General features: G+C 34.8%; 3 protein-coding genes across 3 annotated transcripts; all 3 read left to right on the plus strand.

Moving 5' to 3' along the window:
* Positions 1-7,111: 7,111 nt before the first annotated feature.
* LOC145603775 (glycolate oxidase) lies at positions 7,112-12,334 on the plus strand. Its single transcript, XM_081659754.1, has 12 exons — positions 7,112-7,268; positions 7,955-8,127; positions 8,216-8,340; positions 9,560-9,606; positions 10,273-10,350; positions 10,448-10,572; positions 10,657-10,723; positions 10,809-10,871; positions 11,039-11,108; positions 11,246-11,346; positions 11,465-11,569; positions 11,888-12,334. Exons 2-12 carry the CDS (start codon positions 7,991-7,993, stop codon positions 12,077-12,079), a joined length of 1,110 nt encoding a protein of 369 aa, XP_081515880.1. The 5' UTR covers positions 7,112-7,268; positions 7,955-7,990; the 3' UTR covers positions 12,080-12,334.
* A 2,222-nt stretch (positions 12,335-14,556) lies between these two features.
* LOC145605054 (guanine nucleotide-binding protein-like NSN1) lies at positions 14,557-19,620 on the plus strand. Its single transcript, XM_081661068.1, has 9 exons — positions 14,557-14,713; positions 14,833-15,077; positions 16,230-16,341; positions 16,430-16,603; positions 17,061-17,284; positions 17,443-17,707; positions 18,463-18,642; positions 18,742-18,959; positions 19,111-19,620. The coding sequence occupies exons 1-9, from the start codon at positions 14,695-14,697 to the stop codon at positions 19,471-19,473; spliced, it is 1,800 nt and encodes a 599-aa protein (XP_081517194.1). The 5' UTR covers positions 14,557-14,694; the 3' UTR covers positions 19,474-19,620.
* Positions 19,621-40,059: 20,439 nt separating this feature from the next.
* Positions 40,060-40,617, plus strand: LOC145604145 (uncharacterized). Its single transcript, XM_081660095.1, has one exon. It carries the CDS (start codon positions 40,060-40,062, stop codon positions 40,615-40,617), a length of 558 nt encoding a protein of 185 aa, XP_081516221.1.
* The last annotated feature ends 31,472 nt before the right edge of the window (positions 40,618-72,089 follow it).

Below are 72,089 nucleotides of genomic sequence, written 5' to 3' on the forward strand. Positions count from 1 at the left end.
ACTTTATTATGGGCTATAATAGAGTCAATCTGTTGGTCTCTACTCTCCATATGTTTTTGCATACTGGTCAGCATTGCCCTAATTTCTGATAAAGCAGGGTCAGAAGATGTAGTAGGGGGTTGTGATGGGGGTTTCTGGTTAGCATGAGGGTGGTAATATTTCTGCTGTGGAGGGGGTGCTTGTTGTGGTTGTTGTGGGGGTGGAAGATTTTGAACATTAGTGCTACGGTAAGATAGGTAGGGATGGTTCCGGTAGCCAGGATTGTAGGAATTGGAGTATGGGTTATTTTGCTTATAGGTTTGAAAAGCATTAACTTGCTCCATTGAACTCCTGCAATCTTGTTCATAATGACCTACACTTCCACAATTTTCACAGAAAGCATCATTAGCATTATTAGAAACAGCAGAAACATTAGTAACAGAATTAGGATTGTTAGTAATAAGGTTATCTAGTTTCTGACAAATAGAAGTAAGCTGGGCTTGCAATAAAGTTACTGAATCAACATGATGTTTGCCCTTGTTAGCATAACCTCTAGCATTCCCATATTGGGAATTATGGATTGCCATATCTTCAATAACCTGACCTGCATCATCAACATTTAAATTCATAAATTTACCGCTAGCTGCGGAGTCTAAAATTGTCCTAGATGCATTTCCTAAACCATTATAAAAAGCTTGAATCAACTGCCACTTTGCCAAATTGTGGTGGGGACACTCCCTCTGCAGATCCTTGAATCTTTCCCAAGCTTCATATAATGCTTCATCTGTCTCTTGGGCAAAATTCTGGATAGCGCTTCTCAATAAAGCTGTTTTCTCTGCAGGGTAATATTTATTATAAAAATTCAACGCAAGAGTCTCCCAGTTAGTAATACCAAGTGCAGCTCTATTCAAACCATTAAACCATAATTTAGCTTTTCCACATAAAGAAAAGGGAAAAAGAATCTCCCTGATTTGATCCTGCGTTACCCCATTCTGCCTAATAGTATTGCAGTATTGATAGAAATCTGCAATGTGAAGATTAGGATCTTCACCCTTTGCTCCACTGAATTGCTTTCTTTCTATCATCGTTATGAACTGGGGCTTGATCTCGAATTGGACTCCCTCGAGATCGGGCGTAGGAGAAAGATGTGGAAAATCCGTCAGCGATGGTTGCGAATAATCGCTAAGCTTGCGAGGTGGAGGTGGTGATGGTGTACCCATCTCTAGTTCTGAATCAGAAGAATGCTCCGAATCACTAGAAGTAGGTAATGGATTTCTAGGAATATTATTACTCCCAGAACCTGCTAGAATCTGCCTATAAAAATTCTTCTGTCTATGAAACGAGCGTTCGATCTCATGATCGAAAGGAATGTAACCTGATCTGGAACACCTGGGCATAAACAAAGAACTAAAAAGACAGATATTAGAACAACCTCAAAGAACTAATGTCCTTTGAGGCAAAAGGGTAAAATAATCTAAACTACAAAAAACAATTAGAAATAAAAATAAAACCGTTTCCCCGGCAACGGCGCCAAATTTTGACAGGCTAAAGTCGTATCACCTAATCAAAAATAATTACCTAAGTCCACTAGCTTAAGCAAATAGGGAAGTAGGGTCGAATCCACAGGGAAACAAGTCTTTCTACTCCTAATTAATTAATATAGTCTAAATTATTAGAGTAACCAATATTTGTTGTGATTAATAACTATACTACGAAGATTATGAGTAAAGAGAATAGTTAGGAAGAAATCAAATATTAAAAGGCCTAGGTCATAGGTTCACTAATAAACAATATTCCAGGGTAAAACATAATAGTCAATCATCAATGCATCAATTAATCAGATCATAAAGGGCTTTCGCTACGTATTACAATCACAGAATTAATTTACCGGTATTAAATCTCATCTCTCGAATCTCGACCTAACCATTTATAAATTAATCTGCCTATTGAAACTAAGCCTAAACATCAATTCTCATCTCTCGAATCTCGAATCAATATTGCTAAACTCATACAATTAAACCTGGCCAAATCTAATTGCATAGCATTTAAACAATCAATAGGAAATCAATTAAGCATTAATAATCAACAATCATAAAATTACCCCTTCATATTATTTATTAGATCCCCATAAACCCTAGAGGGAAAAGTACTCAGACATAATTAAAACTAAGCAAAACATAATAATTAAACAAGACATGAAGGAAAATAGAATGAATAAAATACTGAGATTAATTAAGAGAGAAATCGTACCAAGACGGCGGAATTACAATAGAGTTGAGGAACAAGAAAAAGAATAAAAGTCTAGAGAGAGAAAGTTAAGTAGAGAGAAGGAAGAGAATAAAAACTAGAGTAAGTAATAATGAAGAAGTGTCTAATCTTGCCTAATAAAATTACATTAATACTAAGCAAGAATTATTCGCTAAAACAAAACTGAACGGAAATCACTAATCCCCTAATAACTACACACGCCCGGTCGGGCAAGGGGCCGCCCGACTGGGCCCGTCTTATTCTTCTCTAGAGGTTTCTCGCGCCCGTCCGAGCGCGTCTCCGGGCGGACTGTTGCCTCGCCCCGCCCGGCCGGGCGCGCCTTCGGGCGGAGCACTTGGTCCGGGCAACTTCTCTTGGGCCACCAAAACCTCGATTGGGTCTCTTTTCCTCGGCCCAATCCGAGTTTCCTCCTTGGATCTTCATACTCGAGCCCTTAATCACCGATTTGATACCTCCAATCGGTCTTGGGCTATTGAACTGGGTCACGGTCTTCCAACACATGTAGATGCTCCTCGAAAAACCCGGGAAAATGCTCCAAGTACGCAAATTCCTACAAAACTCAAGCAAAACTACCAAAGCACTGGAAAACACAAATTAGTAATAAAAGTGGCTCGTAGGAGCCAAAAACACTACTAATTACGACCAAGGGACGGGGATAAATATATATATGAAATGAACACATCAACTTCCCATCTCGTGCCATCTTCTCAAATCAAGTGACAACCCCCACAATCTTAGCAAAAGCCATCGAAGACTGCCCATCTTGGATATTCTCAAATCAAGTGACAACGCCCACAATCTTAGCAAAGTCATCGAAGATTTCCCATCTCGTGATATCTTCTCGAATCAAATGATCACCCTCCCAATCATAGACAAAGCTACCGAAGACCGCTTCATTTTGAACCGCCCTTCTCAAATCTAGAAGTAATTGACCTTCCAGCTTTGGAAAATTTATCTTAAGAACCATATCTAAGATTCTTAAAGTCTTCAAATTGATTTCCGTAGTAATCTTCCATTCTAGGAATTCTTTGTGATCATCATCAATCACTACCCTAAGGTTCTTAATCATTTTTCAAATCTACTTAATCATTATTTGATTGTCATCAGGTCAATCATCAATCAAGTTGTAATCGGGCTGACTTCAAAGGTGTTTATTCAATATGTAATCAAAATGTGATCTTCATCAGGCCGATCATCAATCAAAACTGTACTCGAGCCAATTATCAATCAAATATCTATCAATTGCTCAAAAGAATTAAATGCTCTTTAAGAGGCTCAAATGGATTAGTCGTGAACCAAACAACCAAGTTGTGGGAACATCAAAGGCTGACGCAAGCAAAATAAGAGCCATCGCGCGACGAAGGGTCTATTGCATTGCGTCACAGTGTATCGCGCCGCATTAGGGTGCTTCGTGCTACGTTGTTTACGGCGCATTGCGCTTGAATCCAAGTCAGAGCTTTTCAAACTATTTATGTTGTTTAGCTTTGTTTGTTGTTGCTTGTGTCTTTTCGTTCATTTGCGCTCAATCAAATTGCCTTTTAGTGTACCTACATCTATATTCTTGGATTATAGGACTTTGCTCATGTTTATAATTATCTTGGGGTTGACCCAAGGTTTGGTGTTATTTGACTCCTTGTGCGACTCAATATGTTTAATATCAACTCGATGTCTATCAAATGGCACAAATGTAAATAAATCCACAACTTTTATTCATACATGGGTCCCATAACTTTTAATTTAGTTACCAAAATGGCATGATGATTAGACAAAATGGCAAAAATGTAAATAAATCAAAAAAAAAATTGTCATATTTGGGTCTCAAAGTTTATGATTTATTTACCAAAATGTCATGATGACTAGACAAAATGGTTGAATTATTTACAATTTTGCCGCTTGATAACCAAAGTTTGTTTATCAAGGAGATAAATTGGGACTTCCTCTTATTTGACTATGCATTTATGAATCAATTTCAATTAATATTAAATCCCACATAATAAGTCAAAATTCAATTAACATTACCAATTATTAATTTTCACACCTACATCATCTAATCACATAATTCCACATGAAGAGATCCCACACGTAATCTAAAAATAATTAAAATCACCACCACATCATCAAACATATTATTCTAGCATTAATTACAACAAACACAATTAAACAAAAAAATATGCATCATAGTATCAGTAATTTAAGTTCGCCAAAAATAATTAGGTTTAGTAAATATAAGAAGAAACAACGCCTTATATATAAGTCTAAATTACAGCTTACATTTTGGATAATGATGATAATAATAATAATAACAATAACAATAATAATAATAATAATAAAATTAATAATATTTATAATAATAATAAATTTGATAATAATAAAGATGATGATGATGATGATAATAATAATAATAATAATAATAATAATAATAATAATAATAATAATAATAATAATAATAATAATAATAATAATAATAATAATACTAATAATAATAATAAGAACAACAATAACAATAATATCATCTATGTTAGGAATTATATAATCTATATCATTATTACAATCTATAATAAAAAAGGTTAATTTTAGATATAAAAAAACCTATAGCAAATCAATTATGAATTAATCTTGGGTTAAAATTTAGATAAAAAGAATAAAAAGCAATCATCTACATTAGGTAGAATGTCATTAAGATTATGATTATCATTTTAACTATTAAAACTTTATATTCTATAATATTATACTAAAACAGAGTACACTTCTAGCTGCAAATAAAGCTGACATGTGTCCTATTTAGAGTTAATTTTTTCACCATTTGTATAATTAATTTCATTCAAAAGTTTTACATATTTATATGATTTGCAAAAATGATTTGATTTCAGGTAATTAAAATTGATTGCACTCCTTTTCAGTTATTTTATATGATATGTATGGATGATTTGATTTGCAATGCAACAAACACTTTGTACATTATATTTTCTATTAAAACACCATTTTTTTTTTCTGTCTATAGTCTATAAAATAATCTATAAAATAGCTACTTATAATAAAAAAAATCTGTAATTATATTTGTAGACTATTTGTGTTAACTTCTTTTTAGAACATATACTTGTATTAACTTAACTGTACCCTTTCAAATGATTATCTACTATATATTCTCCCTCATTATTGTTACCAACTACTAATGTTGTGACATAAAACCAAACTAAAATATTTTCTGAGTCATGGCTAGCTTTGCGCGCGCATCATGCAATGCCACCCTAGTCCTTATCTTTTAAAAAGTTGACATAATTCTTATAAATAGTGTTTGAACAATTATACCCTTTAAATGTTTATTGACTTATTTGCCCAAAGGTAGTTGACTATTTTATTGAACTCTTAAGAATAGTGTGTCGAAATTTGAACCCTAAAATTTTTGTTTATATATTTTTCCCCTTATTAATGTTACCCACTACTACTGTTGTGACATCAAACCAAACTAAAAGATTTTCCCAGATGTGGCTAGCTTTGGGCGCAAGCAAAGCCACCCTTGTATTTAGAAAATAAAATCAACTGTATCTAATTACAAGTCCATAATCATGAAAAAGAAATGTAGTTAACTTATATGTAAATAGCAAATTAATTGTGACACTTAATTATGGGTTTTAGAAAGAATAGCAATCACCTGCATTAGGAAAAATATCATCTTGTTAAAATTATCATTAATAACAATATGCTAAAATGCACACCAGACACATATCATCTAAGAGGGATAGATAAACACCAAAAATACACACACGCCATCTCTTAGTATGTCTTTTGTATTTCATTTATGTTTACTCCCTATGTCTCATGATAGTTCATTTTCATTTTTTACGAGATTCAAAATGTGTTTGAAAATAATTATAAAGTAATCACATTTGAATTAAAATGTTTTTAGTTATTTTTTTGTAAAGCTAATCAATTAGATTTGTGGTTTTTTGTGAACCTTACTTCATACTTGTTAATTCTAAATCCATAGCTCAACTAAGGACATACATTGATTATATATACATTGTACACAGTGACGGATCCACGTAGTAACAAGGGGTAGCATGTGCTACCCCATAATTTCGGTATAAAAATTTTATAACTGATATTTATTCTAGATGATAGTCATTGTTTCAGTGGTAATATGATAACGTGATAAGGTATTGGTGTTGCAGCAAGGTCAATTGTTCGAGCCCCACTTCCCTATATTTTTTATTAATATATCTTTTTTCCTTTCTAAGCACTTTATCCTGGATCCGCCACTGATTGTACAATACTAATTCTTTACTTTAAGTTACTTAAGTTGTCCATATTATACATATAACATGTTATGATCTCAAATCTCAATTAGGGGATCAAACCACTTGGCAAACTGCCCATAATAAACAGATAAAAATAATAAAGTTGCACTTACTACGTATTTTATTTTATATTTGAAAGTATAAAAAGTTGCATTTCAAAAGGAGTATATAAAAAATAAAAAATAATTGAAAAAGAAATTGCACCATTAAGTATAAATTGTCCTTTTATGTGATGTCTTGTTCAACTGTTTTATTCTTGAGTGTCCAAAATTTAGAGGTTGACGGAAGAAGAGATCTAAAAAACTCTGAACCTGCAAAAATTAAAATTAAAAAAGATATCCAATTATTTTCTCATCCTTAAATAAAAAATCCTTCGATTTTTTCTGGGTATTTATATTCTTAATTTACATTATCTTTTTTTTTTTTTTTTTGATAATTCAATTTGAAAAACTCAGAAACACACATTTGTTTATGTGGATGAGATAAACTAATTTGCAAAGTTTAGGATTCGGCTTGAAATTCCCACCCTTCAATTTTCTCATAATCTAATCCTTTATCCTTTTTTATTTTTGTCTTTATTATTCAATTTTGTACTACACTTATTTTTATATCACAATATTTGTGCAACTTTTGTTTCTCTCTTTATATCTCTCAATAATTATTTGTCACCTTTGGGTTCCTTCACTCTCCCCAGAGTACCAACTTCAAGAGTTCATTACTAAGGTTTGCCTTTTACTCTCTTTCCACGCTTTATTTGATTCATTTGGAATTAATTGTCACGTTAATAGTTGTTGAATTCGTTACATGACAACTAAATTCGGGCAGAGGTTTTAAGGTTTATTAGTCTTTTTTTATTGGGTCGTTAAGAAATGGTGTTTGATTTTTGTATTTTTGATTTTGGTTTAGTTTTGATTTTATGGATTTATTTTTGCATGTTTATTAATTTTTTTTTATTTTTTTATTGATGGGTTTTTAATTAAATCCTTCGTATTAAGCCTTATTCGATTGTTTTGATTCTTTCAAATTCATCGTATCAATCACTGCAAATTGAACAGATTATGATTTTCTAAAGTTTTTTTATATTTACTTTATTTTGATTTTTTTTACTGAATAATCCCATGATGATTATGGATTAATATTTTTGTTTATGTTTGGTGATTTTGTTTTCATGTATTGTTTCATATTGCCGTTTAGCGATGAATGATATATGTAAATTGAGACTATGTTACTCAGACTCGAGTTTGTGTCCAAGTGTCAGTCACGACTTTTTAATGAATTTGGTTCAATAAAGTGTCAAAAGTCAGAGTGTTATCATCCGTCATAGAATCTAAAGTCAAATGAAAAGTTCGAGTAACATACGGAGTAATCAATAAGTACAAATATGGACTTGATAGATTGTTTTTGTGCAGGTGTTTGTTGGGGGCTTTTAGCTTAATTAGCCGAAAATGGAGATCACAAATGTCAATGAGTATGAGGCTATCGCGAAGCAGAAATTGCCCAAGATGGTGTACGACTACTATGCATCTGGTGCAGAGGACCAGTGGACTTTGGCTGAGAACAGAAATGCTTTCTCCAGGATCCTGTAAGCCTTACATGTTTAACTCTCTTTTCGGGTTTTATGTGTGCTATTTATTCTTTGGTCTGTAGTAATAATCTGCACACTAATACAGGTTTCGTCCACGTATTCTTATTGATGTAACCAACATAGACATGACTACAACTGTCTTGGGATTCAAGATCTCAATGCCTATTATGATAGCCCCAACCGCTATGCAAAAGATGGCGCACCCTGAAGGTATATATACCATATTCATAAGGCTTATTGTTAAGGTTAATGTTTCGGGATGTGCTGTGTGTTGAAGTTAGCTAATGTATTACCTTAGCTTTGGCTCTGTGATAAAGTGGTTACATGTATTAACCAACATATGTTGTTTCTTTAACCCCAAAAAAAAAAAAAAAAAAAAAACATATGCAGTTTTAAAATTAACTCATCCTCAGTTAGAATATTGATATGTTCATGCAGTCCTCTGTAGATTTTTGTCTTTATAATACATAGATCTACAAATTCTTCTGATAAGTGTTTGACATCGACTTCATTTCTTGATGGCTTGTTTAGTATGAGTTCATATATCAAGGAATAGTTTCCAACTTGTGCGTTTTTATATTTGATATCCCAGCAATGCATCTCAACTTTATCAGAAGATGAGGCAGAGTGATGAGTTGTCCCATTCTATCACTTCCTGTAATCCCATCTCTATATAGAGATGAGTGAGCACAAATGTTTTTACATACTATCTTCTTCTAAAATCCTTCTCCAAACATGTGTCCTTACTTTCCAGGAAGCTAAATTCTTTCTTGTTATGTGCCAAACTGTAGACGGCCTTTAGAATTTGTTATTGTGCTATTGGCATACACGTGTTTTTCATACTTGTCATCCTCCCGCAATTTGTTTTAGGTGCATCTTGTACTTGGATAACACTTTAAAATTGAATGCCATATAGGCCTCCATTTTCTTGTTTGTCTATGGCCTTTCTGAATATTACAGGACACGTGGTTAATTTATACTACTCCATCTTGGGTTCGATCAGATGTATATATACAGCACCAAAGTTGTTTCCAAGAGTGTTTGTTTTCAATGCTTTTGTGGGTGTAGTGAACTAGTGATTCAATCATGTTCGTTAATGTACATTTCCCCTGCAGTTGACCAAATTCTACTGTTGGGAAGCTGTCAAAGTAGTAATGGATTTTTGGTGGGTGTAGTGACTCAATCACGGTCATGTCAAGTATTGTAATGTCACTACCCCTGCAGTTGGCCAATTTTTTACTGTTGAATAGTAGAAACTGTCAGGATGGTCTCACCAAGCGTATCAATTTGTACATTACTCTAGATGAGCATTGTATAGAGTTTTTGATATTTGCTTCCATTGAATGCGATTCAGTGTCACAATATGAACTAAGCAGTCATATAAAATTGAATGCATACTAACGTTATCACTTCTGATTGTATCATGAAGGGGAGTATGCAACTGCCAGGGCAGCGTCATCAGCTGGAACAATCATGGTATGACTTAACCCATCTCTGAGCCTATATATGGATAGAATTCTGCGCCACTCCACTATCACTCTTCAAATAACTCTTTTTTTTTTTTTTTGAAGAAATAAGTTTCCTTTTACTATTTCATTAATATTGCTCTTTTATCAGTAAGTGTTGCCTTTGCTCTTTTGTTCTTGTCCTTTTGATTTTATCGTTCTTTTGTTCTTGTTCTTTTGATTCTATCACGAAAATGATATTAGTTGAAAAATCAATACTAACATATTGACTTGCTCCAATATTTTAAGGCCTAACAAGAGTTTTGACAGTATTTAATCAATGAAAAACTGCTTCAAGATTCATAAATTGTTATTAGTTGAAAAGCCATTTCTAACCCTTGTGAAAAATTGTCAAAGTCCTAGGTAAATAAAAGAAGTAAATTTTCCAATGCCTTCTTTTTAAAAAGTATACAGTAACAACTAACAAGGGCAAATAAACCATGAAAATCCTAATGCAGTGATCTGCAGACATTTTACATTCGTATTTCATAATTTACTGTGAAGGCAATCTGTTAGGAACTGGTTTAATGGACCCAAATCAGTAGCCTAAGACTCATGATGACCGATTTCCCTGTCAGGTTTCTTATTTCTGAAATTGTGTTGTGTAAAATTATATTTTCCATGCTTCTCTTTTCAGACACTGTCTTCGTGGGCTACATCAAGTGTGGAAGAGGTTGCCTCAACTGGACCAGGCATCCGATTTTTCCAGCTCTATGTAATCTTAGAACATCTACCTCTAATCTTGTACTCCTATTAGCAATCAATAGAACAGTACTTTCAGGATTAACTTGCTTCTTTTTTTCGATATTCAGGTATACAAGGACAGGAATGTAGTTGCTCAACTTGTGCGAAGAGCTGAAAGGGCTGGCTTCAAGGCTATTGCTCTTACTGTTGACACACCCCGATTGGGGCGCAGAGAAGCTGACATCAAGAACAGGTATTAAACAAGGAATCAGATTCTTCAGTTCCTGAAGAAATGATTTAGGGTCTTCTATGATGTTTATTTGAATGTTCTTTTCAGGTTTGTTCTACCACCTTTTCTAACATTGAAGAACTTTGAGGGTCTTGATCTCGGCAAAATGGACCAAGTAAGTGTCAGACATAAAATGTTGGGAACAAAGCACTTTGATTTTCCTATGTAATCAGTCTCTAATTTTTTTTGCTGTTGTGCAGGCAAATGACTCTGGCCTTGCCTCATATGTTGCCGGTCAGATTGATCGATCCCTGAGCTGGAAGGTAATGCAGGATTGGTAAACTTTGTATGAGATGTTTTTAATGTATATATTCTGTAGTTTGATTTTATAGCACAGGAACTGAAAATTATTCCAAGGATGTCTAGAAGACAGATTAAACTCAAGATAACTTTGAATTAGTTCTCTAATTAATGTTTGTAAATTAAACAGGATGTGAAGTGGCTTCAGACAATCACCAGCCTCCCCATCCTTGTCAAGGGTGTACTTACAGCTGAGGATGGTAAGATGACGACCTCTTTTTCATGATCTATATGCTTTTCTTTCCTCGTTTCACCTTTTCACTACTCGTAATATCTAGTCTTGTTGCCAATCTTCTTAACCATAACTAGTCTTATGTTCCATTTCTTTAATTTTTAGCAAGACTTGCCGTTCAACATGGGGCAGCAGGAATTATTGTATCCAACCATGGAGCACGCCAGCTTGATTATGTTCCTGCTACTATAATGGCTCTTGAAGAGGTAATTTATATCCTCTAAAATCTAGATGATGTAATACTGGTTTTGGAGTAGGAATTGTAAGTCGATTGATTTGATTATTATATTTTCTTACATGGTGACAATTACCTGAACTCTGCAGGTTGTTAAAGCAGCGCAAGGTCGTATTCCCGTGTTCTTGGATGGTGGTGTTCGTCGTGGAACTGACGTTTTCAAAGCATTGGCACTGGGTGCCTCTGGTGTATTTGTAAGTACAGTTAGATGCACTAGTGATCAACTGCTGATATTTTGAATGTTTACCTGCTCTTATTGCGCCTTGTTCTATTATTTTCACCATTAATTAATCACTTCAAGAAAAAATTAAGATAAGCTTCAATAAGTTTTATAATGCTACCAAAGTTGAATTCTCAACTAATGTAAGGTGGCCTAATAAGTTCATGTAAGAACAGACTTCAGACGAGTTTAAATATATTTGAGCTGTCAATTCAATTGGGGACATCTTTGTGCTACATCAGTTTAATATTTTTACAATGTAGTACTAATTCATTGATGTCTGTCAATTCAGATTGGAAGGCCCGTGGTGTTCTCCCTCGCTGCAGAAGGAGAGACTGGTGTTAAGAAGGTCCTTCAAATGATGCGCGAAGAGTTTGAGCTGACCATGGCACTGAGTGGTTGTCGTTCCCTTAAAGAAATCTCGCGCAGCCACATTGTTGCTGACTGGGACGCTTCTGGGTCTCGTGCTACTGCCAGATTATAAGATTAACGTCCACAAATAATCAAAGCTATATTGAGCAAGGATAATGTAACAGCATATCCATAAGTTTGCTTGTTTGTGTTTTTTTTTTTTTTTTTTTTTCCAACTAAAAAGTGCCTTATATTCGGTCGAAGAACTTTCATTTTTGATTTGCCACTGTCAATGGATGCTTATGTATTTTTGAATGGCTACTCTGCCTTCATTGTATATTCTTCTTATATTCCTCTTCTTAAAATAAGATAGTTCTTTCATATATCATATCAATATATGCCCTGTAGTAATGGTTGAGCAGGAAATGTCAATTTATTTTGGTAAGAGCTACTGAAGCATTGGCTCTAGTCTTCTAAAAGTATCTATAGACTTCGTATAAACTTCTACTTCCTTTCGTTCCTAATAAATTTTTGTTGGAGACAGCGGAAGTAAAATGGGTAGTAATATAAATAAGGAAATTTTGCAAGAAACCACCTTTTAAATCTTGTTTTTCGCAAATAACCACCTTTTAAAAAAAATGTTGTAAAAGACCACCAATTTCAAAAATTTTGTTGCAAATTACCACTTTTTTAGCCAAATTTATCAGTTGTTTTACATTGAATTGGTGGTAAGTTGCAACAAAATTTATAAAATTGGTGGTTTTTTGCAACATTTTTTGTAAAAGGTGGTTAAATGCAAAAAACAAGATTTAAAAGGTGATTTTTTGCAAAATTTCCTATAAAAAATGAGATATTTATTGATAATAACATCAGTAATCAACATACTATAATTGTAAAATTCTAACCTACAAGGCTACAACCTTAAACACAAGTACACAACCTTGATTCGTAAAGCAGTAAGGCTACGTGCATACCATTTCATTTAGCACAAAAATGTCCACATCCGGATAGTTGATGAATCCATTGAAATACCACAATTAGCTTCTTAACAAGATTCAAAAACCAAGCTCAGAATTTTCAGGGAACACCTAAACAAAGGCTTAAAATATATCCAACACCATAGTAGAAATGTAAAAACATCAATTACATAGAAGCAAAACTAGTATTGCTACAAGTTATACTAGAGCTGGCAATTGTGCTGTGTCGTGTTTCGTGTTCGTGTTCGAAATAAAATGGGTTAAGAAACCTCAACACCAACCCAACCTATTTAATAAACGTGTAGAGTCGTGTTGACCCGTTTTATTAAACGTGTCGAAAACTCTTGACAATAATTCACTTTTTTCGTGTTCGGTTCGGGTTGTGTTGTTGTGTTATATAGAAAAACACAAAGTCTTATATGTGGCTAGCCACATTGTGTGGCAGGATTATTTCGTTGTATATTAGGGATTACTTGATCAGTGTTAAAGGGGTTACTTTGTTAGGGTTATAGGGTACTCGGTTAGTGTTATAGGGGTTACCCAGTCAGCATTACAGGGGTTACTTGGTCAGTGTTACATGAGTTACTTTGTTATTTTGTAAGTGGCCACACGATGTGACTAGCCACACACAAGACTGGCTGGAAAAAAAAAATTAGATTCATTCAATTAATTTATCAAAATTTCCATAATTTATTAAGTTTTTTTTCTTAGGCGAGTTGAGTCGTGTTATTTTAGTGTTGGGAATCTCAACACTAACCCAACTTGTTTAAGTAAACATGTTATGTTGACTCGTTTAATTAAACATGTTAAAAATAACCCAATATTTTCATGTCCGATTCGTGTCATGTTGTCGTGTCGTGTCAACTTTTACCGCATCTAAGTTATATCTAGTAGTCCTTTATCACCAAAGTGTACAAAAACATCTTCTCATTAATGCCTATATAACCCTAAAATCTGTATGTGAATTTTTATTTTTTTTGGCGGACATTCAAATTTAGAATATCTTGACAACATATAAACCTGACAATCCTAACCCGACCCGAATGACTCGACCTAAATAACCCGACCCGTGACCCAAAAGTTGACTCGAAACCATTGACATGAAAATGACCCAAACCTGAACTAACCCGACCTGAAATGGAGTTGACCCAAACGTGACCCGATGCCCCGAAATGACCCTACCCTAATGACCCGACCCGAAATTGACCCAAAACCCATACTTAACCCAACCCGAAGTGACCAGACCCGATTTAAACCTGAATTGATTGACCCGAATCGACCCTACCCGGTAAGTAATAGGTAGTCACGATTTTCTTAACAATTTTTCTATATTTTAACATCTTTTTTTTTTTTTAAATGCATTTATTTTGGTGACCTAACCCAAACTTGACCTAACCCGAACTAACCTGACCTAAATTGATACGACCCGAAATTGACCTGACTTAAAATTGACCTGAAAATTGTTTCTAAAAATTAACTCAACCCAAACTGACCTGATCCGAGCTTAACTCAAAATGTGACCCGATTTGACCCGATCCAAACCCAACTCAAATATTTGCTGACCCGAAATATGACCAGTTTGCCAGGTCGGAACACTATAAGCACCCAAGAATAAAGCACAAGATAAACTAAAGCAGCTCTCTCAGCTGCAATTAGTGAATCCATAAACCCTAACCCCTAACTCTTCTCTCTCTGTCTTTCTCACATAGAACGACCGCCATAATCCTTCAAATAACTATTTTCCTCTCTTCATATTTTACCTAATCCAAAAATGGTGAAGAAAAGCAAAAGTAAGCTTAATCCACTAACCATAAACCCCTTAATTTTTCTGGGTTGTTAATAATAATTCTTAATTTTTCTGGGTTGTTGATAAAAATTCTAACTTTGATTTGATTTGATTTTATTGCAGAGAGTAAGAGTAATAGGGTTTCATTGAAGAAGAAGTATAAGATTATAAAGAGAGTAAAACAGCATCACAAGAAGAAAGCTAAGGAAGCAAAAAAACTTGGAATTAATAAGAAGACTAAGATTGAAAAGGATCCTGGTATTCCTAATGAATGGCCTTTTAAGGAGCAAGAGCTTAAAGCTCTCGAGGTTCGCCGTGCTAAGGCCATTGAAGAATTGGAGCAGAAGAAAGCTGCCCGTAAAGAAAGGGTATGTGATTTTAATTTTGTTTTTGTTTTTTGTCATAGTAATTTCTAAGGTTTTCATTGTAAATATTGGTAATTATGGTGTATTGTATTTTATAAAAAAAAATAATTATGGTATATTGTAATGTTGTTTAATGTTAATTATAATTGGACCTGGTTATGAAAATTGGAGATTTACATTTGAGGGACAATGTTGTGCAAAACTGTATATTATATGGCCGAACCTCATTAATAAACTTATGCATTGATTTGAAGTGGTGATATAATCAAATTATTTGGGTTTTGCTGATGATTTGGGTGAAGTTTTGGCTGTGGTAATTTAGTGGATGATGAGTTTATATGATTGATTTGAGTGCCTTTGTGTGGTGGACATTTAAAATGTTAAATTTCTCATTCAATCAGAAATTGAATTAAGATGCATGCTTTGTTGGCTTGTCGTGGAGGAAGGGTTTGGAGTACAATCGTCAAGTATATATGGTGTAAACTAGTTGATTAGCTTAGCTACTTTGGAATGCATATTTTTGTAGTCTCCTGATAGGGTTGATCTTGTTGAGATGCTATGGTTGATGAATGTGGGGCAAGAAAATAGCAGAATTTAATATCTAAGGTGAAGGGGGATAACAAAGATACACGGTTGAATAAATTAAAGAAAAAGTTGGCTTACAAAATATTCCTGAGATGCTATTGTCGATGATTGAATGCGGGCTAAATACTTACAGAGTATTTTTTATCATGCACATAGCAACTTGACTGGACTTAAAGCTCTTTGGGGAGCCATTTGCCCTGCCAACATCCCCTTCCACCAGTTCCATGTTTGTGTCTGTGTGTTTGGAGGAAGAAAAGGGGAGAAGGACATTGCACAACCATTTAGCATGTTGTTGGCTAGGCTTCTTGGTACCTTTAGTTTTGATGTTGGTTGGTTGACCAAAATGTAGCTTGAGTTAGGTAGGTCTAATTTCTATCAGTATGCTAGCAGAACTATTGTCTCACCCCATCCCCTGGATAGTGCTGTACAGAGTACAATTTACATTGTTGGTTGATTGGTCTTTCTAGACAATGTTTACAATGTAAGCGTGGTTGCTTAATATGTTGAAAATTGGGAGGCGTCATGTATATGTAAGCTGATATGTTCTGATGCTTCCATATATATTTGTAGGCTCAGAAAAGAAAGTTAGGATTACCTGAGGACAACACTGCTAACATTGAGGAGCAACCTGTTGAGGAAGAAAAAGAAGTGGATCCTGCTAAAGAATTCATCAAAAACCGAGGTATGTGAGGTTTGCAAAATAAGAGAGTTTACTACAACTTTAAACATGAGTAGTACTTGCAGATAAATAATTTTGAGTTTTTATACAGATAATTCTGACAGGGCGTTTTACAAGGAGCTAGTCAAGGTTATTGAGGCATCTGATGTTATTTTGGAAGTTCTTGATGCTCGTGATCCCCTTGGTACTAGATGCGTAGATATGGAGAAGTTGGTTCTTAACTCGGGTCCCAATAAGAAGCTTGTTTTGCTGCTGAACAAAATCGGTATGTCTCTCTTTTAGCTACTGATGTTTTGCTGTAAAGACTAGTTGTCCATTATGGAGTCCAAGTGTGCTGGCTTTATGCTAGTCAGCTGCTCTGAAAACTTATAACATGTTCAAATTATTTTTTGAGACGGATGGTCATTGTTTAGGGGGTTTGTGGTGGTTCTTGGTAGATCATATATTTGAACTAAGCCTTGGCCCCAATTTTATGAATTACATATTGGATTTATTCAATCTTTTATGTGTCTGAGGTTGAGGGGTTGTTCTAGTCTCTAGCACAATAACTCTTGTTTTGCTAATGGATCACACCCAGCTGGTGTCGTTTTATCTCAATGTGTTATGTACCTGAAGATTTAGATGGTAGTTTTTCGCCCATGTGTTCCCTCAAGTTAAGCTATTTCATATTGAAGAAAGCTATGGTTTATCTGTTGTATTCTAAACTGTTGCCTTTGTATCAGATCTTGTACCTCGTGAAGCAGTTGAAAAATGGCTAAAATATCTTAGAGAAGAATTACCAGCAGTGGCCTTTAAGTGCAGCACCCAAGAGCAAAGATCAAACTTGGGGTGGAAGTCCTCAAAATCCTCAAAGGCTGCAAAACCTAGCAACATTTTGCAGACCAGTGACTGTCTTGGAGCAGACACTCTAATTAAGTTGCTTAAAAATTACTCAAGGAGTCACGAGGTATGAATTTAGACGTCTGTGAAATATTTAAGATTGCTGGCCATCAATGTAAATCAGTTGATGTTAATACGAGTATTTTAGTACTGTGTGATCCTTAACTTAACAAGCCATCTTATAATAATCGTTGTTGGTTCTCTGCTGTTCTGGGGCCTTTGCAGATTAAAAAGTCAATAACTGTTGGGATTGTGGGGCTTCCCAATGTTGGCAAGAGTAGTCTCATCAATAGTTTGAAGAGAAGCCATGTCGCTAATGTTGGTGCGACTCCTGGATTAACTCGGTCACTGCAAGAAGTTCAGTTGGACAAGAATGTCAAGTTGATGGATTGTCCTGGAGTCGTTATGCTAAAATCAGGGCAAAGTGATGCAACTGTAGCCCTTCGAAATTGCAAAAGAATTGAAAAGCTTGAAGATCCTATTGCACCAGGTTACTATTTTCTACTCCGTATCAGTCTCCACTTGATTTTTGATGTTATTAGTTTAATGTTATGATCTAACAAGTTGAATGGTTTTGATCCACTTCTTTGCTGATAGCCTAAAGCCCTAAAATAATAAATTTTTTACGGTCTGTGTTGTAGCCAACTATAAATAGTGGAAATGGGAGTGAAGTATAATTGACAAGCAAATTAAGATCCCCTAGTCCACAGCAATGCAATCTCATTTCCAAACTGATATTTTTCTTCGTAAATATCCATTACCACCTTTATCAATAATGGTAGTGAATATTTGTAAAGAAACACAAGTAATACTGGGTGCCCTAGCATTACCAATTTACCATGGGAATGGATATTGATAGTCGTTCAAAATTATATGAAAATTCAATCTTATTACCACCATATATGACTGTTTTACCATACAGGCCAGTTTGTGAAACTAAACCACCAGTGACCAGACTATCCCATAACAATCTTGGGCTCACCCAGGAGAAAAGCCTATCTTATTTGGATCAATCCTTGTCTAATCATGTAATTAGCTTCTTTGCCGAAATTATTAAGACATTGCAGCGTGTCCTAGAAGCTTATAGAAAAAAGAGGTCAGGTTATGTTTGTGAAGTCTTGTTTGTTCAATGACTGAAAAAAAATACTCTTACAAAAGTCTTTCCTGATTTTACTTTTTGTGACTGGTTAATTTTTGTATTTTGAATTTCTATGTTAATTGTGTGTACAATCTACCTCTGTGCAGTGAAGGAGATCCTAAACCTCTGCCCTGCCCAAGTGCTAGTCACATTATACAAGGTCCCTATCTTTGATACAGTGGATGACTTTTTATTCAAGGTGGCGACTGTGAGGGGAAGACTTAAGAAAGGTGGTATTGTAGATGTTGAGGCAGCTGCAAGGATTGTTTTGTACGACTGGAATGAAGGTATGCTCTAGTTATTAAAGATCTTAGGTTCTCTCAGTACTCTGTAATGACATGTAAGAGTTGCTTTGTGAATATATTTGTTAATATTTCCTGTTTCAGGTAAAATTCCTTATTATACTATGCCTCCAACAAGGAACCAAGGAGAAGTACCTGATTCCGAAACTAGGATTGTTACAGAACTTGGTAAGGAGTTCAATATAGATGAGGTCTATGGAACTGAGACTTCTTTCATTGGAAGCTTAAAGTCGGTTGATGATTTCCAAACTGTTGAGGTTCCACCAAATTGCCCATTGAACTTTGATCAACAGATGATCGAGGTTTGCTCTTTTCCCATTCAGTATTTTCTATCCATCCATTTTAATTTTTTGCCACATAATTCTTTTTTCCCTAAGCTTGGGCATAAAAGACTGGTTAGTTTGTTACAAATATACGCTGTGTGTAACTACATCTCTCATTTTCACCAAACAGGAAGATCAACAGCTGTCAACACAAAACAAAGTAGCCATTGATTTAAATGTAAACGGCGACGATGAAGTTATGGGAGCTGAAGATGAGGAAACAGGAAAGATGAAGGTAAAAAGCTCAGCAAGCAAGCAAAATGAGAAGCTTTATGATGCAGAAGGAATGCTCAACACAAAAAAAAAGAGAGCAGAAAAGAAAAAACGAAAGGTCAGCAAGCAAGCTGCATCAGAGGATGCTATGGATGGTGATTATGATTTCACGGTGGATTTCAAGCAAGGAGGATCGTCCATGAAAGTTGATGAAGATGACGATGAGGATGAAATCAAAGCCGAGGTGCCAATGGCTGGCTTAGAGTTTGACGATGAGTGATAATATGCTCACTGATCTGTTTGATTTATTGGCTCACCCTAAATTTTTGGTAGTAGTTTACATTTTGTCAGAGGAAATTGTTGTAGACACAGAATGCAAAATATTCAAAGTTGATATGCATAGTGAAAGTTTGTTCCTTAAAAGTTAGTTTGGTGTTAAGTTCAATGCTTTGCCGTTCCTTGATTAAATTTCTTATTTTTTTTTTTAATTTGCATAATGTAATTTTTTAGCATTACATAACGTTCTTATCACTGATAGTTTTAAGTGTAATTTCATTCTGATTTCCACTTGTGATTTACTCAATTCAGAATCTTAATCCAAATTGAAGAATACTAATGTACTGTGAATTGATTCTGGATAGGTTAAAAGGCTTAAAGCTTAACAGTGTAGATGTACTACCCTCTATCAAATCTCATGCTTGATTATGTGAGCTGGTTTTATTAATTCAAATCTGATGTTATCTTTGTTTAATTGGTATATCGTTGTTCTCAGTTTGGTGATCTCCACTCGCAGGATGGACCGAATCCCTACTCCTTGGACTTTGCCCAAAATACTTTGATTATACTTGATTGAATCTAACACACCATTATTGAGATAATATTATGCCCAAGAATTGCTTCAGCTTCCTGGATTTTTTTTTTTTATTTTTTTTTTATTATTTTTTTTTAATGAGGTTCTTGTACTCTACATTTTTATTAGTAAGTGGCAAGCCTTAGCTCTGACACCGGAACGTGCGGCGCACTCTTGCCTATTGGCGATAAGGACGCAAGCCTAGAACGAGAGAGGTTCGTGAGCACAAAGCAACATGGACCAAAGGTATCTCAAGAAAGCACTCGTCAACAACGAGTGCTGAGTCGGGGCTTGTGACGGCCAATACTTCGAAGCGGGCACAAGTGGAATCGACAAGATGAAGGGCGTCTTTTGAGGGTCTCATAGTTTGGTGGGGATGCTTTAAAACAAGGCAAGCACAATATCTATAAAGGCTTAAAACAACACGCAAGTCTTAAAGCAATAGCAACGGGGTTGGGAGCTTTGATTCATTAACTATTCGCTCCCTTAAGAGCTTTATATTGAATAAGTAGAGAATTACAAGTGAACGCTAAAACTACATTAATACAATAATTCTCCCTAGAGTCTAGAAAGCAAAAAGAAAGACTTTAAGACAGTACCTAAGGGAAAATACAAGGAAAAAGGAAGGGGATACTTAGAGAAAGAGGCAGATTATAACATCCTCCCCCACTTAAGGTGTCGACAACCTCGTCGACTTACAAACAAAATTAAGCTTAAAGAAAAAGAAATAGCAGCTTCACTCTTCCGTTGCAGGAGTGGTTCTCCAACTGGTTCTGATGTTGGCGCGGTTGCTGGTGTTGTGGCTGCCGTCTTCTGAATCTGGATGATATGGTTTGAGGCGACTAATGTGGAAAACTGGGTGTATCCTCACCCACGTAGGCAGCTTAACCTTGTAAGCATTCATCCCAATCCGTTTGGTGATGCGGATGGGGCCTTCATATTTTTCTGATCAGTCAACGATCTCTTCCTCTAAGAAACTTGAGTTGCTCTGGCAGGTTTTTCACCATCACCATGTCCCCTACACTGAATTCCAGCGGCCTTCTGTTCTCGTCAGCCCACTTCTTCATTCTCTTCGATGCTCGCTCTAAGTAAGCGCGAGCAACTTCCATGTTTTACTGCCATTCTCGCTTGAACTCTCGTGCTTCGTGGCTCCTCCCATCTTTGGATGTTGCTATGGTGTGAGGCAGAAGAGGTTGCTAGCCCATCACCAATTCGAATGGGCTTTTGTTGGATGTGATACTCTTTTGGGCGTTAAAGCAAGGTTGGGCAACATCAAGGAGTTTCACCCAATCCTTCTGATTGGCGCTAACAAAATGTCTCAAGTATTCCTCTAAGAGACTGTTGAATCTCTCTGTTTGCCCATCAGATTGAGGGTGGTGGCTTGAAGACATGTTCAAGTCTGACCCCATTAGTTTGAACAATTCTGTCCAAAATATGCTCGTGAATCTTGTGTCTCGGTCACTGACGATGCTTTGCGACAAACCCCAATACTTCATAATGTGTTTGAAGAACAGTGACGTCGTCTCCTCAGCACCGCAAGCCTTCGGCAGGGGAATAAAGGTGGCATATTTTGAGAATCTGTCTATCACCACCATTACCGCTGAATACTGATCTACTTTGGGGAGACCACTAATGAAGTCCATAGATATACTTCCCCACGGACGTGTCGGCATAGGGAGGATCTAAGAGGCCTTCAGGAATCTGACGATCCACCTTGTCATACTGAAAAAATAAGCAAGTCCGGGTGTAGCTCATAATATCTTCCTTCATCCCAGGCCAATAATACCCCATGGAGAGTAAGCTTAAAATCCTCTGCCAACCTGGATGCCCAGCCCATAAGGTATCATGTCATTCTTTTAAGAGCATCTTCCGCAGGCCTCCTGCTTTCGGTATGAATAATTTGTCTTAGTGTAAATGATCCCATCGGCAATCCAGAAGCATCTTGTCTTCCCTTCTTCTATCAGACCTTTGATGGTTTGCGTCATGGGATCTTCTAAGAGGTGCTGTCGGACTTATTCTTTAACGGAGTTGGTGACATTACTGGCCGACATGGGGGATAGTCTTTGTAGGGGGGCCAATTTGGCACGACGGCTTAGAGCATCGACGACCCTGTTGCTGGCTCCTGTCTTGTACATGATCTTCACCTCAAAATCTGTAAGCACCTCCTGCCAACGGGCCTGTTTTCCCGTTAATTTTGGTTGGGTGAGGACGTAGCTAGCTACTGTGTTATCGGTGCGAGCAATAAATTTTGCCCCCAACAAGTAATGTCTCCACCATTTTCAAGCAGTGTACAATTGCTAGAAGCTCTTTTTCTTATGCTGCATACCTTCTTTCTGCATCACTTAACTTTCGGCTTTCATAAGAAATTGGGTAGTCTTGTTGGAGTAAGACTCCGCCCAATGCATAATCGGATACGTCCATCTCAACTTCAAACGGTTTTTTGATGTTAAGGAGCGCTAAAACCGACTAATTCATTACTGCATCTTTTAGCTTAAGGAAAGCCCCTTGTTGTTTCTTTAACCAATTCCACTTGTTGTCTTTCTTCAACAAATCCGTGAGGGGACTTGCTATCTCTGAATACCCTTAAATGAATCAGCAATAGTAATTAGCCAACCCCAAGAACGATCTTAACTTCGAGACATTCTTCGGAGCTTGCCAATCACTAATGGCTTGGATTTTCTTAGGATCCATTCTTATGCGGCCTCCTCGTACAAAATGTCCAAGGATCGGAAGCTTACTTCTTTCTTCGCAAAAACACATTTCTCTCTCTTTACGAACAGTTCGTGTTGTCTCAGTTTCTCAAACATCTTCCTTAGGTGTTCCAAGTGATCTTCGAGGGTGTTGCTGAAAATTACGATGTCATCTAAGTAAACAACCACAAACATGTCAAGGTAGTCGTGGAAGACTTGATTCATCAAGGTACAAAATGTGGCGGGAGCATTTGTTAGCCCAAATGGCATGACCAACCACTCGAACGCTCCATATCCGGTGACGCAGGCCGTCTTTGGTTCATCTCCTTGAGCAATTCGAACTAATGGTAGCTGGATCTTAAATCCAGCTTCGTGCAGTACACATTATCTCCTAGCTGGTCGAACAAATCTGCCACCAAGGGTATAGGATAGTGATTTCTCACCGTCAGTTTATTTAAGGCCCTATAGTTAATGCACAATCTCAAGCTCCCATCTTGCTTCTTCTGGAAAAGGACTGGTGCACCATAGGGAGCTCTAGAAAGTCGGATAAACCCGACTTCCAACAATTCATCCAACTGTATGTAAAATAAATAAATGAATAAATAAATAAACTTAGGGTCTGTTCACATTTACTGAACTGAGCTGAATTCAACTGAACTGAACTGATTGGAGCTGAACTGAACTGAAATGAGCTGAAATGAATATATTATGAGAGATGGAAATTAGAAGCTGAACTGATGGGTTGATTAGAGCTAAACTGAACTAAACTGAAATTAGATAAATGTGAACAGGCCCTTAATACGTATGAAATATGCTCCACTTATATCTAAGCTCAAGTAGTCTTAACAAATGGGTCGAGTCATTTGGGTAGGATATATATGGTTTGGCACATTTCGGGTCAGGCGGGTCGTGTTTAGGTCGAATTAGATTATTTTGATTAATTTTTGGGTAAATCTGGTCAGGTTTCGGGACAATACTTCAGCTCAATTTTATGTCAAGTCAGATTACCAATAATAACATATTATACCCCCTCTGTCCCAGGATACATGACACAGTCAACATTGCACACATACCAATACACTAGTTTGACCTTATTTTTACATAATTAAATATTAATAAAAATGATTTTAAAAATTATATTTGTAACTTTGTACTAATACCTATCTAACAACATTTTATACGATAAAATATGTTTTATTATGTCAGTAAAAACTATGGTAAAGGCTAATACATGAATAGTGAAAAAATCCAACGTCTCATGTAGGAGTAATTATCTGATAATAATAGCATAATGACCCTCAAACAGTCAAACCTTAACCGAAATTTTTTTGGCACTCATTTTGCGGGTTTAAGCACCTAAGCCCAACGTGACCTAATTTTTTTTACATCTCTATTGCATTTATTCAGCCCTTTTTTGGATCAAAATGATTTAATTAAGGTACATCCTACTCATTCGATTTTCACTCATCTCTATTATGGAAGTGAAACTAAGATATAATTTTTTTCTTCATTTTCCTTGAAAGTTACCTAAAAAAATATTATTTATAATGAGATACATAAGAAAAAAAAAAGATTAACCCATAGTTTTCCTTTAAAACATTTAATTAGATAAATTATCATATAGTTGGCAACACATATTCAGCAACATTTCCTAAAAATGTTATCTTAGGCAAGAAAATAGAAACACTTAAGATGATTGTTGTCTTTAATGGTCTATAGCAACACTTTTTGAATTGTTGCACAAGGATCTAGTATTACTATTTTGGTCCATGGTAACATTTCAAAATTGTTGCCTTAGGTTATCAAGGGTAATGGTTTTTTTAGTGTTGCAATTTTAAGTATTGCCTATTCTCATTATTTTTGTAGAATCATGTAGCTAAGACAATTTAGTTTATTTCTGAATTTTTTTCCTTTAACTAACGTTTTAAAGTAATTTGCAGTTTTGATGTAATGGCTATATTATTTTGCCACAACTTAGACCACTTAGTTTATTTAAATATTATGTTATTTTGCTTTGCATTTATATTCTACGGAAAATAAGTGTAGCAATAACACTCCCAGAGTTCGATGGTTGGGTTTTTGAAAGTTAAAGGTTACTCTTATTGTTTTTTTTTTAAAAGACTCGAATTTGGGGGTGTTACACTTACCTTAAAGGGCACAATTCCCCACCCCTGTAAATACCCCAATCATTGATGATGGGAGGGGTGGATTGTGACATAACATTCTAAAGAGCTAAAAAAACTCCAACTTCTCTCTACTTTCTCTCTCTAGACTTATTCTGTTTTTGTCACTAACTTGATCGTCGGAGGCGGATCTCCGATAACCGGAGATTCGTGTTTTGCAGGTGTCCGGGTCCCGTTGCCAGCCAGAGCGTGACCAGTATCCCGAGGGTTCCAAAAAACCCCAAAACAATAAGTATTAAAAACATTTCATAACGCGATATTAATTTGAAATACATGTCGAAACCACGCGTCAATAGGTGTCATAAATGTTCATTTTAATTTAGCTTATCCAACGCCGTTGGGGTGTTCGTTAGATTTTGCTATATTAAAAAAAATTAGAAAATATTATATGGGAAAGATAAAAGGAAGTAATAATTTTTTAATGAAAAATTGTCAAAAATAATACAAACTTTAAGCGGTCTGCCAAAAACTGTAACACCCCAATAATTCTCCCTTTTCCAAACCACTTAGTTTAAATAAAATAGTGGAGAACCATTGACATGTTACCGCCACGTGTAAAAACGTTAAGGCTTTATCAAAGTATTGCAGCGGAAAACCAAACATAAGTCTTTAAAATAAAACAGTTCAGAAAACGAATAAGCCAAAGCTTACAATTTGGAACCATATAAGGCCCTTATTTAAAACCAAACCAATGATTAAAATCCAAAACATAAATGAAATAGCAAAGCATAAATAAGTTCGACACAAAGAACGAATACGCTCAATCACACCATCCCTTGACAATGCGATTATCAAATCCCTGAACTTCACATTATCAAGCTAACCCGTGCAATACTGCTCCCCAATAATACAAGTATAATAATTGGGTCATCACAGAGTCATTGAAAGGCGAAGGCCATGACCAAAAGAAAACACACACAAAGCACGCAATCAGCAAAGCTGAGTACATACAAGATACAACGTACCAAACCTAGCATGCTCAACTAATTAAAGTAAATAAACATACCATACGAATTCATTAATCAAGACTCTACACTTAAACAATTCAATTGACTCAACATACTTACTAACTAATTCCAAACACTTGACTCTTTATATATAATTTAATTAATTTAATTTGGAGTAAGCAATAGACAAGGTTGTCCAATACACCAAATCATTTGGTCCCAAATGACAATTTGAAATAAATTTTAGCGCGATGCAAGAATGGGCGCGACTCCATTCTCACAAAGTTAGTCTAGGATCCCATCTAACTTTCATTATAAAATAAAATGCAAATACTAAAAGAGAAGAGGACATGTTGATCAAACAAGCCTCGAAAAGCCACGAGCTAGTACCGTGTACCTGTAGACACCCATTTGTGTCTCCCCAAAAACCAAACCCAGTGATGAATGCCTTGCACGTTGTGTTATTATCGAATTAGGTGAAAGTGATTCGAAAGCCAAGTGTTGCGGTTTAGTTTTAATTAAATTCTTTTCTCTCTATTTTTGAAAATGACTTTATTTCAGTTTATTTTGGTCCATGATAAGGGTCCAATAATGGTGTAGTTGGATGGGGCTCGAAGAGACCTTTCCAACGATATATTATAAGCCCAATTCCGATGAATATTGAGGAAGTTATGGCCAAAATACTAAACTGGGCCCGGTTATTTATTTTAATACGGCCCAATGATCTAGAGGAGGGCCCAATATTAATTATTATTCCTAAAATTATTAGGATTAATTATAGTTTTCTAGAAGTTTCTAGAAAGTCCCTTTTAATTCTAATATTGTTAGATTTAATAATTAATTATCTTTAAAAGATTTTTATTTGGAATAAAATATTGTTTTGTTATCTTGAAAAATACGTATTTTATCTTCTGTACGGATTCCGTAGATCAAGTTGATTAAAGATCGGATTCCGCGTGAAGAAAAACGCGCTAATACAGGCTGTCGCCAAACGACAAGTCTGTCGCCGCGCGACAGACTCTGTCGCCGCGCGACAGACTCTGTCGCCGCGCGACAGACTCTGTCGCCGCGCGACAGACCTTGTCGCCTCGCGACAGACATTGTCGCGTCGCGACAGAGTTAATTCTTGGCGACAGCGTGGAGTTTTATTCTTTATCAAATTCTATGATTTTTCGGATTATTTTCATTATAAATAGCGTCCGAATTCCTGTTTTCAGAATCATCAATTCCCATTAACTCTTCCTTAGTTCTCTCTTTTCTCTCTTGAGCAATATATGCTTTCTTTTTCTCTCTCTTTCTAAACCAACCTTTTACATACAATATTCCGCATTCATTAGACTTAGAGTCATCTAGCCAAGTTCGAAGTTGCATTCGTCCTAGACGTGCAAGGTTGATAATTTCTGAGGGTTTGGTCCAAAACTAGTCAAAACTTTATTTAATTTGATTTTAATTTAATTCTTTAATTATTCTTTATTATTTTCATTGAAGTTTACTAACTTGTGTATTTTGTTATTAGAAAGAGGTACAAGGCTTCAAAGTAAGTAAATTAGCTTACTCTCTATTTCTTTCACAATTTAGAAAGCATGCTTATTATTGTTTTATGATTCCTAGTATCATGTTAGGATGTATTTAATTCCTAGTATCATGTTAGGATGTTATTTTATGCTTTCTAGTATCATGTTTAGGGTGCCTTTTATTGCTTTACTCTTTCTAATATCATGTTAATACCATGTTAGGTTTAAAGCTTCGATCTTTATCGTTTAGTGACATGCTGGGATTTGTTATTAATCTTATTAGTATCATGCCTAGGATCTTGCTATTATTATTAAGCTTTATTATGCCTTATCATGCTATTATCGTTATTTATTGTTTATTTATTATTGTTGCTTGATATTTTATATTGTTATTGCTTGATCACACCTTTTATGCTTGTTAAAGGGAATTTGTACTTGAAATCACGCTTAATAAGATAATTATTAATTTGGTTTAGGCTAATGTGATTTTAACTCAAGTGATCGCCAATAATAGTCTTATTTGTGCATTAATATTCAACCAACATAGATTAAACAGGGTAGGTTTAATATAATGTTTGTATGTTATTCGAAAAGCGCACATGAATACGAGCAGAACAAAGTAGAGGCCTATTTTATAGGGCGGGTCCTTTCTTTTGTAGATTGGATTCGTACCCTCATCCCCGGACGCTATTTGGTTCAAGACCTTATGGAGTAGTTGATGGTCCTTTTGGATTGTCTTTTGGGTTTACAAGTTCCTAAAACTTGTTGGCGACTCTTTTTGCTCTTTGTCTTTCCCTTTGGAACGCCACCGTACTTTAGTGTATGATCACAGTGGGGTTCAAGTTTGGGGTTATCATAATGCTTGAAATATTCCCTACAGTACCCCAACCCATAATTGTCAATACTATAGAAGTGCACGCTTTCCAGAGTTTTATTGCTCATCCATGTTCACTTTACGTGATTACAATTTTAATTAATAGCCGACTCAATCCAGAAGACCATACATGACAATCATACATCAGTTCACTTTTAATCTTATTTAAGACGAAGCTTCTACTATAGTCGTCGACTACGGACGACTACAGACGACTATGGTCGACTACAACAAGAGATTAAATCTCAACCGTAGATGTTTTTTATTGCTCAATCTTAGCCTTCAAAAAATTTTTAAGTTACACATCATTTAAGTCATGACAACTCAGCAACCAGTCAGCGCCCAGTCAGCAAAGGGTTGTTTGGTTCATTACTTTTAGAGGGTAATTTTTTTTTTCAAGTTATAATATTATAATTTATAAATAATCATTCAAAGTTATAAAATTGAAGAAAATCATCCAAAATAAACGATTGACGAATTTAATTGTATACATTCATCCCCATTTTAATAGCTTCATTTATTTTCAATGGCGCACCTAATTTTTTATCTATTTTAATGGGCACTTCATCTTCAACCTCCAATCTTCATTATTCATCCAAATCTCATACAAAAATTACTAAATTAAATAAGATTAATTTTTAATCATCGATTATATAGTCATATGAAATAGGGAGTAATCATCGATTATATAGTCATATGACAATGGTAGATTATGTAGTCATATGAAATAGGGAGTAATCATCCACCATTGTTGAATGTTGAAGCTCGAGTATGATTTTATGTTGAAAATATCTTAAAATAAAACAAAATAAGTAAAAACCAGTTTTATTAAGATATATTTAGGCAATCTTACTCACTTCCCATACAAAATTACAGAGTAATAATATTAAAATGGCAAATGTTAAACATAGTCACTCCATTCTCACAAAGTTAGTCTAGGATCCCATCTGAACTGAAATCATTTTTACTGAAATTAAATTATTTTTACTAAACTGAAATTATTTTTACAGATTTTCTATTATAATTCTTCTTTAAGAAAACTGAATTTTACTGAACCGAACTTATTTTTACTGAACTGAAATTATTTTTACTGAACTGAAATTAAATTTACTGAACTGAACTTATTTTAACTGAACTGAAATTATTTTTACTTAATATTATTTTTTTAAGGTGAAAAGAACAGGGCCTAATTGGCGCCTAAATTGATCAGACTTTCGATTTACCTTTTAGATTTTTTTCATCTTTATGTGTCATGTGTTATTTTTATCTTGCTTAAACTCATTGGCGCCTAATTATTTGTTTCATCTTGCTTATACAATATTTCCTTTTTGACATTTTACTTCTTTTATTCCAACTTGCTTATACCAACTTACTGCTTATACCAAGTTAGCAAGAGTCTTATGAATTTTTTATTCTAAAAGGTATGTCTTTTTGTCTTTTATGAGATGATTATTTTGTTTTAATGATTAATTGATCATCAATTCATCACCATTAGTATTGTGAAAGTAATTTATAGGACATTGCATTGTGATAATCTTATTGCCCACAACCTGTTTTATGAATTGTCTTTTTTTTTTTCTTTCTTTTTTTCCCGTTAATGAAGTAGTGTGTATAGTGGTTTGATGAACTGTCTTTTTTTTTTTTTAATGAAGTAAATTACGATCATGCTAGTTGTTTTAATACTTGTGATTCTACCCTAACCATATTGTCCATGTGTTTGTATACAACTAGGGAAAATGTTAGATTTTGACTTGAATGATACTCTTATTGAGGAGGATGATTATGAACCGTTTATTGGCCAAACTTTTGAGAGCCAGGAAGAGGCATATGTATACTATAATAACTATGCAAAAAGGCAAGGGTATGTTGTTCGCAAAGATAGATCAGACACTAAACATAGAAGGTCTGTGAGACATGATTTTTGCAGCCATCGTGGGGGGAAAAAAACCTTTGAAGGTTATTGATTTGTCCAAACCTCAAAGACATAAAGAGTCTTCAAGATGTGATTGCAAGGCTCATATGCGTATAACTCTGAAAATCTGTTTTGATATATTTCAAGAAGAATGGCATGTAATACCCCGTATTTTCATACGTATTTTCCTAGTTAATTAATTAAGGATTATTTTATAAAAAGGGTATTTTAGTAAATTTATTATTTGGAGCCAAAATAATATTTGAATTTTGGCGCCAAAAGCATTTTGAAAACTAATCATTATTTTGGATAAGATTTATTATCCATTTATCTTATTTTAAAAACCGGATTATTTACATATTTCGGATATTTTAATTTAAGAAAAATAATATTTTATAAATTAATTATTATGGCCGAAAATTCCCATTTATTTAGCTAGGAAATTTGGATTTTCTATGTATAGAAAATATGATTTTCTTAGTTAATTATTGGTGAATAATTGGTATTTTAATTAATTAATTATTTATTTATACACAATTATTTATATTCCTTAAACCGAGCAAAATCTTCCTAAATACTAGTAAGGGAATATCTTATTTTCCTTAATTCTAATTCTCCATCTTTTTAGTATCCAATCATTATATTCTCTTGCCTTTTGTTCCTCTTGATTATTCCCCAAGTAATTCTAATTTCCTTATTATTTTTCATGACATACATACCTTCCATATTCAAGTATACACAATCACCTTAATATCCAAACTTTCCTTAATTCTTTATTCACTTCTCCAAGTAATCTCTTAAACCCTAATTACCATAGTTCTTCCTACATTTTCCTACCATAATTCATGCTCATACTAGCCTATAAATACCCCTTCATACCTCTCACATTTTTCACACTAATTCTCTTCTTTTCTTCTCCTTAATTTTACACAAATCATCCCGTTTATCTTTGAAGCCAATTTTCGGGCACTTCTGGTCAGTTTCTGGGGTATTGACGTTTCACAAAAGATTGTTCCTCTCAAAAAATCCTTGAGTTTAGGCTCAAGAATCACCCAATTCGGAGTTATATCAAAGGAGTTATAGCCTCTGCAAGTTCTGTCAATTCTTTCCAACGCAAATCCAATACTTCTCTCTTTCTTGTTTTCTTATCTTTTCTTCTTCTCTTCTCTTATTCAATTATTATTATTATGGGGGAATTATAAAAAATTATTATGAGTATTTTTAATTATATAAAATCATATTTTAATGATGTTTATGAGAAATTAATTAAAAGGTTCATGTACATATAGTTGGGGGTTTTTAATTATTTGTTAACCTTATATTGATTAAGGTTATATTTATTTGGGGGTGGTACAAAGTGGTATCAGTTTTAACGATCCTAAAATGATTAAAAATTAGAGTAGTTTTAAAACTTGTGGGTAGACTTAAGAGGGCATATAGGATAGAGAGAGTTTCGCATTTGTGTGAGAGTCAAAAGCTTTATTTTTACTTAAAAACTATTTTTCTATTTGTGGAAAGATGAAGGAGAAAAGGATTCTCGAGTTCTCTACAGAGGCCTATAATGGGTACATCTCTCTGTCTAGGAAAGGCTCACCTCAACATCGTAGGTAACTTTCCTAGGAGACGCGGGCTTGACCGTCCTTTAAACTTGATTTAAGTACATATTTATTATTTTCGAAAATAAAAAGAATTGAAATTATTTGAACTTGAGTATGCGATTATGTGTGCATCAAAGTTGGTGTTAAAACACCTTAGAGTATGGTCTAGAGGTCCGAATTTTTGAGTTATTGCCCATGGTTGGGTGATCTTGAGTATGCTTGGTTTATCATTGAGTTATGAATTGGTTAATGCAAATGGAATTTATGAGTTGAGTTGCTTATGTGAAATACCATAGAATTGATAATTTATGTGTAAACAAGTTAAAAATGATTAATAATGGGAGGAAGGAATTCTTTGATTTTTTTTTATTACTGGAAAGGTGAAGGGATTAATACATGTTAATTAACCACCCTTGTTATACCTCTTATTGAGAAGTTTGACCTTGAAGTGTTACTCAACCACCATGGCTATTTCTATTATTTCTAACCCATTTATCTAGAGCTAAAAAGTATAAACCTTTCTTTGAGAATGAGAAGCACCATCATGAGGGAAAGTGGCTAGCAACCTTGACTCGATTCAAAAGTGATCTGTACTACCTTAAACATGACTATATATGAATCTAAGAGGAGAGTTGTGGAACCACCAAAGTTGGGGAGAACCAAACCTTGAAAGAATTTGAACAACTTCATTACTTGAACTTCCAACTACTCTTTTGTTTATCCAAGACTTCACAAAGGGCTTGTTTCCTCTATTGATGAATCCATACCATTTTTTTTAAAGCATAAGAATTATCCTTCTCCTTCCCTTACTCCAAGTTATGAGACTCCTACCTCATGTAGCGTCCAAGCCCAAAAAGCCAATTTTCACATTATAAAGGCCCAATGTTCATATTCATATTACCAAGTCTAAAGTATCACCCACCTTCTCCAAAGGTCCAATGTTGTTTCTTCTAAGCCAATTTTTGGATGTGCTAGCCCACACTATAGCCTAATTTATAACCCATCAAATCGAAGCCCAAGCCATACTCCAAATTACAGTGATTACAACCCAATTTACCCAACTACAAATCCTACTACACTTGGCCCAGTTATTAAAGATTATTGAGTTAATGGTAAGGTAAACTATGATGATCAAGATTATGATCTTTCCAATAAAGACTTTGATTATGAGAATTAAGATTAAGTGTTTGAATTAATTTATATGCTTTCGATAAATGTTTTAAGTGAAGTGATTCTTGTTTCAATGTTTTTTTCTATGTTTTGGAATGAATTAAGTGTTTTCATGGTGTATTCCTTTTGATTTTTAAGAATGGTGTGAATAACCAAGAATTATGTCTTCAAGAATGGGATGTAAGTTCCATTAACTATGTGATAGGTGGCAAGTATTTGGATCATATAAGTTTTACATATGGTCAATATGGTTGAGTTGTTATTTTAGGATTAAAGGATTTGGTGATTACCATGGGATAAATGAGGAGTTATTTTAGATAGTTATCATGAATATTTGGAGGATTTGTGCTATCAAGTATTTACTAATTTTTGGAATATGATTTATGTTGAGCAAAGAAATATTATTCGTGGTATTGATGGGTTGAATTATTTCTATATAAGTATGCGAGTAAGGTGTTTATTTTTGGGAGATACAAATTGGATATTATTGATTTATGATTGTTTGTATTTAAATGTAACACCCTAGAAATTCCTTTCCTTTAAAATACACTTTACTCTTTTTAAAATACAATTTAGGAATATCTAAGACATTACCGCCACCGTTAAAACGGCTAGAGCAATTATCAAAGACACACAGCGGAAGACTTGAAAGTCAAAACTAAGAAATAACACAATTTAAAAACCGAACTAAACAAAAGTAAAGTTGAAAATCAACAAAACCAAGTTAAATAAAATCTACTACAACTTGGAACCACTTAAGGCCCTTATTCAAAACCGATCAATCAAACAATAGTGTTAGTCCAATAATCAATAAAACAAAATATCCAAACATAACTATTACACACCCTAGTGGAAACTAGCATAATTCTCTCTTCACTCATGCCCCATCATGAACATGCCTCAATACCTGAAAAGAGTATCTCTACTTGCCCCCATTACTCTCCATTAAAATGGATCATCGTAGGGCCAAGATAAAGACATAGCTAGACACAAACAATACACACAATCAGCAAAGCTGAGTACATAAGCGTATTTAAACACACTAACATGCAACTCCTAGCATCACACATACTTACCTCATTGCACCTGTTTACAAGCACACACAACAAACAACCAGACTCTTTAACTGGACACTAAAAAATTTATTTAGCGTTAATTACGCATCGAACGGGTTTCCAACTAAACCAAACCTACCTCAATAAATTGAGGCCCACTGACACGGGAGCTAACCGTGCCAGCATCACCTATATATGTCACATCCATTGGTGGCGGAATTCCAGCGCATAATAATAATAATAATAATAATAATAATAATAATAATAATAATAATAATAATAAAAGGGAATATACAGCGTCCTGTACTCCATTAGAAGTTATGGTTAAATATAAAACCCCATAACTCCCCCCATATGTTCATACTCAAGGTATATACGTTCCAAGAGTTTTGGTGCGTAATCTCTTTCACTTTACGTTGTTTACATATTATTAGACTTGGTGATGACTCTCAAAGCATAACAATTCAATCATCAAGCAATAATAATTCAATCAAACAAACATACCAATTTAATTCTTGAATAATTAGTGACCACATATAATTTAATGTTGAACACTTTTTAAATCCACCTCAGTGTCAAAGACACCTTAAACGCATAAAGCGCCAACAATCCTATCCCTCGGTGTTAAAAACACCTTAAGTGCACAAAGGCACCAACATACAATTTATTCCTTGTGTACATAGACACTTGTATAGCTCCTTCCTCATGCTTAAAGCATCAATAAAAATTATATGAACCATAATAAAATTCCTTTTCAATAATACAAACATAATTAAACAATTAGTTTGATTAAACATGCTCTCTATCATGCCGTAAATAAATATGTAGTCCATATAATCATGCCAAAATATAATTTTCCAATCCATAGATCATCACAAATAATTCATGGTTCACAATTCAATCACCAACACCAATAATTCACAATTCAATACATGAACCTTAGCATGATACTAATTGTAATTGATTGAAATTAAGCCTAGCATGATTCTACATCATCAAATATGCTAAGTACGTGAACGTACCTTGAATATGATCTTAAATTCACCACGACTAGTAAAAATCGCTTACTTCAAAGTCTCCTACACATTAAAATTATAATAGTGTATCAAAGTCCATTCTAAACAAATTTCCAGCAATATATACTATTTTAAAACCCTTCATAAATTAATTAGAATAAGCTGACATTATATTTAGAACACCATAATTAAGTCCCCTTTAATGGGTAATTTAAATTTCCTTTAAAAACATAAAATTTAGGTTTCTACATAAAATTCCTGCACTATTTTTATAATTAAAACTTGCTGAAAATTAGTCTTAAAGCACTTAAATTGAAGGTCTAAACATTAATACATCATATACTTTCATAATTTCATAAATCAAGAACCTAGGGTTTCAAAAATTGGGGCTTTTTAATTAAAATCAAATCTGAAAATTAATTAACATAAGTACAACATTCAAACATCAAAATTTAATCCCAAAACTCATAATTTATAATTAGATCTATGCATAGATTAGATTAAGGTAAGAAAGATTAAGTTTTTTTTTTTTCGAGAGCCTAACACGGCAGCAGCAGCCACCGCGGCAAGGCTGGGCTGCTGCCGCCTGCCGCCGCAGCTGCTGGCCGTGCGCCTGCGGCTGTGGTGGTGTGCGGTGGTGGTCCGGCCACGTGTGTGGCTGTGGTGGTGGCCGGCCGTGAGAAAGGGGAAGGGGAAGAGGAAGAAAAAAAAGAAAGAAAAGTAAGGAGAAAAGGGGAGAAGCTTACCTTGGGTTTTCTCCACTCTGGGCAAAGTTGATTTGCCTCATAAGTGGGATATTTATACCCCTTCTCTACCAACCCTTTTACCCTAAACTTTCCTCTTTTAATTTTCCTAATCCCTTCCCAAATAAAACTTGTTAAAATTAAACTTTCTTAAATTAAAAACCCATCTTTTAAAATAAAATAATTAAATAAACTTTCCTTTTATAATAATATTAATAAAATGCTTTAATTAAAATGATTATAACTAATTAAATATTTCATTAAATACATACTTAAAATAAAATACGTATAAAAATACGGGGTATTACATTAAAGGTGGAGAGTATTCATATTGTGTGAGGATAAGTACTGTGGTGATTATTTAAAGCAAAATTGTTGATGGTTTGAATCTTTGAAGAAGCTTAATACAAAAGTTAGAGGATTTTCAGTCAATTTAAGTGAAATGATGTATTTGAGATAATGGAATTTGTTTTAATTCGAAGTTTATTTTGAAGAAATAATAACTTGTAAAGGGATTTATGGAAGTTAATTAAAAAAAAAAAAGTGATTGTTTGGATGGTTACAATAAAAGGATTTTACTCTAAGGGATTGACGACAAAGTTAATTTATATGGAGAAGTTGTTAACGATGGAATAATCAATGATTGCATTGAGTTATTAATGAATTGCCTAAAAGATGAGTTATGGATTATAACAACTAGATTGAGGATTTTGAAGTTATGAGAAAAGATGATTGAGTTTTTGATGAATGCATGTTTGAAACGTTATGGTTTTCCTTATTGGGCTTGATGATTGTTGATGAATGAGAATATAGTTGATTTATTAAGGTGTTGGTCGAGTTACGGGGGCGTAACTCCTTTTAAGGGGGGTAGAGGGCGATAGAGTTTCGCGCGTTTGCTCTTTTCGAGTCATTTTTGATTAATTTTCGAGTCTTTCTTGAGTTTGTCAAGAGTCTCGAGTCAAGTTAGGATGTGCATGAACCAATAATTTCAAAATGATTTTCGTTTCTTTTGGCTAAGTTTCGGGTCGAAACTTATTTTAAGGGGGGTAGACTGTAATACCCCGTATTTTCATACGTATTTTCCTAATTAATTAATTAAGGATTATTTTATAAAAAGGGTATTTTAGTTAATTTATTATTTGGAGCCAAAATAATATTTGAATTTTGGCGCCAAAAGCATTTTGAAAACTAATCATTATTTTGGATAAGATTTATTATTCATTTATCTTATTTTAAAAACCGGATTATTTACATATTTCGGATATTTTAATTTAAGAAAAATAATATTTTATAAATTAATTATTATGGCCGAAAATTCCCATTTATTTAGCTATGAAATTTGGATTTTCTATGTATAGAAAATATGATTTTCTTAGTTAATTATTGGTGAATGATTGGTATTTTAATTAATTAATTATTTATTTAATTATTCTATATTATTTACACAATTATTTATATTCCTTAAACCGAGCAAAATCTTCCTAAATACTAGTAAGGGAATATCTTATTTTCCTTAATTCTAATTCTCCATCTTTTTAGTATCCAATCATTATATTCTCTTGCCTTTTGTTCCTCTTGATTATTCCCCAAGTAATTCTAATTTCCTTATTATTTTTCATGACATACATACCTTCCATATTCAAGTATACACAATCACCTTAATATCCAAACTTTCCTTAATTCTTTATTCACTTCTCCAAGTAATCTCTTAAACCCTAATTACCATAGTTCTTCCTACATTTTCCTACCATAATTCATGCTCATATTAGCCTATAAATACCCCTTCACACCTCTCACATTCTTCACACCAATTCTCTACTTTTCTTCTCCTTAATTTTACACAAATCATCCCGTTTATCTTTGAAGCCAATTTTCGGGCACTTCTGGTCAGTTTCTGGGGTATTGACGTTTCACAAAAGATTGTTCCTCTCAAAAAATCCTTGAGGTTAGGCTCAAGAATCACCCAATTCGGAGTTATATCAAAGGAGTTATAGCCTCTGCAAGTTCTGTCAATTCTTTCCAACGCAAATCCAATACTTCTCTCTTTCTTGTTTTCTTATCTTTTTTTCTTCTCTTCTCTTATTCAATTATTATTATTATGGGGGAATTATAAAAAATTATTATGAGTATTTTTAATTATATAAAATCACTAGGTTAGATCCCGTGCCATGCACGGTAATTTCAATATTTATCATTAGTTTAATACAATTATTTTACTATAAAAAAATAATATCAAATTGAAAAACAGGATGAAAGTTCAGTTTTTACAATTTTTTTGAATCTTTAAAGAAAACAGAGGAAGAAATGCATGCACGACTAATAAAAATAACCATGACTTTGTTCCCGTCATAAATAAATAATATATAAATCTTTGTTGAATGTGTAAAAATGAATATACTTGCCAAATAAAAAAAAAATATTATTGTAAAGTAAGTATTAAATTAAATACTTCTCTAGGAAGCTTTGAAAAAAAAAAAGACCTTTTGGAGGGAAAATTTTTAACCAAGTTATGACATGTGTCATTTCTGGTTTCACCTTTAGTATAGGTATATTGATATTTTATGATTTTTATGAGAAAATAATTAAAAAGTTCATGTACATATAGTTGGGGGTTTTTAATTATTTGTTAACCTTATATTGATTAAGGTTATATTTATTTGGGGGTGTTACATGGCATGTCACTAAGTTTGTCAAAGAACATAATCATGAACTATTGTCATCTGAAGAAATGCGTTTCTTACCAGCCAATCGCACTATTAGTCAAGAGGAGGAGAAACAAATTTTATTGTATAAAGAAGCTGGACTTTCAGTAAGACAAATCATTCGAGTCATGGAGCTTGAGAAAAAGGTTAGACATGGAGAGTTGTCATTTATTGAAAGAGATATCCGTAACCTTTTCGTTAGAATCAAGAGACAACTTGGAAATGATGATGTCAAGAGCCTTTTAGAGTATATGCAATCTGCAAAATTAGAAAATAATTCATTTCAGTATTCATACACAATTGACGATGATAGGAGGCTTGAGCATTTGTTTTGGTGTCAAGCTCTATGTTTTGAATTGTATCAAAAGTATGGTATGTAGTTGTTTTTGATACCACTTACAAAGTAAATGCATATGATATGCCTTGTGGAATTTTTGTTGGTGTCGATAACCATGACAAGACTATTTTATTTGGTTGTGCTCTCCTTCGTAACGAAAAAATATCTACTTTTAAGTGGTTGATGAAGGTAAAAAAATAATTTTACTTCATTTATATGGTTAATTACTCATTTACAATTTCTAACTTATCCTTATTGTTACTTGAATAAAAACAGACTTTTGTTACAATGATGAAAAAGCCACCAAAGACCATCATAACCGATCAAGATCCTTGGATGTTGGAAGCTATTGAAACTGAATTGCCAACTACAAAGCATAGCTTTTGTATGGCATATAACTTCAAAGTTTAGTTGTTGGTTTGCGGCACTTCTCCGTACTACCTATCAAGATTGGTGTGCTGATTTTTATGGTGTTTATAAGACAACTATAGCTGAAGACTTCGAACATAAGTGGAATGTGATGGTTCATAAGTATGACTTGCAAGGGAATAAACATATTCAAGGCTTATAAAATGTCAAATATTTTTGGGCTCCGGCTTACCTTCGTGATCATTTTTTCGGAGGGATTATAACTACAGGTAGATTAGAGTCTATAAATGCATTTATCAAGAAGTATGTTTCTTCTCATGTTAGTCTTACAGACTTTGTCAAACAGGTATGTATGCAATTAAACATTGTTTTAAGTTTATGTATACATAAAGTTTTTGTCTTCAATATTAAGCTTTTTTTTTCTATATATATGTTGATATTAGTTAAATTGTTTGTGTGTAATGTGCATATGATCTGATGACATTATAATCCACTCTTACGTATTTGGAGTAAAAAAGAAGGATACAAATCTTAATTGACTTGCTTATATTATCTACCTAACTTCTTGAAATACATTTTACTATTTATATTATAAATTTTTTTAAATCATGTAGTTAATCTTTTTACTTTATAAAATTTCAGATTGATATTGCTGTACAAGAAATTATTCAAGGACGAATTTGTAATAATATGACTGCCATACTTAGACCAATTCCAGTGAAATCAAAGTCTCCTTTAGAAGAACAAGCTTTTAGAGTTCTTACACCATATGCTTTTAAATAGTTTCAAGAAGAATTTTTTAGAGCGAGTCAGTATTTGGTCATACATGATCAAGATAATACATTCATCGTGAGATATTTTGAAGGGATGACTCCAAGAAATCATAGTGTTTTCTGGGATGGAGTAATGACATCATGTAGTTGCAAAAATTTTGAATTTTGGGGAATACTTTGTCGTCATATACTTCGAGTTTTCTCCCACACAAATTATTTCAAGATTCCATCATTGTATCTACCAGTACGATGGTACCACAATGCAAGTGAAACTACTAGTGTTGTTCAAGAAGGGGATGTGCATTCTACTAGTAATCAAGGAGCGTTGCATATTACTGATGCGGTTGAGGAAGGAGACAACGTTGAGCTAGAAGAAGAATCTAATAGTATGAATAATGCATCGAGAGACGACATTGAGCTAGAAGATAATGTAGTGTATTTACCCCCTAAATCCAAAACGAAAGGGCGACCGAAAACGAAACATGAGAAGGGTGGAAAAGAATTGGGGAAGAAGACTAAATGTTGTTCCATAAGCAAACAACCTGGTCACACTAAGCCCACTTGTCCTTACAAGGAAAATATTTTCGGCTTAAAGGAAACGAAAGAAGGTACTTCATCTGCATCAAGTAAAAGAGCAAGGAAAGTTGTTGATGAATTAGGGATAAGTCCTGTATTGACTTTGAAGTTTTAGGTAATACTTTAGTTTTTTTTCCTTTTTTTTTGTTTTGTTTTGAGGACCAATATCTGTTGTTGATTCAAACTTTGTCATAATTTTGTAGGCCTTAAAATAATCGTGTGATTTTTTTTATTTTTCCCTTTCTTAAAAAATAAAAAAATATTTCAAGATGATTTACAAAATTGCTCAATTGCAGTACAATGAATGTATTTTATTTCCTTAATCAATGTGCATAACAATATTAAGTGGGTAGGAAATAATATTTTAAATACAATTTAATGAGAATTGAATGATGGTCTAATTACCAATAATAAATTTGTCATAGATTCCATTGGAATAAGATATTTATCATTAATTGGGGGAATTTGCTAGTTTTATGCATAGCCCTAAGAGGAAAACTTTTATAATCGTTGATTGTTTTTTCCTTGATAATCATGGAAAGCTATAGATAAGGAAACTAGAAAAGATATCCTATCAAAATTTATTCTCCTAAATATATGATACAATTCCCTAAATATATGTTAATAGGTTTACATTATTGTTTCCTTGATTAACGTTATTTTGGAGAGGACATTTATTATTATTATTATTATTATTATTATTATTATTATTATTATTATTATTATTATATCCTAGAGTAATAATATCAAATATTTCTTTGTATTTCAACCATATATGAATTGGAGATTTGCATCAAAAAAAAATATATGAATTGGAGATTAATAATATTTGTTTTTACACTTTTTTAAATATATATATATCCTAGATTGAAATATCCTAAATTGAAATCATTTTCATTTATTATTTTTCTTAAAAAAAAAGAGGGTAGGAACGTTTTCCATGGAAATTGCTAAAACAAAATTTTATTCCTGCTTTGCATTGGTTTCATTTCCTTTCTTTTTTTTTTCAAGGAATATCATTTTCTAACTAAAGTGTCATACTTCTTTGAGTTTTTTTTTTTTAAAAAAAAAACATCATACTTATCTTGATAAAATTTTGTTTATTTTTGTTTTCAAAATTAAAATTACTAGCATAGTTTTTTTATTTTTTTTATTTTATTAAACAAGTACTAGGATAGTTACCTGTATTTGATTATTATTACTACTTGATTAGACCCGTGCGATGCACGAATTGCAAAAAAATTGAAATTAAATAGCTGACAGGCTAAAGTCGTATCACCTAATCAAAAGAATTACCTAAATCCTCTAACTAAAGTAGATAGGGAAGTAGGGTCGAATCCACAGGGAAACTGGTCTTTCTACTCCTAAATAATTAATATAGTCTAAATTATTAAGGTAACCAATTTGTTGTATTTAATATGAAACTATACTACAGGGATTAAGTTTAGGGAGAAAATCAATAATAATAAGGCCTAGGGTCTCAGGTTCACCAATAATTAATACTCCGGGATAAAACAAAACAATCAATCAATCAACATTGCACAAATAACATGATTCACAGGCTCTCGCAATTTATTAACCAACATAGATCTAACAGGCTCTCGCAATTTACTAGATCTAAGTCCCTATTGAAAATAACCTTTAATATCAAACTAACATCTGCTCGATTCATCAATTCAATATTGCTTAACATTCACAATTAAATTACATCTGCTCGATTCATAATCCAATTGCAAAGAATTAAAACAATTCAATAAGAAATTATCATGCAAAGTCAATAATCAATAATAATAAATTACCCCTTTCATATTAATTATGGATCCCCATAAACCCTAGAATTAAACTACTCGGACATAATCAAAACTAAACAGAACATAATCATTAAGCAAGACATGAAGGAAAGTGGAAAGAAATAAATACTGAGATTAATTAAGAAAGAAATCGTACCAAGACGGCGGAATTACAATAGTGTTGAGGAACAAGAAAGAAAATAAAATCTAGAGAGAGAAAGTTGAGTAGAGAGAAGGAAGAGAAAATAAAACTAGAATAATAATAATAATGAAGAGAGATCAATCTTGCCTAATAAAAACATATTAATACTAAGCAAGTACTAATCGCTAAAACAAAACTAATCGGAACGCTAAACGTCCCTAAATCCTCACGCGCCCGGTCGGGCAAGGGCTCGCCCGACCGGGCCCGCCTTTTCGTCTTCAGGTAGCTTCTCGCGCCCGGCCGGGCGCGTGCACCGGGCGCGTATTGCTTTGGCCCGCCCGGCCGGGCGCGCCTCCGGGCGGGGAAGGTGGTCTTGGGCGAGGCTTTTGGGCCTCGAAATCTCCAACTCTTGGGCCTCCGAACTTGGCCCAAGTCCTCAAATCTTCATAACCGAGCCCTTAATCACCGATTTGATCCCTCCAATCGGCCTTGGGCTTATCGAACGCGGTCGCGGTCTTCCAATACTTGTAGATGCTCCTCGAAAAGCTCGGGAAATTGCTCCAAGTACGCAAATTCCTACAAAACTCACGCAAAACTACCCAAGCACTGGAAAACACAAATTAGTAATAAAAGTGGCTCGTAGGAGCCAAAAACACTACTAATTACGACCAAGGGACGGGGATAAATATATATATAAAATGAACACATCAATAGCTTATTTCTATTATTTTTTTTCTTTTTTATACTTATAAATTATATCATAAAAACATATATATCATCATAAATTACATGAGCTGTAACAAAATATAAAAATCCGATCTAATCAAACCATATGCATACGAAAATTGGTTATTTAAACCTAAGTAGTTGGATGTGTCGTTCACGACTTTCTCGAAAATTGGGACTGAGCCCTGGCCTTTTTACTCTTTTGATCTAAGCACATGACACATGTTGTAATCCCCCGTATTTTTAAATATATTATTAATGAAATTATATTTTATTCATAATATTTATTTGTATTTTTTTTCGGATTTAATTTCAAAAGTTTCAAATTATTTTTGGGTTTGATGAACGATTTTATTACAAAGAACTTTTTATGAACCTTTCTTCAATAATTTATATCCAACAAACAAACCAAACCCACTTTCCTTTCTTAATTGGCCCATTAATTTTATGAGGCTCAATCTTAAAACTAACCCTACACCACTCTTTCTCCTATAAATACCCCATACATCCCCAAATTTTCCCCACACAAAAGGTTAGTCTTATTTTCTTTTACTTTTGTTTTATTAATTTGTGTAATTATAATTATTGATTATGGCTTTTGATTTTATTGTTTGAAATTAATTTAATTAGTATCAAATTGTATTTTGATGATTAAACTTTATAATTTCAGATTTTATAAATGTTATAATTTTCAGATTTTGTAAATTTAATAACCTAGAGTTTTTAATTATTGAAAATCATGATTTTAGGGTTTTTATTAACAATTGATTTAGGGCTTTTATAGTAATGATGTTTTGAAATTTTGGTGATTATACTACTAATTTGTTTCCAGATTATTTTGAACACGTAAATTCATGTTTTAATGTTTAGATTTCCGTTCGTTAATATTAATCCCGTATTAATCCCGATCAGGTTCTAAACTTATCCGATTTTGACAAAAAAGTAGTGTTTTCCATTTGGAAACAACGTTTTAAGAAAGACTCACTACCTTAGGTAGTGAGCACCACCCTATCGTGGCCAAATTCTGCCTCTAAATATGATTTTCGGGCAGTTTTTCATTTTTAACGAAGTTTTTTATGCTTAAAATTTTATCCTTGAGTTTGATTAATAAAATTAATTATGTTTAAAGTTAATTAAGTATATAAATATGTTTTTTTTTATTTTAATAAGTTTTTCATCATATTATATTGTTGGCAATTACTTGGGATAGTAATATTAATTGTTGGTTGTTTTCTAGGAAGTGATTATTCCCTAAGAGAATTTTAAGTGATTAAAAGTGGCTCAAAGGATTGTTAGTACGAGGTACGTACATGTCTACTTCGTTATAAGTAGTATCATGTTTAGGTACCAAAAGGAAAGAACTTAGTTTCATGATTAGGGAACACTTAGATGGAAATTGTTTGGTTACACATTGATTTAATTCATGTGCTTATGTTTATGAAACATGTTTTGGTGAATTGATTATGTTTGTATGGAATTATGGATGCAAACATGTTGAATTATATTGGATTAATTGTTTGTATGGAATGTTGATACAAACATATTTTATTGGATTGGTTTGTTAACCACATTTGGATTATTAAAGGATTGGAATTGAATGATTTAAGTGGAATGAATTTATTAATTATTCCACAAGGTTATTATTATTTATTTATTTATTACTCAATCATAACTTGTTAGTATGTTGAGTAAAGGTGGATTAAGCCGAAATGGCTAGGTGAGTTGACTATGTTCAACAATTTTGGATAATTTGGAAGTTTAATAGAATTAAAGGTCAATTTGTGATGTGATCACCATTGTCCTAAATAAGATTAAAAATAAATTGATGTATGATTGTTATGTATGGTCTTCTTGATTGAGTCGGCTATTAATTAAAATTGTAATCACGTAAAGTGAAACATGGATGAGCAATAAAACTCTGGAAAGCGTGCACTTCTAGGGTATTGACAATTATGGGTTGGGGTACACGGTGGTAGCCCGTGGCTTTTCGAGGCTTGTTTGATCAACATGTCCTCTTCTCTTTTGGTATTTACATTTTATTTTATAATGAAAGTTAGATGGGATCCTAGACTAACTTTGTGAGAATGGAGTCGCGCCCATTCTTGCATCGCGCTAAACTTTTATTTCAAATGGTCATTTGGGACCTGGATTGGACAACCTGGTCTATTGCTTACTCCAAACTAAATTAATTAAATTAAATATAAAGAGTCAAGTGTTTGGAATTAGTTAGTAAGTATATTGAGTCAATTGAATTGTCTAAGTGTGGAGTCTTGATTAATGAATTCGTGTTGTATGTTTATTTACTTTAATAATTGAGCATGCTAGGTTTGGTACGTTGTAGCTTGTATGTACTCAGCTTTGCTGATTGCGTGCTTTTGTGTGTGTGTTTTCTTTTGGTCATGGCCTTCGCCTTTCAATGACCCTGTGATGATCCAATTATTACACTTGTATTATTGGGGAGCAGTATTGCACAGGTTAGCTTGATAATGTGAAGTTCGGGGATTTGACATACGCATTGTCAAGGGATTAGTGTGATTGAGAGTATTCGTTCTTTGTGTTGAACTTATCTATGTCTTGCTATTCATTTATGTTTTGGATTTTTAATATTGGTTTGGTTTTAAATAAGGGCCTTATATGGTTCCAATTTGTAAGCTTTGACTTATTCGTTTTCTAAAGTATGTTATTTTAAAGACTTAAGTTTGTTTTTCCGCTGCGATACTTTGATAAAGCCTTAACGTTTTAACACGTGGCGGTAACATGTCAATAGTTCTCCACTACTTTATTAAAAGTAAGTGGTTTGGAAAAAGGAGAATTATTGGGGTGTCACAAATGTCATGTCTTGACTGACTATTTTAGCTATAACCTATGGGGCACGTGTCACTATACAATTGATGCACGTGTCTAGGGTATTTTTACCCTAAACAACTAGGTAGTCCCAAAATAAAACACTAAAGATACTTTTGGCCTTTAATCGAAAGATAATTATCCAAATTCATACACGCAAGAATCCTAACAATTTTGTCTATATCTTAGTCTTATATTTTTCAACGGATTAACCTTGATTAGCATATACTTGAATGTACGTGAATGTATGTAGTACATAACAAAGAACATAACTAGGCGGTCCAAAATGACTACTAGTTAGTCCCAAAATACAACACTACTAAATCAAATATGTTTGCTTTTACTCGAATGACCATTATTGAAATTCATACACGCAAGTATCCTAGCAATTTTGTCTATTAAACCTATATTTTGCAAGGGACTAACCTTGATTAGAATAAAACTCACAGTCCTAATCTATTTTTGGGAATACCCAAAATTCAAATTTTATTAGACAATCAGGTTGATTAACTAATATAAGACATGGTTAAAACATATACTTGAATGTATGTAGTATGCAACAATACTGAGCACAACTAGGCAGTCCCAAACGACTATTAGTTAGTCCCAAAATAAAAACGCTAAATATCAGTTTGCGTGTAATTATTGGATTATTATCGAAATTCTTACATGTAAGAATTCTAGCAAATTTGATTAGTCCTCTTTTTCTTGACGGAGGATTACTCTTGAGTATAAAAAAACACTCAACTCCTATAGAGCATACATACATAAATTTCGCTTTTAGGTATCCCCAATTTAATTTTGGGCGTACCCAAAAGTTGATTTTTGTTTTTTTTTTGGTTATTAAGGGCCTGTTCGTATTTACTAAACTGAACTGAACTGAACTGATAGGAGTTGAACTGAACTGATTGGAGCTGAACTAACGGAACTGAACTGAGATAAGGAACTGAACTGATTGGAGTTGAACTAACGGAACTGAACTGAACTGAAATTAATCTGAAAAGAAAATGCCCAAAGTATTCATTAACCAGAAAAAGAAAATGACAATGTTGACAAACAATACATTGTCTTATTAACTAAAACCTAAAATTTATATTACCAATGTTAGTCTTCTTTATTTTTAAAAAATAAACATTAAAACTGTTTCAAGTACAAATCTAATTTAAGGGCCTGTTCTCAATGACTGAACTCAGCTGAACTGAACTGAACTGAACTGAACTCAGCTGAACTGAACTGAACTGAATATTTTATAAGAGAAGGAAATTAGGAGCTAAACTGAACTGAACTGAACTTAACTCAGCTAGACTGAACTGAATTTCAACGTAAGAGAACAGGCCCTAAGTAGGACATTTTCATATTTACTGAACTGGTTGGAGCTGAACTGAACTGAACTGAATAGAGCATATATACATAAATTTCGCTTTTAAATATCCCCAATTTAATTTTGGGCATATCCAAAAAAAAATATTTTAGTTAGTTAGAACGATTGACAAAGATAAGATCAACTTGACCAAGACATAGATCACAGTGTATAAAATATTTCTTATTTTGGGTATACCTAAGTTATATTTGGGCGTACCTAAAACGAAGTGGTTCGATTCTTTTTTTTTTTAAATACAAAAGTTTAAGGTTATTTCAGATAATCACATCCGTTTTTAATATTCTTGACTAGATTTATTTCCACTCTATCTAGGTCTTATTATTAGTTTATCACGACTCTTATTAAAATTGAAAGACCCATTTTAGATGCTAAACAATAGTTATTCAGCCAAAACATTACCTATTATATAATTAACAATCCTTGTTTAGATTAAGAAACTCCTTTATCCCAAATTTAATCTATTTAGGGATCAAGAAAACATATACTTAAATGTACGTATTACGTAACAAACAATACAAATAGGCGGTCCCACTCAGCTACTAGTTAGTCCCAAAATACAACGCTACATATATGTTTGCTTTTAATCGAAGGACAATAATTGAAATTCATATATGTTTGCAACAGATTAACCTTGAGTAGAGCAAATCTCACAACCCTATACAAAAAATTCGCTTAGGTATGGATCCCCAATTTAAATTTTGGTGTACAAAAATTGGAATATTATTAATTAGTCAATAATTATGATTGACAAAGATAAGACATGGATAAAACTTATACTTGAATGTACGTAGTATGTAACAATATATAAGACATGGTTTAAACATATAGTTGAATGTACATAGTACGTAGCAATAATTTTGGGCGTACTCAAAAGTTGATTTTTATTTGTTAATCAGAAAATTGACTATAATATATAATACTTGATTAAAACATAGATCACTGTATATAAATTGTTCCCAATTTAAATTGAGTATAACTAAGTTGTATGTGAACATACCTAAAACAAAGTGGTTCAATATTTTTTTACAAGATACAGAAGTATAAAGTTATTTCGGACAATAATCACATCCGTTTTTAGCACTCTTGACTAGATTTGTTGCAACTCTATCAAATTTTAAATTAACTTAGGGATATGCGAAAATATATACTTGAAAGTTTGTCGTACGTAACAAAGAACAAAATTAGTTAGTCCCAAAATAAATCACTAAAGATTAGATTGCTTTTAATCGAAGATAGTTATTATTATAATTCATACACGTAAGTATCCTAACGATTTTGATTATTAGTTCAATTGTTCACAATGGATTACTCTTGCATAAACAAACTAATAACTCCTACAACATAAAAAAAAAAAAAAATTTCTTTTAGATATCCCCAATTTGAATTTTAAGCATACCAAAATTCGAATTTTATAATTAATCAATCAAGAAGATTGACAAAGATAAAAATTGATTAACACATAGATTACGGTATATAAAATGTTCTCATTTTGGGTATACCTAAGTTATATTTGGATGTACCTAAAACGAAGTGGTTCATTCCTTTTTTTTAAAATACAAATTATAGAAATTTATGGTTATTTCGTATAATCACATCCATTTTTAGTACTCTTGACTAGATTTATTGTCACTCTATATAACCAAGATCTTATAACCATAATCATGTTTCTTAAGGTTTGTTCAGTTCAGCTTAATTTCGTTTCAGTTTAGTTCAGTTCATCTCCAATCAGTTCAATTCAGTTCAGTTCAGCTCTTAATTTCCTTCTCTCATAAAATATTCATTTCAGCTCTACTCAGTTCAGTTCAGCTCCAATCAGTTCAGTTCAACTCCAATCAGTTCACTTCAGTTCAGTTCATTAAATGTGAACAAGCCCCTTATTATTAAAGTGAAATCCCAAATTTTAAAAACTAGAAATAGTTGCTTTCCCAAAACATTACCTTAACACAATCTTGGCCTTGTATCTATTGAGATATTAAATTGGAATATTAAATTAAAACCATTATTTAATAAATGTGGCTAAAGGTAAGAGGAATGATGTTAGATTAATTAAATTATTACGGATAATCAGAATAATGTATTAGATTAATCTTATAAATTAACAAATTTTTATATTTTTTTTTTTTTTTTGTGTTTCACCCGATTCACCCTTTGGGCTAACTCGAATACAGAGATCAGATCTGAGTGGTTAGGTCACACTGTGAGGCAGGGGTTATTTTTCTTAATAAAAATACATTTTTACTTGCCTAAATATATTAGTTACAATGTTATGTCTCAAAAATAATATTCAAAGTTGCAACTACTCCCTCCGTTTTTAAATACTTGCTCCATTTCTATTTTTTACACTATTCATGTAATCCCCCGTATTTTTAAATATTTTATAAATGAAAATTTATTTTATTTATAATATTTATTTGTTATTTTTCATAATTTAATTTCAAAAGTTTCAAATTATTAATCTGGGTCGAAAATTATTTGAACAAATTATTTTATGCACCTTTATTCTACAATTTATGTCCAATCACACAAGCCTAACCCATTTGTTTACTTAATCGACCCATTATTTTTATGAGGCTCAATCTTTCTTTTTACCCTACAATAATTCTCTCCTATAATACCCCATGTACCCCAACCCCTGATTGTCATTACTCCAGAAGTGCACCAATCCAGAGTTTTATTGCTCATCCATCTTGCACTTTACGTGATTTACAGGTTTAGACTTGGTGATGACTCATATGCATAACAATACAATCAATCCAGTATCAATTCAATCAAGTAAAACAACTTTTCGATTTCAATTCTTGATTTATTAGTGGCAAGCAACATTTATTGGATGTTTATTGATGTTTCCGAAAGGAGGCATGGGGTTTTTCTTTTATTGATGTTCCAAATGGAGCATGGGTTGGACAACCTTGTCTATTGTGTAATCCAATGAATAAAAATAATGATTTACCTATTATTAATTAATGGAGTCTTAGTAATATAAATAGTTGAGTCGTGTGTTGAGTCTATAATTTAATGATGCATGATGATTGATTATTAGTAGCATGTTATGGATTTCTTAATTTATTTTGCAGCTTGTATGTACTTAGCTTTGTTGATTGTGTGCTTTGTGTGTCTTTCTTTGGTCATGGCCTTCGCCTTTCAATGACCCTGTGACGATCCAATTTTTACACTTGTAATATTGGGGAGCAGAATTACCACAGGTTCTTACACATGCAGCATTCATCAGGGTTGTGGGATCTTGCGTAGAGAGTTGGTTGTTTGTATTTTATTTCTTTTGCAAGTTTGAATTTATTTTAATTCGATTTTATTCTACACTATTTCTTTTGGGTTTGAATTTATTTGAACACTAAATTTAATCACTTACTACTTTTATTGGGTTTTGAATAAGGGCCTTAATGGTTCCAAGTTGTATGACTTAATTTGGTTCCATTCGTTGGTTTTGAAATTTATTTATAGCTGATTTAGTTTTTCCGCTGCTATTTTCTGATAAAGCCTCAACGTTTGAACACGTGGCGGTAGCACGCCAGTAATTCTCTTGAATATTGTTCAGGGTCCTCACAGGTTTAAAGAGAGAATTATCGGGGTGTTACAAATCATTTGTCCTACTTTGACTAATGTTTGTGATTTATACATAAGATAAAATATAATCTTGTGGGTGCTTGTTGGAATCGTCTCAATGAATAGATTATTAATTTTTAGTTGTTAGAATTTATACTTATTGATAATTAAAGATATAATTGATCAAAGTGTAGCATCGGCATACGTGTCCAAGAGAAATGGAGCAAGTATTTATAAACGTAGGGAGTAATATGTAACGGAGGGAGTACAAATATATTTCAGTTTTTATGTTAAATATACCAACTTGCATTGGTTATAAAAAAAAAAAAACCAATTTACATAACTATATGATTATTGTAACAAAATATTTAAGGTAAAGATAAATGAATATAAAATTTATCAAAAAAAAAAAAGAAAAAATAACAATAAATCATCAATTCAATTAACTACGGAGTAGATAAAGACAAAATTTATCAAAAACTAAAAATAAATCCTTAATTTACGTAACTAACTGCAAGTGCTTTGTTTCTTCTTTCTTTCTTGTTTACTTCATTTTCCTTTTTTTTTTCTTCTTTCTTTTTTTTCGGTTTTTTTATTTTTGTTATTTTTTATTATGTGGTCTATTTCTTCTAGTCTTTTAGAGCTTTTTTTTTGTTTGAAGAACTTCTAGAGCTTTATAGTTATTCATCCATAGTGATTACAATCAAGAAAGCATATACTTACTTAAAGATATGTTTGCTTTTAATCGAATGACAATTATTGAAATTCATATACACAAGAATCTTAACAATTTTGTCTACTAGAGTGTACCCGTGCAGAATGCACGGGATGTATTAGAAAAAATATATTTAAAATATGGAAAGTTGATTTTGATGTTGTAATTTAGACTTGAGCTGTAATGGTCGATTTTGCATTGGTCGGTTCTGTTGAACCTTAATTAGCTCTGTTGTATTGAGTATTAATAATCTTATTAATAATGTGCTAACACCTACTGTGCTATGCTGAAATATGATATTCTATGCTTTGCTTAGAAGCTCCAAAAACAGGGTATTATTTATTTATTTTTTTTATGTCGATGGCCATGTAATGCTATTATGGGGCTTACTTTTTCAAAGTTATAGAGGTTACCCGTTCAGTGTTATAGGGGTTACTCGTGTTACTCGGTTAGTGTCATATGAGTTAGTGTCTTGCTCTAGAAGTTGCATACATTGTTCAGTTGCAACTTGCAAGTAGTTATTTGCTGAGGCCAGTTGCACAAAAACGTGTTGTACTTTTTAAAAATGATTAAAGATGTGGAAAATGTTTGGAGGGTAGTCCCTAAAAAATGCATAATTGAAGGGTTGGGGATTTAGAGTACTATAGTGAATTGTTGATAAAAGGGAATGTATACTCATGCTAATGCATGACATATATTATACTATGTACCCAAAAAAATACTCATAAAACAAAGTGAAATGTTAGTACGTAGCGTTTAAAAAAATGAAATGTTGGAGATTTTGAGTGCTATAGTGAATTGTTGATAAAGGAATTGTATACTCGTGCTAATGCATGTCATATGTTATACAACATACCAAAAAAAAAACAAAGTGAAATGTTAGTAGTAGTCCCTTGAAAAAAAAAATTAGTGAATGGGTAAGTTATTGATTTCTAATAAATAAATAAAAAAAAAAAAAAGAAGGATTGGGATGGGAATTGGTAGTTATTTTTATTTTATTTTTTTTAAAAAAAAAATCTAAATGCATGAGAGTTGAGAGATGAGGTTTTGGAGGCTTCTCGTTCACTGACTCTGCAATTATATATTAGATTAGTCTTATGTTTTGCAACGAATTAGGGCCTATTCTATTGACTGAAATGAGTTGAATTGAACTGAACTGAACTTATTAGAGCTGAACTGAAAATAATCGTATGAGAACAGACCCTTAACCTCTATTAGAAGAAAACTCATAGCCCTACAATGTTTTTGTTTTTAGGCATCCCCAATTTATTTTTGGGAATACCCAAAATTCAAATTTTATTAGACAATTAGGACGATTGACAAATATAAGACATGGTTAAAACATACGAAGTATACTTGAATGTATGTAGTATGCAACAGTAATGAGCATAACTAGACAGTCCCAAACGACATTTAGTTAGTCCCAAAATAAAATGCTAAATATCAGTTTGTGTTTAATTAAAGGATTTTTTTAAAAAAAAATTTAAAAACGTTCATTAATAAAAAAAAAAAAAAAAAAAAGTCAGTTTTTGTTATAAAATATGTTATTATGGATGGTCATTATAGCTTGTAAATATCTCTTTTATGACTATCTTAAGTATGGTAGTAATAGCATCCTTGTAACCCTCCTTTGTCATTAGTCCACATTAATCCTCTCATGAATGAACTCTTCATTGTCCATATAAGTTACATTGTTCACATCTTGTATATATATAGATGTTCATGAAATTGATGAATATAGACAATACAATTACCATCTACATATCTCTCTCTAATCTTCTCCTTTTCCCCTTATTTTATAATACTATCAGCACCATTCTCTAAACTACTACATTGATCACTCCGTAAGTATTCTAGCCAAGAAAAAGGTCCAAAGTTTATGATTATATGCAGCCACTTTCATAGAATTTTTCACCTTCTCCTTATATGCCTTCGAATTATGTTAGTTTATGCTTATTAGTTTATGCTTATTAGATATCAATTATCATGATGATATTAATTTTGCTTCTGACTTATCCTGACCATGGTCACGTCTTTAATTGTGCATGTTTTGCTTCTGATCATGATGATATTTATGATTATAGCAAATGCTTTCCACCTTCACATGTTGTCTTGTTATTCACCTTATATTCCTTCACCTTTATTTTGCTTCTGACATGTTCCTAACCATTTTAGTTTGATGACTATTTTGCTTAGACTACTAATTTGTCTCGTGAACATATATGTTAAGAATTGTATAACTCATGATAGTCCCTTCATATGTGATTAAAGCATTAACAATAGTATTATTGTTTTTATATAGTATATGTTTATTGTATGCTATTTAATCTTGTATTGTTATTTTGTATAGTGAAAATGTTGAATCTTACCAAGCTTGAATTTGTGGCCCTTGATATTGCCGGAAAGAATCATCTATCATGGGTGTTAGATGCTGAAATACACCTAGATGCTAAAGGCCTTGGTGAAACTATTAAGGAGGGTAATGAAGCAACACTCTAAGATAAGGCAAAGGCCATGATATTCCTTCGCCATCACCTCCATGAAGGACTCAAAAATGAATATTTAACAGTCGAAGACCCACAAATCCTTTGGAGTAATCTAAAGGAAAGGTATGACCACCAAAAAACAGTAATACTCCCTAGAGCTCGTTATGAATGGTTGAATTTGAGATTACAAGATTTTAAATCTGTTAGTGAATATAACTCAGCTATGTTTAAAATAACTTCTCAATTGAAATTATGTGGAGAAAATATTACTGATGCAGAAATGCTTGAAAAGACATACTCCACTTTCCATGCTAATAATATTGTCCTGCAGACACAATATAGAGAAAAAGGTTTTAAAAAATATTCTGAATTAATATCTTGTCTTCTTGTGGCTGAGCAAAATAACGAGCTGTAAATGAAAAATCATGAATCACGTCCTACTGGCTCTACTCCATTCCCTGAAGCGAATGGGACAACCCATAATGGGAAAGAAACTAAAAATAGATACCATTCCAGTAGTAGTGGTCGAGGTAGAGGTCGTGGTCGCGGTCGTGGCCAATGGTGTGGTTGCGGTCGTGGGCGTGGTTTTAGTTGATATGGTAGAGGTCATGGAGGTCATTATGATGTGTTCATTTTATATATATATTTATCCCCGTCCCTTGGTCGTAATTAGTAGTGTTTTTGGCTCCTACGAGCCACTTTTATTACTAATTTGTGTTTTCCAGTGCTTTGGTAGTTTTGCTTGAGTTTTGTAGGAATTTGCGTACTTGGAGCATTTTCCCGGGTTTTTCGAGGAGCATCTACAAGTATTGAAAGACCGCGACCACGTTCGATAGCCCAAGACCGATTGGAGGTAGCGAATCGGTGACTAAGGGCTGAGTTTTGGAGATATGAGGCGTTTGGGCCAAGTTGGAGAGCCCAAGGAAGAGCCTCGAGGCCCAAGGAGCCTCGCCCGGACCACCAGAGCACCGCCCGAAGGCGCGCCCGGCCGGGCGGGGCGGAGCAGCACCATGAAGGGTCCCGCGCCCGACCGGGCGCGAGAAGACATCTGAGGGAAGGAGGCGGGCCCGGTCGGGCGAGCCACTGCCCGGCCGGGCGCGAGAAAGCATTTGAAGAGGGAAAAAAGGCGGGCCCGGTCGGGCGAGCCCTTGCCCGACCGGGCGCGTGTAGAATTAGGGAGTTTTGATTTCCGATTTATTTTGTTTAGCGATGATTGTCTTGCTTAGTATTAATGTGTTATTATTAGGCAAGATTAGGGGTCTTCTTCATTCTTCTTACTCTAGTTTTTATTCTCTTCCTTCTCTCTACTCAATTTTCTCTCTCTAGACTTTATTTTCTTTCTTGTTCCTCAACTCTATTGTAATTCCGCCGTCTTGGTACGATTTCTCTCTTAATTAATCTCAGTATTTTATTCATTCTATTTTTCTTTCATGTCTTGTTTAAATATTATGTTTTGCTTAGTTTTAATTATGTCTGAGTAGTTTTCCTTCTAGGGTTTTTGGGGATCTGATAAATAATATGAAAGGGTAATTTTATGATTGTTGATTATTAATGCTTAATTGATTTCCTATTGATTGTTTTAATGCTATGCAATTAGATTTGGCCAGGTTTAATTGTATGAGTTTAGCAATATTGATTCGAGATTCGAGAGATGAGAATTGATGTTTAGGTTTAGTTTCAATAGGCAGTTTAATTTATAAATGGTTAGGTCGAGATTCGAGAGATGAGATTTAATACCGGTAAATTAATTCTGTGATTGTAATACGTAGCGAAAGCCCTTTATGATCTGATTAATTAATGCATTGATGATTGATTATTGTGTTTTACCCTGGAATATTGTTTATTAGTGAACCTATGCCCTAGGCTTTATTATTATTGATTTCTTCCTTAATTATTCTCCTTACTCATAATCTTCGTAGTATAGTTTATAATCACAACAAATATTGGTTACTTTAATAATTTAGATTATAATAATTAATTAGGAGTAGAAAGACTTGTTTCCCTGTGGATTCGACCCTACTTCCCTATCTGCATAAGCTAGTGGACTTAGGTAATTATTTTTGATTGGGTGATACGACTTTAGCCTGTCAAAATTAGTTCTTTGAGGTAGTTCTAATATCTGTCTTTTTAGTTCTTTGTTTATGCCCAGGTGTTCTAGATCAGGTTACATTCCATTCGATCCTGAGATCGAACGCTCGTTTCATAGACAGAAGAATTTCTACAGGCAGATCTCAGCAGACTCTGGGAGTAATAATATTCCTAGAGATCCATTACCTACTTCTAGTGATTCAGAGCATTCTTCTGATTCAGAACTAGAGATGGGTACACCACCACCACCTCCACCTCGCAAGCTTAGCGATTATTCGCAACCATCGCTGACGGATTTTCCACATCTTTCTCCTACGCCCGACCTCGAGGGAGTCCAGTTCGAGATCAAGCCCCAGTTCATAACGATGATAGAAAGAAAGCAATTCAGTGGAGCAAAGGGTGAAGATCCTAATCTTCACATTGCAGATTTCTGTCAATACTGCAATACTATTAGGCAGAATGGGGTAACGCAGGATCAAATCAGGGAGATTCTTTTTCCCTTTTCTTTATGTGGAAAAGCTAAATTATGGTTTAATGGTTTGAATAGAGCTGCACTTGGTATTACTAATTGGGAGACTCTTGCGTTGAATTTTTATAATAAATATTACCCTGCAGAGAAAACAACTTTATTGAGAAGCGCCATCCAGAATTTTGCCCAAGAGGCAGATGAAGCATTATATGAAGCTTGGGAAAGATTCAAGGATCTGCAGAGGGAGTGTCCCCACCACACTTTGGCGAAGTGGCAGTTGATTCAAGCTTTTTACAATGGTTTAGGAAATGCATCTAGGACAATTTTAGAGTCCGCAGCTAGCGGTAGATTTATGAATTTAAATGTTGATGATGCAGGTCAGGTTATCGAAGATATGGCAATCCATAATTCCCAATATGGGAATGCTAGAGGCTTTGCTAACAAGGGCAAGCATCATGTTGATTCAGTCACTTTATTGCAAGCCCAGCTTACTTCTATTTGTCAGAAACTAGATAATCTTACTACTAACAATCCTAATTCTGTTGCTAATGTTTCTACTGTTTCTAATAATGCTAATGATGCTTTCTGTGAAAATTGTGGAAGTGTAGGTCATTTTGAACAAGATTGCAGGAGTTCAATGGAGCAAGTTAATGCTTTTCAAACTTACAAGCAAAATAACCCATACTCCAATTCCTACAATCCTGGCTACCGGAACCATCCCTACCTATCTTACCGTAGCACCAATGTTCAAAATCCTCCACCTCCACAACAACCACAACAAGCACCCCCTCCACAGCAGAAATATTACCATCCTCATGCTAATTAGAAACCCCCATCACAGCCCCCTACTACATCTTCTGACCCTGCTTTATCAGAAATTAGGGCAATGCTGACCAACATGCAAAAACATATGGAGAGTAGAGACCAACAGATTGACTCTATTATAGCCCATAATAAAGTCATGGACACCCAAATAGCACAATTGTCCTCTACCCTTCAATCTCGTCAGCAGGGAGCTCTACCAGCGCAGGGAATTCAACCTACGGATCATGCAAATGCAATCACCCTAAGGAGTGGTTCACACTACGATGGGCCCCAGATGCCCAAAGAGGATGAACCTGAATTATCTAATATTGCTAATCCTGATTCCGTTGTACCAATTTCCCCTGCAGGGCTGCAGGGTAAAATTCCTTATGCTAATATTTTTGATGATTCATTGCAGGGTACAACCCCAGGGAAGGATGTACCCCAGGGGAAGAGTAGGGAAGCACCACCAGTTATCAAATTACCATTCCCTAATCGCCAACTAAAGACTAAGTTGGACAAGCAGTTTGGTAAGTTTCTGGAGGTTGTTAAAAATTTGCAGGTAACGGTTCCTTTAACTGAACTTATTACACAGGTTCCTGCATATGCCAAATTTATGAAAGATATTTTGACTAGGAAGAGGGCCTTTAATGAAGTAGAAACTGTAGCTTTTACTGAGGAGTGTAGTGCATTGTTACAAAATAAATCTCCTCCTAAATTAAAGGATCCTGGTAGTTTTTCTATCCCTTGTCATATTGGTAATGTCTTCATAGATAAAGCATTATGTGATTTGGGTGCTTCTGTTAGTGTAATGCCATCGTCTGTTTGTGCTAAATTAAATATGGGTGATTTAAAAATTACTAATATCACTTTGCAAATGGCAGACCGTTCTGTTAAATATCCCCTAGGTATTTTAGAGGACGTCCCTGTTAGAGTTGGTAAATTTTTCATCCCTGTTGATTTTGTTGTATTGGACATGGCTGAGGACACACAAATACCCATTATATTAGGTAGGCCTTTTCTCCATACTGCAGGAGCCATTATAGATGTTAAAAATGGTAAACTAACCCTATCTGTTGGTGATGATAATATTACTTTTAATTTAGGGAAGGTTTTAAAAGGTCCTATGCTTGAGGAAAACTGTTGTTTGATTGATGTTATAGATATAATGGATGATATTTGTGATGATAGCTTGACACAGATTCTTGCAAGGGATCCCTTGGAAGAAATACTTTGTGGTCATTTTTCTGCAGATGATGCGAGTATCTGGAGCAAGGAGGTGGATATTATTGAGAAAGCACTTGTCATGGAAGAACTTGATGACAAAGAAAATAAGAAGGTAGTAAAATTAGTTCAGGAATCGAAACCTGCAGAGGTAAAGAAACCTGAACTAAAACCTCTCCCTTCTCATTTAAAATATGTTTTTCTTGATAAGCAGGAAATGCACCCTGTGATCATTAGTACTGCACTTGATGACCCACAAACTTCCCAACTTCTAGAGGTTCTCCGAACCCACAAAAGGGCAATAGGGTACAGTATTGATGATCTCAAGGGTATAAGCCCAGATTTTTGTATGCACAGGATACACCTAGAGGACAACTACAAGCCCTGCATTCAACCCCAGAGGAGGTTGAATCCCAATATGCAAGAGGTAGTCAAGAAAGAGGTTATGAAATTACTTGATGCAGGTATTATCTATCCTATTTCTGACTCTAAATGGGTAAGTCCTGTTCAGGTGGTTCCTAAGAAGGGTGGACTGACCGTGGTTAGAAACGAAAAAAATGAATTAATTCCCACCAGAACTGTTACAGGGTGGCGTATGTGCATTGATTATCGTAGATTAAATGTCGCCACTAAAAAGGACCATTTCCCTCTCCCCTTTATTGATCAAATGCTTGAGAGGTTAGCTAACCATAAGTTCTTTTGCTATCTGGATGGGTATTCAGGATTTTTCCAAATTCCGATCCACCCTGAAGATCAGGAAAAGACAACATTTACATGCCCTTATGGCACTTTTGCATATCGTAGAATGCCTTTTGGTTTGTGTAATGCACCTGCTACTTTTCAACGTTGCATGATGAGCATTTTTTCTGATTTCATAGAGTCTATCATGGAAGTCTTTATGGATGATTTTAGTGTCTATGGTTCTTCATTCAACTCATGTCTAATAAATTTAGCTAAAATCCTTAAAAGATGTGAAGAATGCAACTTGGTCTTAAATTGGGAGAAGTGTCACTTTATGGTGACGGAGGGAGTAGTCCTAGGTCATATTGTATCTGATAAGGGAATACAGGTAGATAAAGCTAAAATTTCAGTGATTGAGCAATTACCTCCCCCAGTTAATGTTAAGGGAGTTAGGAGTTTCTTGGGTCATGCGGGGTTTTATCGCCGTTTTATCAAAGATTTTTCTAAAATTGCCAAACCACTGACTCAGCTTTTACTTAAGGATGCCCCTTTTATTTTTACTGATGAGTGTCTTGAGTCTTTCAACAGGATTAAGCAGGCTTTGATATCGGCGCCCATCATATGTGCTCCCGATTGGAATCTTCCTTTCGAGATCATGTGTGATGCAAGCGATTTTGCTCTAGGAGCCGTGCTTGGACAGAGGAAGGACAAAGTTTTACATGCTATCTACTATGCTAGTAAAACTTTGGATGAGGCTCAAGTCAACTATGCCACTACGGAGAAGGAGTTTTTAGCTGTCATTTATGCTTTAGAAAAATTTAGATCATATCTAGTTGGTTCTAAAGTTATTGTTTTTACTGACCATGCAGCTTTAAAGTACCTGATAGCCAAAGCTGAATCAAAGCCTAGGCTACTCCGGTGGGTTCTCTTGCTCCAGGACTTCAACATTGAAATAAGGGATAAAAAGGGTGCAGAGAACGTTGTGGCAGATCACTTGTCACGAATCAGGTATGATGAGGGTAAGGATTTTCTCCCTATAGATGATTCATTCCCTGATGACAACCTGTATGCAGTTGTAGAGCAACACCCCTGGTACGCCGATTTTGCAAATTATTTAGTGGGTGGTACTCTACCTCTTGACTTGTCCTACCAACAAAAAAAGAAATTCCTGTATGATGTTAAACATTATTTTTGGGATGATCCTTTTTTGTTTCGTGAGTGTGCAGATGGATTATTTCGCAGGTGTGTCCCCGAATGGGAGGTACATGGTATTCTCACTAGCTGCCACACTTCACCTTATGGAGTACATCATGGTCCCTCTAAAACAGTGGCCAAGATAAACGAGTCAGGATTCTATTGGCCCACCATGTTCAAGGATGCTAACATTTTTGTGCAGGCTTGTGACTCTTGCCAGAGGACCGGCAACATTTCGCGGCGGCACGAGATGCCTCAAACTGGGATTTTGGAAGTAGAAATTTTTGATGTTTGGGGTGTTGATTACATGGGACCGTTCCCTTCCTCTAGAGGGAACCGTTATATACTAGTCGCCGTAGATTATGTATCCAAGTGGGTAGAAGCCATTGCCACTCCTACCAATGATGCCAAGGTGGTCCATAGGCTTTTCAAGAAAACTATTTTTCCTAGATTTGGAGTGCCTAGAGCCATAATCAGTGACGGAGGATCCCACTTTCATGAGCGGAAGTTAGATACCCTCCTAAAGAAGTATGGTGTTTACCATAGGACAGGGCTAGCCTACCATCCCCAAACTAGTGGCCAAGTCGAAGTGTCTAATCGCGAGATTAAGGTCATCTTAGAGAAGGTGGTAGCAAAATCTAGGAAAGATTGGAGCGATAAGTTGGATGACACCCTTTGGGCATATAGAACCGCATTTAAGACCCCTATAGGTACCACTCCCTATAGACTTGTGTATGGTAAAGCATGTCATCTTCCAGTGGAGTTAGAGTACAAGGCATATTGGGCTATTAAAGAGCTCAATTTGGACGCTAAGCTAGCGGGAGAAAAGAGGCTTCTACAACTTAACCAGCTTGATGAGTTTAGGTTGATGGCCTATGATAGTGCGCGAGTCTACAAGGAGAAGACCAGGAGATGGCACGACAAGATGATCCTTCCGAGAGAATTCAAAGAGGGTGACAAGGTGTTGTTGTTCAACTCTAGGCTTAAACTTTTCCCAGGAAAGTTGAAGTCAAGGTGGTCGGGTCCTTTCACAGTGAGAAAGGCCAACAAGTTCGGTTCTGTAGAGTTGTTTGACGAGCATGGTAATGAGTTCAAGGTAAATGGTCAGAGGCTTAAGATTTATCATGACGGGGCTATGATTGGTGCAGTTGAACTACTACACCTGACTAGCTCCAGTTCACCCTGAGAAAACTACGGTAAGTAGGTCGTGCGGGACTTAAATAAACCAGCGCTTTGCGGGAGGCAACCCGTATTTTATTTGTTTTTATTTTTATTTTTCTTCTTTTTCTTATGAGAGGAGAGAGGAGGGAATTTAATGAGTTTTACGAGTTTTTGGTACAGTTTACAGGAAAAGAGTTAGCCAAATTTGAAGAAAGTAGAATCGTCAAACCTTGCTCTCGGGCCCGGCCAGGCGAAGCTTCGCCCGACCGGGCGCGAGAGTTGACGTATACGGACATTTTTAGCCCGGTCGGGCGGAGCTTCGCCCGACCGGGCGCGAGAGTTGGCCTAGAATTTGTTTAATAATCGCCCGACCGGGCGAAGGACCGCCCGACCGGGCGCGAGAAGAAATTTAGGAGAAGAATTTATCGCCCGACCGGGCGGTATGGGCGCCCGACCGGGCGCGTGTGATAAAACACGAATCAAACAGATCGCCCGACCGGGCGAACGTCCGCCCGACCGGGCGCGACACCCTCACCGTCTTTCTCTTCTTTCTTCTTCTCCTTTCTTTTTCTTCTTTCCTTCATTTTCTTTCTTTTCCTTCACCTTCTCTCTCTAAAATTCTTATTTTTCTCTGACTTCTCTCTAAGATTTCTCCTTCATCTCTTACCCAAATCCAAAACTTTTCACATATTTTTACTCCTCTCTTCATCCTCTACACTCCTACATCAAAAATTTTCAAAATCCACAAAATTTAATTTTTGACCACTCATAATGGCGGCTAAAAGGGCGAGGAATTTTCTCGGGGGAAGCTCAAGCGGGTCATCCCAACAATATGACCCGGCTCTTCAACTCGTTCAGTGGCCGACGATCAGGATCGCGACGGCGGAGCAACGGGAGAAATTGGAGGTGCTCTACGGACGAGAGGTAATTCCCTCACGGTGGTTACACCGTCCCACTTTAGAGGCTTTAGGTATTTATGGCTTTGTTAAAAGATTTTTGAATGATATTGGTATGCGCAAATTTGTAGATATGCATTATTCGACATACCGTGAATTAACCTGTGAATTCTTGTCATCTCTTGTTATTCAAAACCATAAAAGTGGTCCAAAATTAATTTTTAGGCTTAACAATAAAAACATCACTCTTTCTTTTGTGGAATTTTGTAAATTGTTTGAACTGGAACCGGAATTAAACAGACAATGGCATGCTGAGTTTAAAATGGAGGATGTGTATTTAGCTTTGACTGGTATTCCTCATGTTTCTGCACAACATGCTAGTGCTAGGCCTATCCACCACCCCGTCCCTAAAATGTGGCAAAGATTTGCCGGTGTATGTTTCCTAGGTAGGAATGAACCCCATAACTGTCAGACCAATGAACTAGCTGTAATTGGCCATTACATGTTTGGGTATGAGAAATTGAACATAGCCCGGTATATCATCCACCACCTAGGTAGGCACGCTACGGCCAGCAACCACCACACTACCCCCATCCGTCTTGGTGGCCTTATCACTAGGATAGCCATCAAGAAGGCCGGTTTTGTAGAGAGTGGACCCCACCGGATGACTAACATGGGACCCGACACCTACATGACCTCTAGGTACCTTGAGGAGCTTGGGTGGTTGCGGGTAGACGAGAACCAGGTCACCCATTGGTGCATTAGGACAGGGACTGAACAACCCTTGCCCATTTTTCCTTTGCCCAACCCAGACCTGACCGCCTTCCCCCCAGGGCAAGAGTCCTACACTTACGCCCTGTTAGTTGCCCATGCTAGGGGTGAGGATCCACAGCAGGCCCAGGCCCAACCACAGCTTGTAGTTCAACCCATTCCACAGCCACCATCACCACCCCGACAGTCCCATTCCGTCCCTCACGGTGACTCTGACCCAGTTTGGGACTTGCAGAGTATTGGCCAGGCCATAGGTCGCATAGAGCAGACCCAGACCGAGTTCAGACAGATGATTGGTTCTGTCGACCAGAGGCTAGGCTACCTAGAGAGGAACCAGGGTAGGGGACTCTACCCCATTTATGATGATTATGCTCGTCGGGCCAACATTCCCGACGATGCTGTTTACCCAGACTGGTTCCAGCCCCCACCTCAGGGATACGATAGGGATCCCACTGCCCATGGTATTTACACAGACTATTCCTCGTTCCATGGGTACGGCCAGGACATTCCTTTTGGGGGACCGCCGGGGGGGACTTTTCAAGCTAACTATTTTGGTGGTAGCTCTTTTGGTGCAGATGGTGCAGGTTCCAGTGGTGGAGCAGGTGGGTCCTCTCGGATGGACCAGGATGAGGATGAGTAGCCAGCTGGGCTACTTTCGAGCCAATGAGGACATTATCCGATCTTGGCTTGGGGGAGATTTTTGGATTTGGTATATATTTTTTCTTCTTCTTCCTTTTTGATTATTTTTGGTGTGTTTTGTTAGTTTAGATTTATTGCTTTTTAGATTAGTTTATTGCTTTCCTTATATGAAAAATACAAAAAAATTGAAAAACAATAAAAAAAATAAAAAAATACGAACCAATGAACTGTAAATCATGCTTCCCTGTGCCCCATACTTATGAAAAATTGTTTTGATTCTTGGTATTTGATTTTGAGCATTGTGGATTAGTTGATCATGATTTGAAGTTTAGTTACTTGGATTCCTAAACATGCGTCAATTTTGTCCAACTACTTGTGAATATAGTGTTTGACTAGTTGATTTGGTTAGGAATGTGTGTTAGTTCCTGGTATGTCAATAAATTTGAGTATTGATTTGCAACGATGAGTAGTGTTTCATGACTCACTATTATGCACATGTGGAGGACGAAGGCATTTATTCTTTAGGTGGCCTTCAGATTTATTTAGATACATTTGTTCCCTTCTTGCTACCCATGTTGTTGCCTTGACCCTTTTATTGTTTTTAGCCACATTACAAGCCATGTTTGCCCCATTGGTTACTAGTCCCAAGCTTGGCTTGGGGGAGCTATTAGTGAGTAAGGTGAGGGAGTTTGTAGTGTGCACATTATTTGCACAATTTGGGTGGGTTTGAGAAGTTATTTGTTCTTGATCATATTTTTATTTTGATGAGTTTTATTGTGTATATATTTGAAAAATAAAAGTGTGATGAAAAGGAAAAAGTAAAAAAGAAGTTCAAGAAAGAAAAAAAAAGGTGAGAAAATAAAAAAAAAAATAGAGTGAACTTCTAATGAAAAAAAAAAGGAAAAAAAAATGAAAAAAAAAGTGCAAAAAGAGAAGAAAAAGTGTTTCATGTTCAAATTATCTAAGTGAAGGTTTATCAAAAGAAAAGAAAGGAAAAAAATTGAGTATCATTGTAAATATTTGAGTTTGATTTTGTTTATTCACTCTAGTTTATATTATCATATTTTTATGAGTGAATTTTGTAAGTATTGGGTTGGTTTTTATGATTGGAGTATATTTGGTGGATTTGTGTTGGAGTTAGTTTTGTTGGAGATGTGTATGATCATTATATTTGGTCATGGTTTTATTAGGATATGGCTCCCTTAATGCATAGCTTTTCTCTCACATTTCCCCAAATTTATCCTACCCTTTCACCCTAGCCTTACATTACAAGCTTTAAAGACCTTTTGACCTTGTGCATAGAGTTGTGTAAATATGAAAGTGTTGTTTATCAATGCAAGTTATGACTTGACATATTCCGAGTCGACTAATAGGTTGAGTGTATGTCTTTTTAAACACACGAGGTTGTGAGTTTGGGAGGGCATTGTTCACATAAAGGGGTTGGGATGGAGAGCGATCGAGTACATCTTTTACTCGCCACATAAATGAGAGTTGAGTGTGTGAGCACTAGTCTTGAATTCTATATGCTCTTGTGGTTCGCTCTACTTGACAATTGTTGGGGAGGAAGGGTGATTAGATGGATAGGATTGGTTGGTTTTGAAGCATGCTCACTTGATTTGCCTTGAATCGTTTGTGCTTGATTTTTTTTATTGGGGTGAGGCATATTTTATTGTTCATTGAGGAGCCCTTTGCTTAGGGACAAGCAAAGGTTTGGCTTGGGGGAGTTTGATGTGTTCATTTTATATATATATTTATCCCCGTCCCTTGGTCGTAATTAGTAGTGTTTTTGGCTCCTACGAGCCACTTTTATTACTAATTTGTGTTTTCCAGTGCTTTGGTAGTTTTGCTTGAGTTTTGTAGGAATTTGCGTACTTGGAGCATTTTCCCGGGTTTTTCGAGGAGCATCTACAAGTATTGAAAGACCGCGACCACGTTCGATAGCCCAAGACCGATTGGAGGTAGCAAATCGGTGACTAAGGGCTCAGTTTTGGAGATATGAGGCGTTTGGGCCAAGTTGGAGAGCCCAAGGAAGAGCCTCGAGGCCCAAGGAGCCTCGCCCGGACCACCAGAGCACCGCCCGAAGGCGCGCCCGGCCGGGCGGGGCGGAGCAGCACCATGAAGGGTCCCGCGCTCGGAGCTCGCGCCCGACCGGGCGCGAGAAGACATCTGAGGGAAGGAGGCGGGCCCGGTCGGGCGAGCCACTGCCCGGCCGGGCGCGAGAAAGCATTTGAAGAGGGAAAAAAGGCGGGCCCGGTCGGGCGAGCCCTTGCCCGACCGGGCGCGTGTAGAATTAGGGAGTTTTGATTTCCGATTTGTTTTGTTTAGCGGTGATTGTCTTGCTTAGTATTAATGTGTTATTATTAGGCAAGATTAGGGGTCTTCTTCATTCTTCTTACTCTAGTTTTTATTCTCTTCCTTCTCTCTACTCAATTTTCTCTCTCTAGACTTTATTTTCTTTCTTGTTCCTCAACTCTATTGTAATTCCGCCGTCTTGGTACGATTTCTCTCTTAATTAATCTCAGTATTTTATTCATTCTATTTTTCTTTCATGTCTTGTTTAAATATTATGTTTTGCTTAGTTTTAATTATGTCTGAGTAGTTTTCCTTCTAGGGTTTTTGGGGATCTGATAAATAACATGAAAGGGTAATTTTATGATTGTTGATTATTAATGCTTAATTGATTTCCTATTGATTGTTTTAATGCTATGCAATTAGATTTGGCCAGGTTTAATTGTATGAGTTTAGCAATATTGATTCGAGATTCGAGAGATGAGAATTGATGTTTAGGTTTAGTTTCAATAGGCAGTTTAATTTATAAATGGTTAGGTCGAGATTCGAGAGATGAGATTTAATACCGGTAAATTAATTCTGTGATTGTAATACGTAGCGAAAGCCCTTTATGATCTGATTAATTAATGCATTGATGATTGATTATTGTGTTTTACCCTGGAATATTGTTTATTAGTGAACCTATGCCCTAGGCTTTATTATTATTGATTTCTTCCTTAATTATTCTCCTTACTCATAATCTTCGTAGTATAGTTTATAATCACAACAAATATTGGTTACTTTAATAATTTAGATTATAATAATTAATTAGGAGTAGAAAGACTTGTTTCCCTGTGGATTCGACCCTACTTCCCTATCTGCATAAGCTAGTGGACTTAGGTAATTATTTTTGATTGGGTGATACGACTTTAGCCTGTTACATTACACAAATTATCATTCCCACCAGAAGTGGGAACTGGATGATAAAGAGAAAAATGAGACCAATATATGTTACCGTTGTGGAGGAAAAGGCCATTGGTCTCGGGTTTGTAGAACTCCAAAGCATCTTACTGAACTTTATCAAGAATCATTGAAGAAAGGAAAGAAAGTTGAGGCAAACCTTGTTCTTGAAGATAATGAAGGTGATATTTATTTTGGCAATGCAAATCATTTCGATGTTGCTAATTTCCTTACTTCCCCGGAAGGGAATAATTTTGATTTCGGCAGTATAACTCATTTAGAAGTTGGTGATTTCTTCAATGCCCCGGAAGGGAATAATTAATTTATATTATTTTATGTCAACTTTAAGTATTAGACTTTTTCTAGTTATTTACTTATGTTATTTTCTATGGTTGTAATAAGGACTTTATATGTTTTATGAATTTATGAAATATTTGGGTGTTTTTATTGAATTATTTATTTTATCATCTTTATTTTTATGCTTAATATTTTGGCATATATTTTATTTCATGAAGAACATGGATATTACTCAAGTTCAGTTTGCTATGAACGGTGAAGAATTATGTCTTGCTGACAGTGCAACTACTCATACAATACTTAGAAATAAAAAATACTTCTCTACATTAATGATGAAAAGGATTAATGTGAGTACCATATCGGGTAGTACAAATATTATTGAGGGCTCCGGAAGAGCCACTATAAAATTGCCTTGGGGAACTGAAATTAAAATAATTGATGCTTTATACTCCCCATTGTCTCAAAGAAACTTATTAAGTTTTAAGGATATTCGCAACAATGGCTATCATATTGAAACAATCAATGAAGAAAATAGCGAATTCCTTCAAATCACAAAAATAACTCAAGGCACAAAACATGTTTTGGAGAAACTCCCTACATTCTCTAGTGGTTTGTACTACACAAAAATCAATACTATTGAAACTCATGCTACAGTAAACTAGAAGTTTACTGATAATTTTGTTGTTTGGCATGACCGGTTAGGCCATCCCGGTTCAATAATGATGCGAAAAATAATTACGAATTCATGTGGACATTCTTTGAAGAGCCAGCAGATTCTTCATAATAATTTTTCATGTGCTGCTTGCTCAATAGGCAAGTTAATAATTCGCCCATCACCAGCTAAAATTAATTTTGAATCAATTAGTTTTCTGGAACGTATACAAGGAGATATTTGTGGGCCCATATATCCCCCATGTGGACCATTTAGATATTTTATGGCTTTAATTGATGCATCATTTAGATGGTCACATGTGTCCTTGTTATCAACTCGTAACCTGGCGTTTGCGAGATTACTTGCCCAATTGATTAAGTTACGGGCACATTTTCCAGATACTCCTATTAAGACTATTCGGCTTGATAATGCTGGTGAATTTACATCTCAAGCTTTCAATGATTATTGCATGTCCATTGGGATAAATGTTGAACATCATGTAGCACATGTTCATACACAAAATGGTCTGGCTGAGTCATTAATTAAACGTCTTCAGTTAATTGCTAGACCATTGCTTATGAAATCCAATCTCCCAATTTTTGCTTGGGGACATGCTATATTACATGCAGCAGCACTAATTCGCATTAGGCCAAGAAGTTATCATAAGTTCTCCCCATTACATTTGGTTTATGGTCAGGAACCAAATATTTCCCATCTAAGAATTTTTGGATGTGCGGTTTATGTTCCAATAGCTCCACCACAACGCTCTAAGATTATGGGTCCTCAAAGGAGGTTGGGAATATATGTTGGGTTTGAATCCCCGTCAATAATTAAATATCTTGAGCCTACAACAAGGGATTTATTTACGGCTCGTTTTGCAGATTGTCATTTTAACGAGTCACTTTTCCCAACATTAGGGGGAGAAAAGAGAGAGCTGGAAAAGGAAATTAAATGGAATGAATTATCATTATCCCATCTTGATCCTCGAACTAAACAATGTGAACTGGAAGTTCAAAAGATAATTCATTTGCAAAGTTTAGCGAATCAATTGCCAGACTCGTTTACTGACCCAAAAAGAGTGACCAAGTCACATATTCCAGCTGTAAATGCTCCATTTAAAATAGATGTCCCGGAAGGACAAAATAAATTTGCTAATGAGTCTAAATCACGTCAGAAACGTGGAAGACCAATATGTTCCAAAGATAAGAATCCACGGAAAAGGAAAGGAGCATTGATTGATGATGGTCAAATTGAAGAAACAATTGCCGAAGGATCTCCAGAAGAGAATTTAGACATGATACAGGAAGAAATTCAGGTACCTGATAATGAAGAAATTTCAACAAATTATATCATGTATGGAATTACATGGAACCGAAATCAAATCGACGTCGATGATGTTTTTGCATGCAATGTAGCATTAGATGTTATGGATAATAATGAGGATCATGAACCAAAATCCATTGAAGAATGTAGACAAAGAAATGATTGGCCAAAATGGAAAGAAGCAATTGAAGCAGAATTAAAATCTCTTGGAAAAAGAGAAGTATTCGGACCTGTAGTCCGTACACCTGAAGGTGTAAAGCCAGTGGGATATAAATGGGTCTTTGTGCGAAAGAGAAATGAAAAGGGTGAAGTTGTAAAATATAAGGCACGCTTAGTTGCACAAGGATTCTCACAAAGACCTGGTATTGATTACGAGGAGATATATTCTCCTGTGGTGGATGCAACTACTTTTAGATTTTTTATTAGTCTGGCAATAAGAGAAGGACTTGACTTACGTTTGATGGATGTAGTCACAGCTTATTTATATGGCCCACTGGATAATGACATTTACATGAAGCTCCCAAAAGGATTCAAACTGCCAGAAGCAGCAAAATCTAGTTCTCGAGAACATTTCTGTATTAAATTGAACAAATCTCTTTATGGATTGAAACAATCTGGGCGTATGTGGTATAACCGTCTCAGTGAGTATTTGTTAAAAGAAGGTTATAAGAATGATCCTATCAGGCCATGTATTTTTATAAAGAAATTTGGATCGGGATTTGTTATAATTGCAGTGTATGTTGATGATTTGAATATCATTGGAACTCCTGAAGAGATTTCAGTGACTATCAATTATTTAAAGAAAGAGTTCGAAATGAAAGATCTTGGAAAGACAAAATTCTGCTTGGGGTTACAAATAGAGCACCTAAAGAATGGAATCCTTGTGCATCAATCAACATACATTGAAAAGGTTCTTAAAAGATTCTCTATGGATACAGCACATCCATTGAGTAGCCCTATGGTTGTAAGATCACTTGAAGTAGATAAAGATCCATTCCGACCTCGGGAAAATGATGAAGAGATTCTTGGTCCTGAAGTACCATATCTTAGTGCAATTGGAGCGCTAATGTACCTTGCAAGTCATACACGACTCGACATATCATTTTCAGTTAATTTATTAGCAAGGTTTAGTTCATGTCCAACTCGGAGGCATTGGAATGGGATCAAACATTTACTTCGTTATCTTCAAGGTATGAAGGATATGGGTTTATTTTTCCCAAAGTTGTCCAAAGAAAATTTGATTGGTTTTGCTGATGCAGGTTATTTATCTGATCCTCATAATGGTCGATCACAAACTGGGTATGTGTTCACATATGGTGGTACTGCCATTTCTTGGCGTTCTATGAAACAAACTATTGCAGCTACTTCTTCCAATCATTCTGAGATTTTAGCAGTTCACGAGGCTAGTCGTGAATGTGTATGGTTAAGGTCGGTAATTCAACACATAAATGAAGTTTGTGGTTTATCATCTGGGAAGGAGGCACCGACAACTTTATATGAGGATAATGCAGCTTGTATTGCTCAACTTAAGGAAGGATACATCAAAGGCGACAGAACAAAGCACATCTTACCCAAATTTTTCTTCACTCATGATCTTCAGAAGAATGGAGACATAAAAGTATTGCAGATTCGTTCAAGTGAGAATTTAGCAGACTTATTCACTAAGGCTCTTCCGACCGCAACATTATCGTATTGGATTGCATCGTCTCAAAGATCTTCAGTGATATAATAATGAGGGGGAGTAATTGCGCGCTGCACTCTTTTTCCTTTATCCATGGTTTTTTCCCACAGGGTTTATCCTGGAAAGGTTTTTAATGAGGCAGCATATATGCACATTATTCTATTTTTAGATAATAATGACCATCCAAGGGGGAGTGTTATAAAATATGTTATTATGGATGGTCATTATAGCTTGTAAATATCTCTTTTATGACTACCTTAAGTATGGCAGTAATAGCATCCTTGTAACCCTCCTTTGTCATTAGTCCACATTAATCCGCTCATGAATGGACTCTTCATTGTCCATATAAGTTACATTGTTCACATCTTGTATATATATAGATGTTCATGAAATGGATGAATATAGACAATACAATTACCATCCACATATCTCTCTCTAATCTTCTCCTTTTCCCCTTATTTTATAATAGTTTTATTATTTTTTAGGAAAAATTGCTCCCATAAATCCCAACTTTGCCTCGTCCGCCCAAATTAATCCCTACTTTTGATTATTATCTATTGCACCCAACTTTAGGGGGTATTAATTTTCGTTGCACCCAACAGGTCATCTAACCTGATGTAGCAGGTCACCTAGCCACGTGTCAGCGTATGATTGGTTTAATTTTTTTTTTTAAAAAAAAAAAATAAAACCCCACAAACCACCCATACCCAGCAGCCGGCCACCACACCCCCACCCCCACCCCCGAAAAACCCTTCCCCAGGCGCCGGAAACCACCGCCCATCCCCGGAAACCCCTCCCCCTCCCTTGAAACCCACCACTTCCCTTCCCCCCACC

Source organism: Chenopodium album, chromosome 22 (assembly GCF_948465745.1).
Source record: "Chenopodium album chromosome 22, dcCheAlbu1.1, whole genome shotgun sequence".
In the NCBI taxonomy this organism is placed as follows: Eukaryota; Viridiplantae; Streptophyta; class Magnoliopsida; order Caryophyllales; family Amaranthaceae; genus Chenopodium; species Chenopodium album.

What these genes read in the sequence shown, in the direction of transcription:
- LOC145603775 (XM_081659754.1), top strand. Translation starts at nt 7,991, where the DNA reads ATGGAGATCACAAATGTCAATGAGTATGAGGCTATCGCGAAGCAGAAA. An exon ending in AATGCTTTCTCCAGGATCCT is followed by an intron (nt 8,128 to 8,215) that starts GTAAGCCTTACA and finishes ACACTAATACAG; the next exon opens with GTTTCGTCCACGTATTCTTA. An exon ending in TCCGATTTTTCCAGCTCTAT is followed by an intron (nt 10,351 to 10,447) that starts GTAATCTTAGAA and finishes TTCGATATTCAG; the next exon opens with GTATACAAGGACAGGAATGT.
- LOC145605054 (XM_081661068.1), top strand. An exon ending in AGAATTCATCAAAAACCGAG is followed by an intron (nt 16,342 to 16,429) that starts GTATGTGAGGTT and finishes GTTTTTATACAG; the next exon opens with ATAATTCTGACAGGGCGTTT. An exon ending in TTTGTACGACTGGAATGAAG is followed by an intron (nt 18,643 to 18,741) that starts GTATGCTCTAGT and finishes TTCCTGTTTCAG; the next exon opens with GTAAAATTCCTTATTATACT.
- LOC145604145 (XM_081660095.1), top strand. Translation starts at nt 40,060, where the DNA reads ATGACATCATGTAGTTGCAAAAATTTTGAATTTTGGGGAATACTTTGT.